Source organism: Lupinus angustifolius, chromosome LG20 (genome assembly GCF_001865875.1).
Source record: "Lupinus angustifolius cultivar Tanjil chromosome LG20, LupAngTanjil_v1.0, whole genome shotgun sequence".
Lineage (NCBI taxonomy): Eukaryota > Viridiplantae > Streptophyta > Magnoliopsida > Fabales > Fabaceae > Lupinus > Lupinus angustifolius.
Genome location: NC_032028.1, coordinates 17,304,417 through 17,358,866, shown reverse-complemented (window position 1 = coordinate 17,358,866; position 54,450 = coordinate 17,304,417). Strand labels below are relative to the sequence as shown.

At 33.3% G+C, this 54,450-nt stretch overlaps 2 protein-coding genes across 3 annotated transcripts; one reads left to right on the top strand and one right to left on the bottom strand.

Moving 5' to 3' along the window:
- Window positions 8,139-22,570, top strand: LOC109336086 (methyl-CpG-binding domain-containing protein 9-like). The gene is made up of 11 exons (XM_019572457.1): window positions 8,139-8,736; window positions 10,323-10,509; window positions 10,601-11,029; window positions 11,191-12,324; window positions 12,452-13,129; window positions 13,987-14,292; window positions 15,015-15,353; window positions 16,450-16,548; window positions 16,642-17,076; window positions 18,709-20,772; window positions 21,599-22,570. Exons 1-11 carry the CDS (start codon window positions 8,312-8,314, stop codon window positions 21,896-21,898), a joined length of 6,396 nt encoding a protein of 2,131 aa, XP_019428002.1. The 5' UTR covers window positions 8,139-8,311; the 3' UTR covers window positions 21,899-22,570.
- Window positions 23,899-26,962, bottom strand: LOC109336592 (homeobox-leucine zipper protein HAT5-like). 2 transcript variants are annotated; one of them, XM_019573284.1, is made up of 5 exons: window positions 26,449-26,962; window positions 25,836-25,966; window positions 25,167-25,406; window positions 24,137-24,505; window positions 23,899-24,097 (listed from the first exon to the last, which is right to left on the bottom strand). In XM_019573284.1, exons 1-4 carry the CDS (start codon window positions 26,531-26,533, stop codon window positions 24,140-24,142), a joined length of 822 nt encoding a protein of 273 aa, XP_019428829.1. In that variant the 5' UTR covers window positions 26,534-26,962; the 3' UTR covers window positions 23,899-24,097; window positions 24,137-24,139. The 2 variants fall into 2 exon arrangements, with proteins under 2 accessions (XP_019428829.1, XP_019428828.1); XM_019573283.1 differs by having other exon boundaries at window positions 23,899-24,505; window positions 26,449-26,958.

Sequence of the window (54,450 nt, the reverse complement as noted above, 5' to 3'; positions counted from 1 at the left end):
AACATAATAAAAGCTCATTACTTTCTATGAAGTATGAGAAGAAGATGAAGAAGAGAAAATAAAATACTATCTTAGTTTGTATAGGAAATTTAGTGTAAAAATGAGAGAATGGGGTGGGGTATTTATAGGAGAGTCTCGCCCTCATCAAATCATAAATTTAATGCAAAGTAAGTAGGTTTAGACTAGCATAAGTGATGTGCCTAATGGTGGTGGAGTGAGAGGATTTGTTGAGTGATTTAGGGGATTTTGTGTAAGAGGATATGTACTTTTGCTTGTTTAATAAGCAAGCTTCTTACATGAAAGTGATGTAACCTTTTCGATGACACATTCTCGACTAAACTATTCTCAAGTATTGTCGGCTAATACCCGGTCGGATAATAAAAATCTCTCGATTTCGGTTTACGGTTAGAACTTTGAAACACGGAATTCGGAGTGAAAAATAATTAGAAATGTGTTCTGGACAAACTTGGTGTTTATCTTGACTCGAAATAATATTTCGAAGCCAATGGCGCAATCAGAATACGATTCCGAGCTACGGAACTCAAAAACATGTTATTGGCCGAATTCGAGCGAATTTGGGTCCAACAGCAGCTCAAAAACTTTCCGTCACAGAAAATTATGAAACTTTACCACAAAATAGGAAATCACAAAAAAAGACTAACACTCAACTAAGGTTTAGTCTAATTCAATACCGATTAATTTCTAAAATTAATTGTTGTTAATATAAATAATTACTAAAACATACACAGAAAATTCACGGTGTTACACTGCATACTTTTTGAATCCAAAATTCTACTATGATAAGGATAAATTTTGTATCAAGCCAAAGGTTCAACAAGATTGGCTTGATGTTTTACAAGCAAAAGTTACCACAAGCAAGACTGAGTTTTTCAAACAAAGTTGCATCTATCATGATAAAGTTGAGAGTTTTAGCAATACCATGGCAATTGAAATAGTTAAATACTTGTGACTAGGTATGATTTTAATTTATCGATTCATTGAAATATTGTGTAAGATTGTAACACGTTAAGGACCTACTAAACTACTAATTTGTTGTGATGCTTTTTAGATCAACGATGGTCCCAATTTGGATTTAGTGCTCCTATGATATCTCAATTAGCTATTAAGATTTTGAGTAAAACATCATCTTCTTTTGGTTGTGAAAGAAATTGGAGTGTATTTGAAAGAATATACACAAGGAAGAGGAATAAATTAGAGTACAAAAGATTGAATGATCTAGTCTATGTGCACTATAACTTGGGATTAATAGATAGGTTTGTTTTTAACTTAATTTTTAATATTTGTTACTTAACGTCTACTTTGTATTGATATATCATATTTCTTATAATTATAGGGCGATTAATAAAAGAAGAACACTTGATCCTGTTGACTATAAGAGTATGGAGAATATTGAGTTTTGGATTACTGAAGAAGAAGAAGAAACTTCATTGATTGATTATGATGAAATAGAAAAAATGTTCTATTATGATTTGTCAAATCCGATACTTGATTTAACAAAGCATGACGAATGTTTGTTTTGAACATATTATAATGTGCAACAATTTTCAAATTATTATACAAATTAATCTAATGTATATTCTACTTTGTAGGTATGGTTGAAGGACGCAATATTACTATTAACGAAGAGCTTAATTTGGACTCTTTTCCTCGAGAACATGAAGATGATTACAATGTCAATTTAGGATCTAAAGAAGATAATGATACTTTAATGAATTATAATGTTTAATCTCTAAATGAGATAGTTGTATTTTGATTTGTAATTTTAATTATGTAAGACTTAAACTTGGTTGATGCACTTTTATTTTGATTTATGTGTATGCACTATGCAAAACATGATATTAATAAGTATGTTATTCACTTATTTTAATTAATTTTATAATATATGTATATATATATAATTATATATGATATTATAATGTCTTCCGGTCCGACCGGACGGTCTCACCGGTTAAACCGGTTAGAACCTATACTGGAGTTCTTTCGGTTTGATGTCTGGTTCAGGCTTCATAACTTTGGTTCCAACTAAATGTATTTATTTTATTATTTCTGACAAATGATGATGCAAGTATGCTTGATACACCTTTGGGTACAAGAAGATTATCTAAAGTCATCAATATTTAGGATATTTGTTATGTATTTTGTTTTTAAGGTGTCATATGATACTGCTTTTAGTTTTTTGAGATTTTATTGTGTATTTTGATTTATAATAAATGATGAATTATAATTTTTTCCACTCTATTATGTTACCTTAGTTATTTCCAATGAAATTTTATTATTGCTAAGAACATTTGTATTTAGTATTGTATATTTAATAATAATTATAAATTAATGAGATTAAAGTTGTAAAATTAAATTGAGGTTAAAATCCTCTGGAAACATATAATATTAAATTTCCAACAAGTTTTTATATGTTATTTTGAGTAGTGGATGTTGAAAATCTCCACAATTAAACACTACAAAAATTTCCTCATATTATGAAAGTTTATAACCTCCATGATAAATGCTGCAAAAACCTTCTCATATAGTTAAAAACCTCCTCAAATAGTGAAAGTTAGAAACCTCCACAAATAAACCACTACAAAGTTATAAGTACTAGAAATTTTCTAGCAGTCATAACTAATGCGGTTTTTGAAACCCCTAATTATATTGTGGAGGTTAAAAACTTTCGTTAATCGCATAAAAACATCCACTAAATACAAAATTTGTTGTAGTAATTGTGAATCTAATTGCAACAATTTCCTTGTTATCTATGATTAATTTAACAATATATTCATACAGGGCCAATTTCATAAACTGGTAAAATTTAAGGAGTAATTAGAAAGAAAAAATAGTTCATGATACCTATTTGTAAAATGTGTAAAGTTTAAGAGGACAAATGAATGCATGCATGATGTTGTGTGATGATTTTACTCATTTTTTAATACATGGACAACATAGTTGCTATTTGTGAGAAAGACTTAAAGCTATAAAATGATATGTATATTTTCAAAGTTACTAATTGATACGAGAGAATGCACGAGAATATGGAAATAATGATAATAGCTTTAATTAAGGAGAACAAAATGTATACTCATACCAAAATATAACTTATCTCCTTAAATTCATTCATTGTTAGATATATATGTCTTAGTTTTTCTTTTTATAATATATTTTAAATGAAAATTTCTAGAGGTGAGAGAAATAAGATACATGTCAAACAATAAGTGAATTTAAGGAGATAAGTTATCTTCTAGTATAAGAAAATATTTTATTCGGTTAATTAAATGACTTTTGCTATATAAAGGGAAACCAATGACCATAACCAATTATTTGAAATGCCTTTCCAAGGTTATTACCTATAAATGAAAAATCTCATTAAAATACTTCCCTTTTGTAGTGATACCATATATCTTATGAGAAAAAGATATATATACTAACAGTATAAGATATTTTTATATTATCACTGCATCATACACCATTCATTTTTAATCAATGTTGACTTTCAAATAAAAGTAACACAAATGAATTATGGACGATGCATTAACGGTATATAAATCTTTACATTGTCAGTACATAAATATTACACTCATATCTTATAGAATCGACCTCGTTCAAACCAAATCTTATAAAATTCCATTGAAGAAATCATTGAGCAATTTTTTTAATTTAAGTTCAACTTCTTTAAGTTTCAAAATTTTCTTGGAGATTTTCAAACCATGGGGATCTAAGAGTTATAATTCATAAGTTTAAACTTTAAGTTGGATATAATCATGGTTGGAGAAAATGATGCTCATGTTTCGGTTTTGCATGATAAAATGACTTAAAAGGCCATAAAGCCCCTCCTTGATAAGAAGTTTATCTTCTATTAACTATATAAGAAAAAAAAGTCTCCTACACTATTCCTCTTGGACACGTGTCAAACTCTCATTTACTTTTTTCCCGCCCAAAACTTTAATTCACTTTCCAAAAGAACACATGTCCTTCTACTTTTGTTCTTCCTTCTTTTTTATGTTCTTTTTTCTATTATATATCTAGACACTTGTGCCGTCACTATTCCAACGTTTCCTTTTTTATTTTTTCTGTACACAAGTACAGTTAAATGTTATTAACCAATTAAATAGGGTTTCCTTTTTTATATAAAAATATAAAAAGTAAAGACATTTTGTTTCCTTTTTGTATAAAAATGTATACACGTATATTGTATGAGTTTTATACAATGTCATTGTATCGTCTTATTGTTCATGTTTAATCATCAACAAATCTTCAAAAACATACATGACATGTGAAAAGTTTTTGTTCATCCATCTATTTACTCTGCATCATCACCACACGTTATCTACTTTTGTTTTTTATTTGGTTTTTGTTTTAGTTAAAAAATATATATTATAATAAGTTAAAACTGTCCATATTAAATATCATTATTATTTAATGATATTGTTTTAATAATAGCATTTTTAAATCCCAAAATTAAACTCTCTTTCATAATTTTTTTAAATCCAGATTTATCAACATACCTTAAATGGTAGAGACCTTTTTCTCTTCCTCATGTTTCTCTCCCGTTTCGTACCATAACCCTTTCATTTCTTCAATTTCTTAGGGCATGTGTCATGATCACATTCATTTCTTCCCGCCCAAACTTATTCTCTAATGAAGCCGACGTTTACTTTTCTACCCTCAAACTCCTTCATCTTCCTTTCATACACATATCACTACCCACATCAAATTTCCCACTACTTTTCCAACCACATACAAGCCACATTCAATTTCTTTTTTAAAAACACATGTCATTTACTTAAAGAGGGTTTTAGTTATATTGCTGAAAACTTTAATGTTGTTCTCAATGATGGACACTATCAATGATATAACCACCTTTACAAGCTAATATTTCAAAAAGGAAAAATATTGATAAACAAAGAGCTTTGTGATATTCCAAACTGTATTTATCATTTTCTGCATTTATAAAAATCTTGACTGGAATTGCGCTTACATACTTTTTCATAAGTAATTTTTATATACATTCATTTATATTTTGTTTGTAGTCAATTTTTTACAAATCAATTTATAAACCAATATAAGTTGTAATATAATTTATGTACATCTTATTTGTCTTATTAGATGTCATGAGTTTGTTGATATTGAGATGATACAGACACACACTATCCTTAAGAAGGTGGTTTTCACCATTAGGGACTTGAGGTTAGCTTTTGCTACCAACCTCTAGTTTCCACAACCAAATCTTTTCATTGAAAATTTCTGTTTGCTCCTGATTTTTCCCAAAAACTTGCAGGTGTAACAACTTAAAGTGCACTCTTAGGTGCCAATTTGCAACATAATTTATGACGTACGTAGAAAATTACAAAGTTGGTCATATTGTTGTGGTTTTAACCCTAGCAAATTTAAGGGAGGCGAAAAGTATGTGTCTAAATATTTTTTCTTCAATTTTTTAATGAATAAGTTTTTTAAAACAAATTACTAACCTGACCCGCAAATTGTGGCAAAATGTTATCCTGTGTTCATACAAAATACATTGTATGGTTCTAAATTTTATATCAATGATTCCATGCCAGAGATTGAACTATTTTTACGAAGGTTAATCATTTTTTTCTGTTTCATTATTCATCTTGGACTAATGTTGAATGCTTTTCATTTCTCGACTTAATAATAACAAGTTGTTTTCCATTTACAACTTGGACAACACCAAATATTATGAATCTTATAGTGAATATATTAGTTCGTCTTCTTCATGTTCTCAAGTAAAATACCTATTCACATTTTCTCAAGTAAAATACCTATTCACATGTTCTTCACCTATTTACACAAATTTTACTATACATTGTTAGCGTAACATCATTTTGACTTGGTAGGAGGTTTGATACTTTTATGTTGCTACATTTTTTGTTGGGCATTGAACCAATTAAGAAATGGAAGTCAATAAGTGATATTCCTAAAAAGAAGATGATGAATTTGAATGTGTATGTCACCTTTGTCATACTACGTGTAATCTTTAATCTTTATCTTTGATTTTTTTATTTGAGCTATAATCTATTTTTTTTATTTTTTGTTTTTGCAGTAATCCTTATCGGCTACGAGGGACTATGACCGGAACTATATGACATATCTTACTTCAGCTAAAAGGTCGGCTTTGAAAATGCACTTGCATGATGCACCAAACTTTGTTGTTCCTTAGATGTCTTTGACTAAGAAGCACTTTGAATAATGAATAACTGTTGATGCTAATTTCTATTTTGCTGTTTGTTTTTTGGATGGTTATGCAATCCTCATGATCATGTTGTGAACATGTTTTTATTTTGTTAACTTTCGGTTTTTTTGAACCATGAACAATGTACTTTAGCAATCTGCACCAATATTTTTTGGTTTCCCACAAGTATCCTCGCACTAGAAGCAATCTTGTGTGAGTTGGGAACAACCACATATATGTGGAGTTAACTCTCCCAGCGGGTATATTTTCCATCCACAAGACTCGAACCCGAGACATTGCTTAAGGGGAATCAAGCATGTACCTACATCAATGTTTAATTGGTTGTAATTCATTACTTGAAGTTTTTTCTTTTATGAATGAAACTTTAGATTTAAAAATGATTTGTTTCAACCATACAAGAAACTGATGAATGTTCGTGAAACATGTGTATTTTTAACTATACGAATGCACAAAAACATGTATGAGTAACTTAACAAAGAAACTTGGGCCAATATTTGACATATTATAATGACTTTGGACTTAATAATTTCTAAATTATATTTTATTTTTAATTAATTATTATACATGCTTTTTATGTTCTCATAAAATGTTCATCACCAAATTTTATGATAACAAATTATTGAGTGAATCACTATTACACTTGAATTGATTTTCATCAGTTGCTTATACCTTTTTGCTTGTTGTATTTTGTTGGTACTAGCATTTGAATTAGGTTGTAATTTCATGGCAACTACCAACAAGATTATTATGGATATCAATAGTTTCTTTTTTTTTTATATATATATATATATATATATATATATATTTCTCTACTCTAGGTTCCTTTAAATCATCTTAAATATATCAATTATATCATCAATATTATTTTGACAATCTTTTAGCCTTCTTTTAGAAGATGGGAAAAAGAGGAGAAAGAGAATGGGAGAAGAAAAATTGAAGAGAAAGTTTGGTTGAGGAGAAAGTTTAAGAAGAGAGAGTAAAAAATTAAATGGGGTCCATCAAATTTTCTTCTTCTCACCTATGAAGAGAAAGTGGGGGAGGAAGAGTGAGAGAATTTGGACAAGGATCACCCGTTCTAAAGAAAATTCTTATCTCATGTCCTAAGCTAATAACATTACAACAAGTAATATAATTTTTTTCTTTCTATTTTTATGATTTTTCTTTTTTACTTAGGTGTCACTTTTTAATTAGATTGGTACACAAATGAGATACCAAAGTGAGACAGGTAATCTTTCGGGGAGTTTAATCACACTTTTATCTTCTTTTTATATACAACCAAATAACACAAAATTCTACTCCATTTCTCACAGTTTTTCTCTTTTATTCCTCACATATTTCTCTTCTTACTTTCTTCCCTCAACCAAATGGAGTTTTAACAAGTAACCTAGACAAAAATAGTATAGTACCAATAAAAAATAAGAATTTTATTAGAAAGTTTTAACTACAATAATGTCCAATCATATAAAAAAGAGGGTACACATGAAGTTGTAGCAACTTAAATTCCGCAGAGGTTAACACTCAACTTTACACATCTCACAAGAAAATTATGCAACAGACACGGTGCAACAGGGTTAACACTCAACTTTATAACAGACGCGGTGCACGAGATTATAACATAATGGAGCATCAGAAGGTTAGATGGGCACAATATAACATCCAAACCACATTATAAACGACCTATTCCTTATGTTAAAGCTCACTATTTGCATCTATCAACAACTATGCAAAGTGTAAAACAAGTCCAACACTACAAAGAAGTCCACAAGAAACAAATAAAGTACAACCTAACACTTCACATTCACAACACACAATCCTTTCTTTCACCCCTCTCCTTTTTTTCTTCTTTTTCTTTTCATCTTTAAATAAAATACTATTTAAAGTTTTTAAACAAATTTCCCCCATCATCTTCTTCTTCCCGTTTCAATTTCTGAGAAACTAATCTCTAAACTACATAAAATTTAATCTATAATTAGAATACATAATAATCAAATAAACTTTATAGTTTGAACTCAGAAAATTATTTCCTTCAATCTTTCATCTCTCTCATATTCTCATAATACCAATGTTACAATCACAAAACCCTAATTCACCATGATCATGGAACTCACCCATTCCGATTCTCACCCCGCTTTTGAAATCGACCTCAACGAGATCCCGTCCTCTTCTACTTCCCTACACGAAACCATTCAAATCGTTCGCGCTTATCACCAAAACCCTGTTCTACCGCCAGAACCCGCGGCGGTTATACCGCGAGGGTTAACCGTCTGCGCCGCGTGCGGCAAGAACGGGTGCAGTGGGGTCCACGCCATTGTATGTGATGGGTGTGAGCGTGGATTTCATGTTTCTTGCGTTGGAGTTCGCGGTGGATGCCGCATCGTGGAGTGGTTGTGTGATGAGTGTGTTGCCGGCGGAGTGAAGAGTAAGCTTTGGCCGTTGGGGGTTAAGTCTAAGAAGTTACTTGATATCAATGCTTCACCGCCCAGTGATGTTGATTGTGAAGAGTTGCAGGATTTGAGGTATAAGAAATTATATATATATATATAGTCTTTGTTTTTGTTCAGTTATGTATTGTTGCATTGAAGTGTTTATAGGAAAGTTTGAATCTTTTGCAAATTTAAGTAAATTTCAAAATTTGTGAAATAGTTTGTTGTTCTAAGTTTGTGGGATCAATGTAGATGCTTTAATATTGTGCTATTGGAGCTTGCTTTGTAGTTTATACTGTTCATGCTCATCAAATCAGCTATAGCCTATCACATTTAAATGCAGTTAGAATGAGACACAATGATGGCGTGATATCCGGATAGCGGGTACACCTAATAATTTTTTCGTGTTTTTTCATACTTAGCCTCATTTCTATTTCCAAAATTTATTTGTTATTGACAAAAGAATAAAAAAAAATGCAAGCACCCGGGGGTATGTTGCCTAGCAGGGAGTCAAACCTCCTATATTGTAATCACATTGAGACTGAGGTGCTTGCCAGTTGAGCTATAAGCTTAATCCAATTTTTATTGTTTGTTCAACTTATGGACCTGCTTTGGGAAATATTTTCATAAAACACATCCAAACAAAATTTAAAACTTGATATTTTTTAATTGCAAATGGAAACGAGAAAAACAGAAATAAAACGCTCTTTATAATATATATTTCCCTTTGTACCCTTTGGCAATGCGTATGCTTGTAGAACAGTTTGTGAACCTTATTTCTACTATCTCTCATTGGTTGTCCACGGATTCCATCTATCTTCAAGAAGTGTATCCATGGCTTCTTGTACTAATTTCTCCTGATGCATGATTAATTTCCCTGGTATAGATCTACTAGTTGTTAATTGATCTCTGATGCAATCAGAATAGGGTTTCATAAGGTACTATCGTTCCTTTTGTTATTTGAAATAGACTTAACATTTATAGAATCGGAGTAAGGTTACTGACGGACTTTCGATTGAAGTTTATTCAGAGAAGATTGATTTTTCGCTTTGTTATGGGCAGTCTAATACCTTTACTTTTATAGTTATCACAATTCACAAATGTTGCTAGTTCTGAATGGTATGTTTTTGTGTGAGTTATTTATACCATACCGGTTAACTATTCATGGGGTCCTCCATTGTTATATTGGGGCACTGTTATTGATTTATACCATATATTGATATAATTGGTGCTGCCATGGTCTCTTATACTATCTAAACCTATACTACCACATTTTCACTTTATATTGTTGTCTTCAATGGAAACTAATTTGAAATATGACATTTGAGTGGAGCAGTATGTGAACACCATAGTGCTTCCAGCCTTCCGCCATATATCTGTCTGGCCTGTTCAGTACCACCACTGTGTCTCCTTATTAACCATGATAGTCATTAATATGTATGCCTATTGCTATTACCACAGAATCCGTGTGCACTGTTAGATTTAATGTTTTGTTTACATACTTAAATCCTTTGGGTAGCTTGATTGCTATCTGTTGAGTTATTGAAGTATTTTTCTTTATACTGCTGTATGTTTCTTATTGATTCCATTTGTATCTTTTAATTTGTTGATGTATTAATTAAAGTTTCTTGAACCCTAGTCCTTACCATAGTTACTCTCTGCATTTATTTTGGTTACAGAAAGCACACTGTGGGTGATAATTCTTTTGGTGCCAATCCATTTGGTGCCCCGGTTGCATATTCAAATTTACACAACGGGAGTGCTCTTGGATTTCAAAAGGCATCAGGAGTCGTGACACATGCTGTTAGAGTGGGTTTTGAGGATATAATAAATCATACACAATCATTTAGTAGAAGCTTTGAGGAGGTATATGCTGATTTTTTGGTTTGGAATTTATAGTAGTAATAGTACAGCTTTTAGATTACAAATCCAGAGTCTAAATGAGATATTTATGCAGGGTCTTAGAGATTTTATATCTGAAAGGCGTGGCGTGCTAGAGGATGGTTGGGGAGTGGAATTTAGACAATCAGTGATCACCTCTGAAGTATATGCAGTTTACCGTGCACCAGATGGGAAGGTATTTGATTCTTTATATGAAGTAGCTTGTTATTTGGGGCTAACATCTGGCTACAATTCTATGGAACCCGAAATAAGAAATGAGAGGTCAGGTGGACCTCAACCATCCAGAAAAAGAAAATCAACAAAAACGGCAGTAGCTAATGCTTATGTAGAAAAGTGGGGAACCTTGATCAGTAGTTATTGTAAGGATCCTCCTTCTGATGGGTTAAATGTTGATTGTGCTGCTATTGGTGGTTATATCCAACAAGCTACTGAAGCTGAAATTAGAAGAAAAGATGATGGTCACTCTTGCCCTGAGCAATTTTCTGTAAGTGTATCTAATTCATATATTTTCTTTGTTTGAAGAGCTGGTTTCTTACTTGTAAATTTCCTTCATTCTAATACACACTATACTTTAGGGAATCGTTATTGCTCTGGTGAGGTAGAATTAGCTATTCCTGCCTGATTTTTCTGTGTTTTATATTTCAGGATGGACTTCCTCTACAGTTCAAGGACTTCTTTGTTCTTTCTTTGGGAAAAGTTGATGGTAGACCTTCATATCATGATGTTAACCTTATCTACCCTGTAGGTTATAAATCTTCTTGGCATGATAAGATCACTGGTTCTATTTTTACATGTGAGGTTTTGGAGGGTGGTGAGTCGGGGCCTATATTTAGGGTCGGAAGGTGTTCTTGTTCGAAATATCCTGTTCTAGTTGGGTCAACCATCCTCTCAATGTCAAGTCTTTGTCAAAAATTTGTGAGTCAAACCAACGAAGGTGAGAGAAAGACTAATGATGAAATGGATTATGATGGTGATGGAAGTATCCAGATGATCCTTTCAGATCTTTGCGTGCCAACAGAAATTGATGTCACGAGTTGTATAGAAAGTTGCTTGAATGAAGCATGTGATACTTGTACATCAGACATACACCAGCCTGTTGCTAGTCCAGTTCAAGATAAAACTAGAAATTTGTTAGCTGATGACTCAGGGCCATTGGATGGAATTGGTGAAGTTTTGGTGGAAGAGCGGTCATCATCCTCAGCATGGGGAGTTATGTCTCAAAAATTAGTCGACACCTGCAAGGATATCTGCAAGCAGAAAGGCACTCTCAAGTTCTACTGTAAACATGTTGAAAACGAAACATGCTTACATGAATGGGATACAGTGAATGGAAATAGTCACTCACACTTTTCTTCATTGGATAAATTCTGTGCTTCAGTTTGTTCGGTCAGCATACCAGATGTAATTCATGCAGCTAATGATCTGGATAGTCTCTCTGAGGTCTTAGTAAAATGGTTGGGACATGATAGATTTGGATTAGATGTCGAATTTGTACAAGAAGTATTAGAACAGCTTCCTGGTGTCCAAGATTCTTGCCATTATGAACTTCTAAATAGTAGAATTAATCACTCTTCATTTCCGACAGTCGAAAATGGTTTTGTAGTAGTTGAACGGAGAGGTGGATCACATTATCAAGAAGAAGAAGTTCATGGTTTATATAGGAGCTCCAAGAAAGTGAGGTTGACTGAGAAATGTGTTAAGGAAGATCGTTGTCCACCACCTCCTGGGAAGCCACTTTGCTCTAGGGTTCCTAATGAACATGTTGGGGACATTTTCCAGGTATAAATGTTACTTGCCAAAAGTGCAACTGAAGTATCTTTTGTTGTTACCCTTTTTTCATCTGGTAGCTTAATTATTTATTTGGTATGATATATGGTCTTATGTTTGTATGCTTTTGACCTTCCAGGCTTGGGAACTTATAGAGCGCTTTCATGAAATTCTGGACCTCAAAGAACCATTGTCATTAGATGAGCTAGAGAAGGAACTTATCAACCCATGGTTTGATGGATTGGATTTTCTTCAGAAATCTGAGAGGGAAACGAATGACAGTCAAGTTTTAAATTTGGCAGGTGATGATGGTTGTTGCAGATCCCCTGAAGTTGGTCCATCAGGTTCCATAGAAAGTTCCCATGCATTTATTCAAGTTGAAACAGAAGCAATGAAAGAGGCTGCTCAAGTTAAGCTCGCATCTTTTACTTATGCCAGATGTTTTGGTGTTGCTTTGACCAAGGTACATAATTCCATGCTAAGAGTGCTTATAGGTGAGCTGCAATCAAAAGTGGCTGCTCTGGTAGATCCAAGTTTTGAACCTGAAGAGACACGAAGTAGACGGGGAAGAAGGAAAGATTTTGATAGTGCAGCTCCTGCGAAACGAACCAAGCTCAATATGCTTCCTAATAATGAATTGACTTGGCCAGAATTAGCTCGTAGATTCATCTTGGCTGTCTTAGCAATGGATGGTAACCTGGACTCTGCAGAAACTACTGCACGCGAAAGTGGAAAAGTATTTCGTTGCTTGCGAGGTGACGGTGGTTTGCTGTGTGGCTCCCTTTCTGGCGTGGCTGGGATGGAAGCAGATGCACAGGTAAGCATAGCATATGGCCTAAGCAATTATTGATGAGTTTTGTCTTCATCTTGACTATTATGATGAGATACTCATTCTCTTCACGGCACTACATGAAACCTTTGGTGTAAATTAATTTGGGATTCTGACCCAAATTTCTAACATAGTTTTAAGGTTCTTTAACAAGAAATTAGATTATATGATGTAATAATGCCTCAGGTAGCTGATAGCTGGCATTTCCGGCCCCAGGGAGGGTCCTTTTCTTCTGCCCTTAATAAATTAGGTTCTAATGCCTGCTTTGATTTATGCAGATACACTTATATTTCTGTTTAGGTTATGGCATCAGGGCATGCTGGTGTGGCTTAAGAATATAAAAGAAGTTTATCTCAATTTATTTAATGGGCTATGGATAGGAACTTGAATTTATTTAAGCTAATTATAAATACTCATTTTATGAAAATGTGTTGTTGCTTTGAAAGAAGGAAATCTCACTATTATTATAGTGCGAGCTAGGTCTTAGAAATACCCATGTTGGAGGAAATGACAAAATTTTGATTAGAATCTGATTTTTTTAATGCTTTGCAAATTGTGGATACTTATGTCAAACACTCTCTTTTAGCATTTTGTAATCATAAATAGTATTGGATCATGCTAACTAAGCCTAAGCACCTCAGTTCCTCATAAAGCATTTTGTAATCATAAATATAGTCTTGTGACATGCTATGCTTTTAGATGTTATATTTTCCTAGTGGTCAATCTTTTCAAGACCAGGATTAGGTAGCTTTTACCAAATACATGTTTACTCGCTCTCTCTTTTTAATTGTTTTTTAAGCGCTTAAATATAAGTAACACCAAAGGTTTTTTTATTTGGCTTTCAGTTGTTTGCAGAGGCTGAAAAGAAAATTTTTGGGTCTTTGAGCAAAGACAATAATGTACTAACCATTGAAGACGAGGAGCCTGATGTGAAGGATGCTTCTGAAAACCTTCTGGGCGGTGAAGGCAGTATTCCAGAATGGGCAAAAGAACTAGAACCTGCTAGAAAACTACCAACAAACGTTGGAACCCGTATCAGAAGGTGTGTTTACAATGCTCTGGAGAAGAATCCACCAGAGTGGGCAAAAAAAATTCTGGAGCATTCAATCAGTAAGGAAGTGTACAAGGGCAATGCATCTGGGCCAACAAAGGTACTATTCGTTGGCACTTGTCCTTTACTATAACTAATTTGCTTGTTTAGATACACGAGATACAAATGGAAATGACCAAGAGCATTGTACAACCACTCATTTTGTTGCACTTGTTCAACCAGTAGAATGGCAGTTTCTTGATCACTGGATCAGATATGACACAATCATACAGTCCATAAACTGTTAGCTACTGGTTGCACTGGTGCAATGGTTGCACCATAGATTTTTCCCTATTTATTAATATCACTGTTTCTAACTTTCTCCATATTATTGTTTCTAGCATTATGGTGTCGTTCGGTCCATGTACCCGACCCCACCTAGTGGGATTAAGGCTTGGTTGTTGTTGTTGTAGTATTGTTTCTAACTTTCTGTTGTATTAAATGTTTATGCAAAGGAGCAGGTAGTTTATAGTTTAACTGCATTGGAAATGAGAAAACTATGTATTGTGCACCTTACTTCCTTCAATTACCATCTATTACATACAACCTGCAAGACTACATGTTCTTGAAACCTTTTCTTCGATTTTTTATTTTTACAGGAACTCTGTTTTTTTCTTCTTCCCACTGCGTATATGACAAAACCAAGAGATTCATGTTATATTTTCTGTATTACAATATGATAGTTTATCTTGTCAAGAAAACTGTTATTAATCTCATTTGGTTTTTTATGTGGTATGTTTTATGAAGTTTAATTCTGAATTCAATATCCTCTGTTTGAAACAGAAAGCAGTTCTTTCAGTGTTGACTACTGTATCTGGTGGAGGATTGCCAGAGAAGCCACCCAAGAAAGGAAAGAAAACAAAGACTGAAATATCTATTTCTGATATTGTCATGAAACAATGTCGCATTGTATTACGTCGTGCAGCTGCCACAGATGATTCAAAGGTTTTTTGCAATTTGCTGGGAAGAAAGTTAATTAACTGTTCAGATAATGATGATGAGGGGTTTCTTGGATCTCCAGCTATGGTGGCCCGTCCTCTTGACTTCCGGACTATTGACCTAAGGTTGGCTGCTGGAGCTTATGGTGGATCTCATGAAGCTTTTGTTGAGGATGTTCGCGAGGTGTGTTCTATCAAAATTAGATTGCTTGACCAAACAGTCTTCTAATTGCTTACGTTTCCTTTAAACTTCAGAATATTCTTTGCCTCATATACTATTTTCTTATCCGGATCCCTAGTATAAAATTGTGCGATCAAGTGAATCTCCCAAATTGGGATAAGACTTTAAAGCCTTTACATTACATTTATGTTTCTGGAGGAATCATTATTTTCATGCAATAATGCAAATCTAAAGATTCTGCAAGCAGATATTGAGAAAGATAGTACTGCTTGAAATTTTGGGTATCTGATTTTTTCTCATAATTGCAAAGCATGATAATTTTCCTGTTAATCTAATCTAAATATTTGTAAAAGGAAATTCAGTGTCAGTTTCTGCGTTTAAATTGATTTTGATGCTTAAGTGAATTCAGCTTTATCATTCTCTTCTTGTTCCAAGGGTGAGCCTTGGCGTGATGGTAAGGTTGTTGTGTTGTGACCTAGAGGCCATCTGTTCAAATCTTGGAAATAGTCTCTCTGCATTCCGGGGTAAGGCTATTTACATTTACCCTCCTTAGGGTGAGACCCTCAAGCAATTGTCCACCCAATCTGTTCTTTAGTTATGTTACTCGTTATTGATTATTCTAGTAGTTGATGCAGGGTATTATTTTTACGATGATCTAGTTTTTCACTAATTCTTTTCTCTCTTCAAGGGGGTAGTCCCTGTTAGGCCCAATTTTTTTCTTCTATCTCAGTATCTTTTTTCTTTGCAAGGGTTATTTTAAATGCTTTGTCTTAGAGATTAATGCTTTGTCAATAACATGATTTATGATAGAGCATTATGGTGTCATTTGATCCATGTAGCTGATCCCACCTAGTGGGATAAATGCTTGGTTGTTGTTGTTGAGGGTTATATTTTAAATATTTTTTCTTTTTATAAAAAAATCTTGGTTGTGCACTGCTTGAGTTCGCTGCTCAAGGGATATCTTGGCTGGCTACCACATGTGTTTCTTCAAACTCTGGTCAATATTCTTTCTGGTAGATGCCAAGGTACTGTTATAATGAGGGCACTTGCTGGCATTCTCTCATATGGAGGGCACTAATTTATATGTTTGATGTTGCAGCTGTGGAACAATGTTCGCGTTGCTTTTGGAGATGAACCTGATTTAGTTGAACTGGCTGAAAATTTATCCCAGAACTTTGAATCGCTGTATAATGAGGAGGTGGGTAGCTTGTGAGTGTATGTGTACAGTTGTGCACTTGTGCTAATGTGTTTCACTAATTAATTAAACATTTGAATTTTTCCTTGGGTATAGGTTGTTACTTACGCCCAAAAATTTATGGACTATGCTAAACTGGGATGCTTAAATGCAGAGATGAGAAAAGAAGTTGACAATTTTATTGCATCAACAAGAGAGATTCCTAAGGCCCCTTGGGATGAGGGAGTGTGTAAAGTATGTGGCATTGATAGGGATGATGACAGTGTTCTACTATGTGATACTTGTGATGCTGAGTATCATACATATTGCTTACATCCTCCACTTGCAAGGATCCCCGAAGGAAACTGGTACTGCCCTTCTTGTGTTGATGATAAACTTGCAACTCAAGATGTCACAGAACATACACATACTATTTGCAAACGTCGAAGGAAAAGATTCCGTGGAGAAGTTAATTCTCTTTACTTGGAACCCCTAACTCATTTAAAAACTACAATGGAAGAAAAAGAATATTGGGAGTACACCGTGGGCGAGGTATGTTGTTAGCATCTACTTATGTTACACTTTCTTTCTTCCCTTCTGGTGAATAGAATGGTAATATGGGTCTCTATTCTTTATGTGCTGGATATTTGAGGGTGTGTGGTGCAATGATAAGGCTGCTGCCAAGTGACTTGGAGGTCACATGTTCAATTCTTAGAAATAACCTCTTCAGGTGTGGTGGTATGGCTGGGCAAGGTTGTCTACATTTCCCTCCCCTGCAGGATAGTCAAAATCACAATTTAGATCATGGGATATTGGGATTACACAATTTTTTGGCTTTTACAGCCATAAGAGATCCATATTGCTCAAAGAACTTACACGTAGGTAGAATCACTAGGAATGACAGGCAACCCAGATGATTCAGTTTGATCATGGAATTCTTTCTGGTTTGTAATTCAGCCATTTCATTGGTTCGAGCTGAAATGGGTTAGGCCCAAATTAACTATACCCAATTTTGGCCCAAAACCCTCAACCTTAACAGTTTATGTATTATATGTTTCACTTTCTTCACATCTCTGTTCTATCACTACAGAGGTGATGGGTGGGTTCTTAGTATCATTTATTCTCTCTGTATTTTTTCCCTCTTGGTGGACTCTGATGATGGGTGGCTGGGTGCATGCTTGTTAGTTTTTGAAAAATGGGTGTTTGCTTATTGTTAGCTTGTGACGGTGAGTTTCAATGTTGTGGGTTTGTCTGTAGCAGATGAGAGTTAAGAGATGAAGAGGTTACTGTGTTGAAATCCTTAAAGAAATTGCTTTTTAGTTTTTGTCTTGTGTTAAACTTAAAAAAAACTTTTCTGACAATTACAAATCTATAAGAAGAGGGATCTTTTTCACCTTGCTGGATGAGAAATATTTTTATATTGTCTTCTACAAAGGTGCTTGTGTTAGTTTTCGTGGTTGTCTTTTTTTGGTGTGCACCGTGGGTTAACCAGCCGATAGCTGAGGACCATCCTTTTCCAGGTGTAGAGAATATTGAGATCTTCTTCATTTATATTCTGTATAATAATGTCTATTTTTTAATTTTTCATTAAATATGCATATAATGATGTATAAATTTGTTTTATTATTTTAGTTGGATCTTACGATCCGTGTCACCAGTCCACATTTTACATGTTTCTCTCCCCCTCCCGGTTCTATGTAGGTTCTCGATTTGGACAACCTTGCTCCCTAAACCCAATTAGGTTGGAGTCTCTTGTATTGGGTCGCCCTTTTATCTTTCATCAAAAATAATTTTTGGTTGTAATTTAATGCTGGTTTATCCTATCCATTTCTTACCATTCAAATGAATCTTTATGGGGTTCTCTTTTATATTGATGATGTATTGCCTTTGCCTGACTCTTCACTATTGTTGATTTTCATTTATTACTTGATTCCCTTGGGCATAGCATATTTTTTATTGTATGTTAAAAAGTTTTCCCATAATAGTATTGCTTTTAATAATGCAGATTCTGATATTTTTTGGTTTGGTATATTTTCAACAGTTTTATGATTGTTTAAATTGACTACTATTACTACCGACTCTAAATACACTGGCTTACAACTTGAGTTATGATGACATATTGCTGAAACTGGAAATTTTGTGTGTTTTTAATTGCTTAATTTTATTAATTTTTACTGGTTGCAGAGAACTTTCCTTCTCAAGTTTTTATGTGATGAGTTGCTTAACTCTTCCCTAGTACGCCAGCATCTTGAGCATTGTGCAGAGTTGTCTGTTGAGTTACAGCAGAAATTGCGTGCATTTTCTGTTGAGTGGAAAGGTCTTAAAGCTAAAGAAGACATCTTATCCACAAAAGCTGCAAAAATTGATATAGGCTCTCTTAATTCTTCTGGAGAAGTTGTTCACAAGGAAGGGTTCACAGCCACACTTGTATCTGTGGCAAACTCTGATACTGATAGCCAAGATATGAATTCCGTAGATGTTGAGGAGCAACATAGGAATATCTCTGTGGCAGTGGAGTCTCAATGTACTCATAAATCCACTAATTCTTCTCCATCATCAAATCACATGGCTAGAGAAATGAACAGTGCTGGTGGAGCAGATAATCTTATCCAGTGTAACCTCCAGAAATGTGAGGGAAGGGACATATCTACTCTTGCGACATCCAAGCAAGGACAAGGTGTGCCTGTTGATGCTCCACCTCGGATTGCTGTGTATGAAGCTGAACCTTACCATGTTGAGCTCAATGCAACCAAGCGTCAAATTTCAACACTACAGGATTCCATAACTAGTGCACAATCACAGCTACTAAAGCTCCCTGTTCGCCTGGACTTTTTGGGTACTGATAACATTGGTCGACTGTACTGGTCTTCAGCTATGCCCAGAGGACGTTCATCTATAGTTGTTGATGCAAGTGATGTGTTGCACGGGAGAGGGATGGTGGTTAACAGAGACTCTTTAGGGAAGTTTTCTTTAGTGCAGCATTCTGCACTATCTGGCAAGGACTCCTCTCCTCTAATATCTCCACCAAGTAATGCTTTGGGCTTTAGTTCACTGTGGATTGCTTATGAAACTGATGCAGAAGTCGAGGAGCTCTTATGTTGGTTGAAGGATAACGAGACCAAGGAAAAAGAACTGAAAGATTCCATCACGCAGTGGTCAAAATCAAGATTTCATGAGTTGATTAGTGCTCAGACTGATGGTCGGGTTGAGTACCAAGGACCTTTTTCTATCCCAGGAAACAGAGAGAAAATAGTCTCTAATTCTCTTGTTATGAAGGCAACGTTGTTTCTGGAAAAGAAATATGGCCCTTTCTTTGAATGGGATACCATTGAGGTGTTGATGAAGCGGAGCAAAAAGGCCAGAAACACCAATGATGAAAAAATGTACAGGTGTGAATGCTTAGAACCCATTTGGCCTTCTAGGAAACACTGCATGTCTTGCCACAAAACTTTTCTGAATAATGCTGAACTAGAGGGGCACAATGATGGCAAATGTAATGCTGGTCTTCGGGCCTTGGAGAAGAATAAAGATAATAGTGGATCTTCTAAAGGAAGAGGGAACTTGAAATGTGGTACCTCAAGTAAAAAATTCAGAGGTGAGGCTGACACAGCTGGAACCTCAACTGGTGGAGGTTCAACTTCAAAGCTTAGCTCAAGATTGATTCCATTTTCAAATGAAGGATCCCCGTGCCCATTTAATTTTGAAGATATATGTTCAAAGTTTGTAACAAATGATTTCAACAAGGAACTTGTCAGGGAGATAGGTCTTATTGGTTCAGATGGTAACCCGTCCTTTATTCCTTCCGTATCTCCTTTTGTTAGTGATTCTACAGTTATGCTATTCTCAGCTCAAAAGGATGATGAAAATGTTGATGGTGCATCCAAAGCTTCAGAAAGCCAAGTTTCTCAAGGAGGCACTGGTGGAGCTGCCATATCTGTGGGCAGGTTAGCTACAAATGAAAGCATGAAAGTAGGGAAATCCGACACATCTTTGGTAGAACAAAGAGATGGAAAGTCCTCTTTCCCTACTCATGCTTCAAATATGAGGGTTGTTGGCTGTTGTTTGGTCCCTTCATCTTCGTTGAGACCATTAGTTGGAAAGGTTTCACATATTTTGAGGCTACTTAAGATAAGTTTACTTGATATTGATGCTGCACTCCCAAAAGTTGCTCTAAAATCATCAAAGGCAGAGCTGAACAGAAGACAAACCTGGTGTGCATTCGTCAAATCTGCTAACACTATATATGAGGTTTGTTTTATTTCCGTGGCTCAAGCATGCATAATTCTTCATTAACAGGTAGCATTGTCATTACTCACTTCTCATTCCTTAGAGTTTTAGCACTGCAGCTCAGCTTGCTGAGATACTTTTTTGAGCTTTGTAGGGAAATCTTAAAATATCTGATAGTATCTTTTTTATATTTCTTATTTTAGAGTATCTTAGAATATTTCTTCGGATTTATTTCACATTTGTATAAAAATACGTTGTCTGTTATAATTGCCTCATAACATTATATTACTATCAGTCTCATTATTCGAAGCCTCTGTTATATTTCTTGGAATCTTTTCCTCCTTGAGTATGTAAATACCCTCCAATTCAACAAGCCTCGTTGGACAAGTTTGTTATTAAATTATGAGTAAATATCCATTACAGTCTTTCATGTTTTTTAAGCTTACTAGTTTGGTCCCTCAAAAATTGAAAAAATGCAAAATGGGCCCAAAAATTTAAAATGTGGGTCAAATTAGTCATTTTTAGGGTCAAATTAGTCCCTACCAAGTATTATAAAACATGCTAAAATGACTAATTTAACCCACATTTTAAATTTTTGGGGACCATTTTGGATTTTTCAAATTTTGAGGGACCAAATTGGTAAGGTCGAAAAACATGAGGGACTGAAATGAGTATTTACTCTTAAATTATTAATGCCACTACACTTTCTCCAATATCATTTAAGAGTAGATGTTTTAACATCTTTGTGCGACTGGAATTCTTGAATAAAAAATTGTTATTTCTAGTTCAGTTGTATAAGCGATTAACATGAACTTATGTGTTCATTAACTTTCCTTCATTTTTTCAGATGGTTCAGGCAACAATCACATTTGAGGATATGATCAAGTCAGAGTACTTAAGGAATGACTGGTGGTACTGGTCATCATTCTCAGCTGCTGTTAAATCTTCTACTTTGTCTTCCCTTGCGCTTCGCTTGTACTCTCTTGATTCGGCCATTGTATATGAGAAACTGCCCAGTTCAAGTATTACTGACAGCCCTGAACCTTCTTCCATAGCGGAACCGAAACAGCAACTGATCATTGTTGAAGCAGATAAATCCAAATCATGCCGGAAGTCAAACAGGAAACGAAAGGAATCAGATGGCTGATCTTTATAGTGTCTTTCTTGTCTGAGAAAGTCTAAAAGTTGGAATCACTTTTATGTGATATGATATAATGATCCATTGATATTTGAGTTTGGATGGAGAAGTCATGACAACTTCAGTGATGATCGTACATGAGTATGTGTCTATTAGGCACAGGACCAATCAAAATCTCCGAATAACTTCAAAATAATTGTAGGAAGGGGTTTATCCTCTTTTTAAGTTATGAGTAATGAGTATTTGATTGATTGGTTGTGCCGATAGGCTTGTTGTGCCCGTAGCTTCAGGTTATTGAAGAGAGTGGCCACAGCTGCCGGTGTCAAGCTTGTTGTACATATAGGTAAAAAGCTGACCTTGCTAACTTGGATGCTGGTTTTTGGCTTAAGCAGAATTTGTAGCATATCTGCTTATACAGTGAGGGGCACCAGCATTATGAGGATGCTTCCAATTTTCAAATGATTTCTGCTGCAGCTTAAGTGTTTATTATTACATTTTTCATTTTTCCAGCAGAGTCTGATCTATATATGTATACAAATGAATTTTTAATGTAAAGAAGGAAAAGGAGAAAAGAAGTAAAAAAGGAAATGTATGGGAAAGGAGTTAGAAAATGTTTTAAGTTGAGCAGTTGTAGGCAATATTTCATTTTTTTATACATTTCTCTTTCTCTTCTTTGGCTCCCAAAAATGCCCTGCATACGCATGCCCTTGATTTTGTTCTTTGGCTTCTGCAGATGTGAGATTGCAACGGGTATTATTAGAATCAATGCATTTTTCAATTACTTTGTTGTGCTAATCTAGTGAGTTCTGTCCTATGTTTTTCTTAGGGTTTGTTTGCATTTGCAAGGTGATTTTTTGGAAGGGATATGGAAAATGATGGCAGATAACTTTCAGAAGTGTGTTTCATGATTTGGAATCTCCCTCTCCAAAAAATCAACAATCCTTTAAATAAGGTTAATGTCAATCCCATATTTCTTTATTATGTTTGTGGGGTGTTAATAATGTAGAGAAGTCAAATTATGTGTAGATTATGATATGTAACATAAAAGGGGCAAGTGAAGCACATTTGTTCATTATTTTTGAAGGGTCTTGTGTAATGATTGTGATTACATGAAGGAAAAGGGTTTGAGATAATCGTGTTCATGGGCCTGTGGGAAGGTGAGTTCTACCAATTACAAATGGATATTATATAGAGTGATACACTTTTTGGGATTCTCTCGGGGAGGTGCAGTGGATAGCTCAAATCGAAAGGGAGATGAAGTGAGTGAGAGGGTACTTTAGGAAAAGGGGTTAATTTTATTGTGAGGGCCAAAATGGACCTCCAAAATTTAAACTTAAGCTAGATTTTCACTGGGTTAGAGTTATAGATGCAGGCCATTGACAACGTTTATGTTATTTCATTACTTTAATAAAAAAATTATAAATATATATATTTTAATGAGTTTAATATCTTTACAATATAAGTTTTTCTTCTGTCGATAGATATCCAACTAATACATTAATGTTGATGATGTGTTGTTGGTAAAACAATCTCTTAAATTGTTGATGTATATATAAAATATTTTAATATTGTTTTAGTAAATAGTATGGTACTTATTTTTTTTGTTCCCAATCATGATTTAGTATCTAAAGTATGAAAGAAAATCATAAGAGCAAAACTTGCATCCCTTCACATCATTTAAATAACAACTTTAAAAGTTAATTAAGTTTTCAATAAAACAGCAAAACTGAACGTGTTTGATTAATTATACTTTTTGTGCACTATACTTTTGTCAATAATTCACATGATAGCACATGAACATAAGACTTTTAAGTGTTTAACATGTAAGATATATTTGTATAAAAAATGGGAGATATAATATTTTTTGAAAATTTTGGGTCAACGAATCAGTGATATAAGTTTAATTTTTTTAACGAGGTTATTCTCTCATGAATAAAAAGTCATCTAAAATCATATGAAGAGAATAAAATTTCATAATCAGAGGACCAAAAGTATAATTAAACAAATTATTTGCATCATTCATTGCATGTATACACACTTAATTATGTCATTGAACACTTCAACAATAAATAATTGTAAAGTTTGGAAGTACAACACAGGAAGTCATTGACCAAATTACTGGACTTTATTTATTAAACTTATCTTAAGGCCACTAAGCCACCCAAACAGGACTTTACCTTTTGTTTCTTTCTGATATGACACCTCTAATTATACAATAATATTCATGCTTTTTCTTAATGAAGAGAGTAATTAAAAAAGCACTTGTGGTCCATTATGCAACATATTACTCCACCAACCCAATGCCTCATTGTTTTGTTGTTCATTTTCATGTGCCACAAAAACATCTGAGAAGTAACTTGTACCATCATCACTTCCATCATCTTCCTCAGATTGAACCCTTTCAATTGGTTCCATTACATAATTCTCAGCTGGAAAATATGAATCAACACTGTCAACAACAATCTGAGGACTACCCTCATCCACTATTCCACTGCTGACACTGCCAGTGATTTGAGCTATATCTAATGCCACTGTCTCAGCTTTTTTGTCTGATATTGGTTCTTCCCTTTCAATCTCTTTAGCTTCAACTTGAAGCTTCTCATGTAAGGATAACACCTAGAGGATGAAAAGTCAACATGTTACTTAGATAATAATCATAGTTAAAGTCCACTTGTTCATTAGTTTTATGTGCTACCTTGCACTAAAAATTCATTAGTCTTTAGAAAGAATGTGATTATTATAGTGTTGAATCTCATGTGTAGGACCCTCTATTTCATAGCTACTAATCATGTTCAACATGGAGTGTCAGATTTGTTTCCCTATGATGGAGTTCTGATTGGAAATACACTAACTTTATTCTATACAGGAACTCAATCACACAACTAGGACAAATCTAAATTCTATTTATCAATATTTGATCACCCTTTATGCAAAGCTGTTATTTTTTTCTATTATTCACCAATTGTCTAATTCAATTTCCCAGATTTTGGGTTTTTGACCTGCCATCCCTGTAGTCGCGTAGCCAATGATCATCGGCTATGCGGATCTTATAACCGAGTGCGAGACAACTTTCTCGGGGTAGGGATCGTAGTTACATAAACTCCACCAAAGTGGCAACTTCAGAATTTGAACCCTTGTCCATTTTGGAGTACAATTCTGTGGCCAACCATTAGAATGCTCAAATTCTCAAATTGCATATATAACCAGAGGAATATAAATAAATAAAAAAACTTGATGATTCAAGTTTTTTAACAGCGCATATCATGTGTATATGTACCTCAGATTTAAGCTTCTCATTGTCCTTCACAATGGAATCATAAGATGAAAGTAGGGAATCATAGGAAGCCTTGAGAACATCATAATCCCTTTCGAGTTGCTTGGTCTTCCATCGAGCTCTGCGGTTCTGGAACCACACAGCCACCTGCCTCGGCTGCAACCCCAGCTTCTTTGCCAACTGAGTCTTCCTCTCTGGCTCCAGTTTGTTCTCTTCCTCAAAGTTTTTCTCCAACAGATGAACCTAATCATCAACCACACAAGACTGTCACTACAGGAAATACTCTTAGCCTATGAAGCACACACTTTTTTCACATCCTCATATTTGGATGCAGCAATAAAAACCACAGAGTGAAGAAAGTAAAAGCCTTAACAATACCTCTCTTATCAGTAAATGAATCAATAATCAAACAGTTTTGGTTTTACTAAAAGGAAGAAAGTGGTTTCAAAAATCAATCAGTTAATAGCAAAAGCAGTTTTCTCTTCAAAGCCTAACCCCTTGCACAAATAGCAATGTATTAAAGGCCAAACTCAGACAAATATGAGAGTGAGATTAGAATATGCTTGTTATCACAAAGGAATATAAGATCAGATTCTTATAAAAAAATCTAAGAGCATCATATGCAAAATTGAACAACCAATACCAGATCATTCAAAAGCAAAACAAACCAACCTGCTCGGAAGTGAGGCGGCGCTTTTTCTCTGGCAACAGCTCCTCATAATACTCATCATCAAACAATTCGTCTGGTGAGCTGAAGAAAGGTCTTCTCTTTGAGCTTTCCTCCATGCTCATCATCGATCTTCCTGCTTTCATTCAAATCACAAAGTTCCCAATAACATTAACTAACACTCCCTTTTTGTATCATTAACATTTCGGATACACTCATACACACATCAAGGCCTAGTAAGCATGGATACATATACAATAAAGACAGAAATTCATGAAATAATGGAAACACATAGAAAAAAAATACATAAATGTCTAAAATAACATGTATTCAATACATGGTATAACAACCATTTTGAAGCATGGTGATACATAGATCAAAGTGTTATAAGAAGTAAAAACAAATCAAAATTTAATACTTGATTAGTCATGCCCCAAGTCTAATTCACAATAAAGTTACTTCCCTTAACACAAATAGATACAAAATTCAATCTTCAATTATTATCAATATTACTTTGACCTCATTTTTTTCTATAACTTCTCTGCTGCTATTTTCTCAGTAACCAAACATAAAAAATTCAACAACAACAATAGTTAATCCAAATCCAATAAAAATCACCTTGAAAAGAAAGATCACCATTGCCAAGGAAGATCATGTTGTTCCCGCGACACGCGGTGTTGAAGAAAAGATGCCCAGAATCCATGACCGGAAAATCCACCGGGAACCGTCGTGAATGACGTTGTTTTTGTTTTTCCGGCGAGGGAGAGAGAGATTAGAGAGTTAAGGGCGTGTTTGGGTATAGCTTAATGAACAGTAATTAAGAGTGAATAATTATTGTTTTTCAGAATTAAGAAAGGGTTTGAAGGAATTATTATTATTATTATTAAAAGATCATTAACTTATGACGGAAGAAGCTAGTAGTCCAGAGCAACCTCGCCGGAGTTTCCAACGGACATATGCAAAATCCCATCATACAGCAGCGCCGCCCAGTACAACCCAGATATGGCGGTGGTCCTTTATTAACGTCAGTTTCGGAGCTTCACCGAAGATGAGAAATTCCGGCAAGTGTTAAGGCACTCTGTGTCTTTTAGTGAGTGTCTGTTGTGCAGCTAAACTTGTTCGATCAATGTTGGCTTGCTTTTATAGTATACATACTTATCAGTGAATGACTTAATTGCCCCTTAGTGTTATATCATATTCATATGTAGCATCTATACTTTAGGCGCCTTGTCTATCCCCACAAAATGCTATTTAAGTGCAAGCATGAATATATACTTTTTGAATATACTTTGGTTTAGTAGTATAAGGTCTTACTGAATCCTAAATTTGAATGTTCAATTCTTGAGAGTAATACTTATTGTGAGGGTATCCACGAACTCTAAAAGAAATTAATTCCATAATTAAAAAGGTGAAGAAATATGATTGATAATATTAAAAAATACTATGTTTAATGTAGATACTTTGATTCTGTGAGCCACACACTATAAAATAAAAAATAATAATAAAAATTATGTAAAATTAAATAAATTAAAAAAATATATTTATATCACTGCCATATTTATAAAATTATGCATTATAATACATAAGTTCAAACAATTTAACATTATATATTCTTTAAAATTAATGAAAAACTAAAACCTAATATTTAATAATTAAGTTGATAATTCTGGTAGGCAGCTAGCATTGCTTTTATATGCTTTGCCAGCTCAAAAAAGTATCCCCATAGCTTTGACCTAAATGATAATTATATATACCTATTTCTTTAAACAAAATAAAATATCTCTTTATACTAGAAGAAATTTATCTCCTTAATTTTACTAAATATTTGAGATGTATATTATTTTATTTTTATAATATATTTTAAAATGAAAACTTCTTGAATGAAGAGAAATAAAACACATATTAAACACTTAATAAATTTAAGGAGATAACTTATCTCCTGGTATAAAGAAATACTTTATTTTCTTCATTAAAAACCTTATATCACATTTGCTTTATCCCATTAAAATGTATTTGATTAGAGTGTTGTGTGTAAAAAAGTAAAAAAATAATATTGAGGGAATTTTATCAAAGTGGCCTACGCAATCCAAGTTTCTAATTAGTCCATACATATTTCTCCCATATTTTAACAATATAGCATCAAGTTCAACTTCATGTATATCATCTATTCTAATTAGCCTATTAACACAACATTGATCTAGTGGTGTAAGGTTTACTATATTCCTAAGGTTTATGGTTCAATTCTTGAGAGTAATACTTGTTGGGAGAGACAACTACGAACTCCAAAAGAGATTAATTCCTTGTCAAAAAATGTGAGAGAATACTTTTGTTAGTACCAAAAAATATGTACTAATTAGCCTATGATATGTTAAATCAATTTTTTCCACTTTGAATGTAAACTTTGTAGATCCATTAAGAAATCACTGCTGTTGACAAATTTAAGAGATATGAGAGAGGAAGATAAATCAGAAGCACATGTTTAAGATACCTCCAATAAGTGTTATCATTCTGGACTATAGCTATTAGTGGAAGCAAAGTAAGTCAGAATACAAATTGGATAATATTTTTATTCCATTATATAAAATGTACTTGATTGGTTTTTTTGTCTTCTGATATTAATATATGAGATGAAATTACATCGAAATAGGTGGCCACATGCTTCTGTTTGTTGTTAAATTTCTGAAATTTCAGTTTGCTCTCTACAGCTCCAACATGTTATATACACTGTTATTAAACTATAGAAAAACAAAATTAGATCCAAGTAGAGAGTGAAAAGATGAGTGGTTTGCATTGAATCCACATGGTAGGGCATCAAGATTCTAAAAATAATGGTTATTTTTGGAAGATATCAGAGACTGGTTTATAAATTATTGAGTTAACAGGTAGAGTTAGCTATTCTTGTCCACTTAATATGATGCAGTCAGATAAACTTGTTGGGAATCATAGTAGCAGACACTTAACAAAGCATTAAATACAACTTTACTTCTTTGCCTTTAAAAACTCATCATCAATCCATTGAACCCATTAACCTCTGACTTCTTCATAATATAGTAATGAACATTGCTCGATAACCAATCTGGTATACGAGACTTTCACTTAATAAGGTATAAAAACGATATATATGTATCTTTATCTCATAAGTGAAGATTTTCATGAATTAAACCCATGATCTCATTATTACACACTAAACAACAACCTTAGTTTTGTGTCAAATTCAATCTCTAATAAACATTAATTACTTGATAATAAAGGAAAAATAGTATATAAAAATTTTAAACGTTTATTCATATATGAAAATGACAATGTCAACATAATTAATATATAAGGTTACATTTAATTCCTTAAACATCTCTATTTGTATAAATAAAAACTTTATTAACAGAAATAAAATTCATCTCTAAACCATAACTCAATGCATCTTGTGTGTTTTTTTAATAATAACGATGTAGCTTGAATTACATGTAACTTTTTAATAATGTGTATGTCCATTTGGATAAGCTGCTGTAACACAACCCGATTATGTACTAGACAAACAAATCAGATGGGGTGTTTTTGAGGAAGTATAAAAAGTTGTTAGACCTTGTCCAAAAAAAAGTTAGACAAGACCTAGACAGAAAGTATATATAGAGTAATGGTGTTGAAAAATACAATTTATATTATATTTATTTGGGATTAGGGTAGTTAAAGTGTATATATTTTGTATGTTTTATGGAATAATAATAGAGAAAATATATTGGGAAGTGCAAAAAAAGTTACATGGAACCTAATTATGGGTTGTGACATCATTTAAGTAGTTTAGTTTTTATAATAGATATCTTAAAATCACCGTATGATACTAAATTTATAATTTCTAATTAATATAAGCATCACGTATTTATACAATTATATTTGTTATTTATTTGAGGGGTTACTAAACACATAATCTAATTATGATAACTCGTAGAACATCTAAAACTAATAATAAATATTAGCTTAATGTGATGATACTCAAACAGTTAGCCTATAGGAGGTAATAAGAATCTTATATGTTAACGTATCAGGAATGATTATGGTCTCCAAGATACAAAATCACAAATAGTTTTTCATTCTCCTCATCACATAGAAAATGAATGTTCCTTGAGGAATTCAAGATTTGGTTGAAGAAAATCATCATACTAAACTCTTCAAAGGCATACCAAAAAAGTAGATTTCAGAACATGGATTCAAATATGTGTTTGCAATCCTTGTTCTATTTTAGGTGTGAGAATCATGAGATTCAAAATCATTATCCGATTAGTTATTTAACCAATCATAAGAAAAATCTAGTATACTTGTTATATAAAAAAATTTGTGAGATTAAAGTTGATTATAAGTTTTGGGTTTGCTAAAAATGAAGCTAATATTATGATCTAAGATGTTTAAGCCTATTTGTTGAAGAATGAAGAAATCACCATGTGCCATAATGAGATTTCTGACCAAGACAAGCAAGGCCAAACTGACCAAGCCAGAAACAAGCACCAACATCAGGCCAGAAACGTAGACTTGGCCAAACCCGATATCACACACACTGCCAAGTTCTCACTAGCATTTCATCAAACAACTTAGGCATTACATAAAACAGTTGCTTGTTGTTCAAGCAACTCATTTAACTCATTTTTCACGTGCTATTTGTTATGTAGTCTTTTATCACCAACTTAGTTAGAAGTTAGTTAATAATTATAACTATTTTAGTGATTAGCTTTCTTTCTTCTGAGTTGTATATAAGGCTGCATCCTCTTGCTTTTGTAATTATCTACAAATATATTGTATTAAATAAAAGAAGTTTCATAGAGGTTCTTTTTACTCTGAGTTCTATCTTTCTCTTCTTTTATCTAATGGAAATCCATGTTCTAACACTAACACTGTTAATTTAATGTATCATTTAATTTATAATGGGAATGCACAACTAATACTTGATGAATATAAGCAATAATTTAGTTCTTAACCCATAAGTTTAGAGTGGAATATCCCTACGATTAATACTTATGGGAGGGAGTAACCGGAAAAAATCTCCTCCATATTTTAGCCATTTATTTTAGGAAAATTTAATGATTTGAACTTTTTACTAGAATAGATGACTAAGATGTGGAGTAAGTTTTTCCACTTACACTTCTTAAGGAATAAGTGGATCTCCTCCCAATACTTTATACATGTTTAGCTAAATCCCCTTTATCACACTTACCAGGTTGACAAGTAGCATCTAAAAATATACAAGATAATGTTTTTAATATCCTATGATTAAGACCCTATACATTTCTTACAAATTTAAAATCATGTTTTATAATCTAAAAATAGCATAGTTTTATGAATGAATGATACATAAGTTAAGGTTTTTAATATTTAGTATGAAAGTAATCTTCTTTCTTGACACATAAGTAGAGAAATGAAAAAATGTTCTTTCGCATGTGGATTATTCTTTATTCCTTTTTCTTGCACTGAGTATAAACTACTTATACCATTCGGTATAATAATATAAGTTATGTAAATAGTTAAATACTATTCTTAACTTGTGCACTACGGTGCTTGTGACATTAGGAGAAGGACGTTAAGTCGTTGGGTATAGCAAGAGTGACACAGCATGCACGCGTAGTCAACACTCTTCTATCTTCTTTCTATAATCCTATTCGGATCATATTCTTAAAATAACTATCAATGTTTATGGCCGCAAATGTCAAACATTTTGTTTTTTCATGAACAAATCAAAGTCATCTATTACAGCATGGAAACGTTAAGTGTTCATTTCTTTAGCATGTTTAATTACTTGACTAAACTCAAATTAATCCTCATTAAATAATATATAAGGTAGTGCTTTTTTAGTACTACCAAAGGATAAAGAACTAATCCATTTCAAGGTGTGTGAGAATTCCTTCCAACAAGTGCCGCTCCCAGAAATCGAACCTCTTGACCTTTTAGTTATCCTAACAACCTGATATATGCCTTCCCATATTAGAGACACTATTTGACTTATTCACACTTAGTTTCCTAGTTTTGTGTACATAGTTGAGATATTGCCATGTATTTAGGAAAATTTCACTTGTTCTTATTTGCCTTTTGTTGTATAAATTCAATTGTAAATCATATACAAAATACACAGAACGTTTTTCTCCATATGGTATCTAGAGCCTTCTAATTTTTTTCCACTTTCTTCGTCTCTTCATAACAACAGAGCATTGAAGAAGTTCCAATGGCTAACTCAAGTCAAACTCTCCTGCTCTTGCTAACCACACAATTCCAATCTCAATCTTCAAATATCGTCTATCAATATCAAACTCAAATTGGAAAGTTACTCCTTATGGCGATCTACCATTGTCTCTACTCTTGAGAGATTTGACCTAGAGGGTTTCATTCTACATACTTCCCCACCACCAGAGACTTGCCTCGACCATACTGTTGACGGTGTTTCAACCACCGAACCCAACCGTGATTTCGCGGTATAGAAGAAGTGAGATTGTTTTATTCTCTTCTGGATTAAATCCACTCTCTCTGAGCGAGCACTCTCCTTGGTGTTCGTGCAACTTCCTCTCACATGGCTTGGACCACCATTGAAAAATCGTTCTAGGCTCAGAACCAGGGCTCGTCGCATGGCTATGAAGATCCAATTGAAAACTCTAACAAAGGGTCTCTCCCTATGCTGGAATACACTGAGCGTAAATGCTCCATTGCCGACTCTTTGGCAGAGAATCTCCATACTATTGTCGTCAAAGATCTTGTTGCTTATATCTTATATCGTCTTGATTCCTCATATGGAGCCTTCTCTACCGTCATCATGATGTCTGATGATGTCTCCGCTGATGATCTTATTGGTCTCCTTCTTCAAGAGGAGGCTCGTCTCGAACAGGAACACACTCGCCAAGCTATTGTCGTGCCTTAGTCCACCACCCTAACACCAATTCTCTCTACCTCCTTTGCTTTCACTACGACATGGTCTTCAAACTGGTGTCTTCCAACACCAACAATAACAACAATGGTGATGGTTCCTCTTCAAAATGTACCACTGATAATCAACGTCACCATCCTGTGCCAATTGTGCAGTAAACCAATTCACGAGGCTATTGATTGTTGGTAGCGAACAAATCAAATTGATTTCCCTTCTCGTCGTGCAAACCCGAGGACTCAATCTGGCCATGCTCATATTGCTCACTCGGGTAGTTCCTCCACTGTTATGAACTCGTCGTGGTACTTTGACACGAGCGCGACAAATCATATCACTCCAAATATTCACAAACTTACCATTGCAGACGACTACACTAGAAATGACAAGTTGCAAGTAGGCAATGTTAACAATCTATCTATTTCTCATGCGGGTTCATGTTTATTGCCTAATCTTTGCTTACCTAATGTGTTTATTGTTCCTAAACTCATCAAAAGTCTTCTTAGTGTTTCTGAATTAACTCGTGACAATAATGTTTTCATGGAGTTTTTGCCGACTCATTATTGTGTTAAGGATTTTCAAGGACAAAAACAACTTTAAGGGAACATTAATTATGGCTTGTACCGACTGCCTTCCACCATAAATAAAACGTCCACCACCATGGCACTTATTAGTGTGCGCGCAACTCTTTATGGCTATCATCAATGCCTTGCTCCTCCTCATGCACCTCTGTTTAGATGTCTTTTATCATTATTTCAACTTCTTGTTTTTTCAAATAAATTTCCACCTGTTTGTGATTCTTGATAACTTGGAAAAAGTCATTGTTTTCCTCCTCCTACATCTCATGTTGCCTCTGCAACACCCTTTGAATTGATGTACTCTAATGTTTGGGGATCATCTACTCTATTTTCAATAAATGGAAATTGCTATTTGTTTTATTTATTGATGATTGCACTAAATTTGTGTGCATTTATTTCTTATTTCTTGTCCCAAAAATCACAAGTTTTATCTACCTCTGTGCAATTCAGAAAAATGATCACAACATAATTTAATAATAATATTAAGAGTCTTTAATCTCATTGGGGTGGTGATTTTAGAAATGTTTCCACCTTTCTTCAACAACATGGTATTAATCATCTACTTTCTTCTCCTTACACTCAAGAACAAAATGGTACGATTGAACGACGAAACTGTATCATCGTTGAAAAAAGCCTTACCCTCTTAGCATAATCATCCCCTCCACAAGTTTTTTGGGAACATGCCTTCAAAACAACTACCTACCTTCACAATCACACAATTATGAAGAAGATCTTCCTCCTAACCTTGGCGCGGTTTTGATAAAGACACCAAAATCACAAAGAGAATAAAATGAAGAAGACTATAAATACATAGAAGTTTCCAGCTTCAAGGAAATTACATATTAAGTCTTCAATATGTACTTCTATTCTTACGCTCAATTTATATTTAGTAGCAATTTCAAAACTATTTTTAAAAGAATTGGATAAGTCTTGAAACAATGTCAAAATGCTAAGTAACAAGTTAGTTGACATGAGTAACATGATACTAGATTTGGGTAACAGGTTACCTGAACTGTATGACAGTTGGTAATAGGTTACTAGAACTATGTAACAGGTTACCTGACTAAGAAAATTGTTACATAGCATAACTGACACTAAGTAATCAATTAATTGATTGAATTAACCGATTACCATTTTGGACAACAAGTTTTGGTAAACGATTAGACTATCATGGTGATCGATTACACATAACTGTTGGAAACCAGTTTTTTAAATCTGGATAAATAGTTTTCATTCAAAGTGAATGAGTTTCATTCCAATCGTGTCCCATCTTCATGGAAGGGTATCATGGATGATTAGAAGCCTATTTAAAGGCATTGAAAGATCCAATTGAATATAACAATTAATACACAAAATTTTCACAACTTGGTTAAACAATTTTGTGCACTCTCTTGAAATTTTGATTTTAAACTTTCAGATTTTTCTGAAGTTGCTTCAAGTGCTAAGTTCTACAGTTTTTCAAAAATATTAGAGCATTATTTACTAAGTATATTGAGAGAAAAATGATTGCAAGTATCAAAAATTGTCAAATACTTGTAAAGGCAATGTTGCTAATAATTTCATTCTTCATCTTATTGTAATACTTGTCATCACAAGGATGTGGTGAGAAGGGGAAAAGAATTAACTTGGAAATATTGTTGTCCAAGGGTAGATATTTGTGAGTATGTAAGGTACAAGGGTCTCGGGGAGAGAAATTGTAATTGCAACTCAAAGTATCTAATTGAAAAATATAATGTGCTGCAAGAGTATTGAATGTAACCTTCGGTGGACAAGAAGGTGAACCGGTATAAAATTTTCTGTGTATTCTTCTTCTACTGTTTCTTGTACTTTCATTTTGAGTTTAACTCCGTTAATTTCTACAACAATATTCCGCTGCAACTATACTCTTATACTTAGCAAAAAAAATTGACCATTTCTCCCATTAACTAATTCACCTCATCTTAGTTCCCATTTCTCCCATTAACTATGTAACAGGTTACCTGACTAAGAAAATTGTTACATAGCATAACTGACACTAAGTAATCAATTAATTGATTGAATTAACCGATTACCATTTTGGACAACAAGTTTTGGTAAACGATTAGACTATCATGGTGATCGATTACACATAACTGTTGGAAACCAGTTTTTTAAATCTGGATAAATAGTTTTCATTCAAAGTGAATGAGTTTCATTCCAATCGTGTCCCATCTTCATGGAAGGGTATCATGGATGATTAGAAGCCTATTTAAAGGCATTGAAAGATCCAATTGAATATAACAATTAATACACAAAATTTTCACAACTTGGTTAAACAATTTTGTGCACTCTCTTGAAATTTTGATTTTAAACTTTCAGATTTTTCTGAAGTTGCTTCAAGTGCTAAGTTCTACAGTTTTTCAAAAATATTAGAGCATTATTTACTAAGTATATTGAGAGAAAAATGATTGCAAGTATCAAAAGTTGTCAAATACTTGTAAAGGCAATGTTGCTAATAATTTCATTCTTCATCTTGTTGTAATACTTGTCATCACAAGGATGTGGTGAGAAGGGGAAAAGAGTTAACTTGGAAATATTGTTGTCCAAGGGTAGATATTTGTGAGTATGTAAGGTACAAGGGTCTCGGGGAGAGAAATTGTAATTGCAACTCAAAGTATCTAATGGAAAAATATATTGTGCTGCAAGAGTATTGGATGTAACCTTCGGTGGACAAGAAGGTGAACCGGTATAAAATTTTCTGTGTATTCTTCTTCTACTGTTTCTTGTACTTTCATTTTGAGTTTAACTCCGTTAATTTCTACAACAATATTCCGCTGCAACTATACTCTTATACTTAGCAAAAAAAATTGACCATTTCTCCCATTAACTAATTCACCTCATCTTAGTTTCCATCTAATACTTACAATTAAGACTAGACCTTATTTTGGGTAATTTACTCTCAAACCGATCATACTTCATAGATGGCCTCCAGATCATTTTTTGGAGAATGTTCCAACATCAATCGTCCTCCAAGCTTTGTTGGAGAATGCTACGACTTTTAGAAAATCAGGATGATAATCTTTATAGAGTCTCAAGACTTGGATATATGGAATGCGATTGAGGAAGGACCCTATGAACCTTTCACTGTTGTCAACAATGTAAGGGAAGTTAAGCCAAAATCCTCTTGGAATGATGAAGATAACAAAAAAGTGTTATATGATCTCAAAGTCAAAAGTATTCTTACTTCAACCTTGGGTATTGACGAATTTTTTAGAGTATTAAATTGCAAATCTGCTAAGGGGATGTGAGATACTTTAGAAACCACTCATGGGGGATTTGCAGAGGTGAAAAGGTCTAAACTTAATACTCTATCACACTAGTATGAAATGTTTCACATGAAGCCTAGAGAAAATACTTGATCTCCAAATAGATTTATTCACCTCACTAATCATTTGATTGCACTTGGTAGGGTACTATCAAACAACGACTTGAACCTGAAAGTTCAAAGATCACTTACAGGACAATGGCAACCCAAAGTGACTGCTATCTCCGAAAACAAAAGTTTGTCAAAGATGTCTTTGGTTGCTCTCTGTGGAAAATTACAAGAACATGAATTGGAACTAAGTCAACTTGAACAACATGAAACACAAGAGAAGAAAAGAAAGAATATTTCCCTTAAAGCAAAAGTAGAAGTATATGAATCTTCAATAGATGAATCAGAAAAGGATGACATGGAAGATATGATGTTAGTGAAGAAATTCAGCAAATATCTAAAAAGAAACAATAATGGGAAGATTGGACAATCAAGAAGATTCAACAAGATCAATGAAGTTTCCACTTCAAATCAAAACTTCAATTGTTTCGACTGTGGAAAATCCGATCACATGAAGATGGATTGTCCTACACTAAAGAAATATCTGTTCAAGGCAAAACCTGAAAAGAAGACTAGTAGACATTTTTATATTACATAGGAGGACAATGACATAAGTTCAACTTCAGAACCAGAAAATGAAGAACACACTCATATTTCCCTAATGGCGTCTCATCATTCTCATGATGAGGGGGTAAGTGAAACTGAACCTTTAGATAAGTCATCATTTTCTGAACTACAAAATGTTTTTAATGAATTGCATAGTGAATATGTCAAACTCACCAAACTTTACTTGAAACAAAAGAATGAGATTGACACATTACAAACAAACGTTCTTCTTCTTCTTCTTGTCCAAATTGTGTTACTCTTGAAAATAAAACTTCTACTATGTCTTTTGGACTCAAAAGTTTAAACAAGAGTAGTATAAAATTGGATAAAATGTTAAAGATGTAAAGACACTCCACCGACCGTAGAGGTCTCAGTTTTTCCAAACCTTCTTTAAATAAGAAAAAGGAAGTGTATACAAAAATGAATTTTCGTATACAAAGCATTTATCCTCATTATATTTCTAAATCTAGAACTAGGATACAAAAATATCAATCCATCTACATTTACTGTCCAAATCATGGGCATACACCTAATACTTGCATAATTGGATAATATGGTATACCCATAATACGTTTTCAATGGGTAGAGAAATGTGATAACCCTATAGGACCCAAACTGAATTGGGTACCTAATATTACTTAACCTGTTTTGCAGGAATATTTGGGAGTTACCACTGATTTATGGTATTTGGATAGCAGCTACTCAAAACATATGACGAGCGACAAAGGAAAGTTCTCTGTCCTTACTCCAATGGACAAAGGCTATGTCACATATTATGACAACAATAAAGGAAGAATTCTTGGAGTTGGTAGAATTAGGAAGCCACCTTCTACTACAATAGAATGTATTCTATATGTTGAGAGACTCAAGCACAACTTACTCAGTATAAGTCATCTTTATGACAAAGAGTTCCATGTGGTATTCTACTCCGACAAATGCATCATTGATAGTAAGGTATCTGAAAACTCTAAACTTATTGCTAAGAGAATTAATAATATCTATATGATTTCTTTAAATGTCCATTCTCTTCCTATTAAACGTTTAGCTATAAATACTCATGATGCATGGTTATGGCATAGGAGAATTGTACATATACATATGGATATTTTGAATAAACCGATCAAGAAAGATTTAGTTGTCGGTTTACCCAATATGAATTTTTTTAAAGACAAATTATATAGCGCGTGTCAAAAGGGTAAACAAACTAAAACTTCTTTCAAACCAAAGCATATGGTTTCTTCTTATAGACCATTGCAGTTACTACACATAGACTTATTTGGCTCCTCTCAAACCAAAATGTTTCGTGGTAACTACTATGGTCTTGTGATAGTAGATGAATTTTCAAGATACACTTGGACTCTATTCTTGGTACACAAGAATGAGGCGTTTAATACCTTTAACAAATATACTATGAGAGTCGAAAATGAAAAATCTTTAAAAATCACTGCTATAAGAAGTGATCACGGGGGAGAATTTCAAAATGCTTCTTTTGAGGAATTTTGTGATGATCTTGGTGTCTCTCACAATTTCTCTGCTCCTATAACACCACAAAAATGGAGTTGTAGAGAGAAAAAATAGTTCTTTGGAGGAACTAGCACGTACAATGTTGAATGAAACTAATATTCCAAAGTATTTTTGGGCTGATGTAGTTAACACAACTTGCTATATTTCCAACCGAGTTCTAATAAGACTAATTCTAAAGAAAACCCACTATGAACTCTTCAAATGTAGAAAACCAAATATTTCTCACTTGCATGTGTTTGGCTGCAAATGTTATATTCTAAATAATGGTAAGGAAAACTTAGAAAAGTTTGATGCAGAAGCTGATAAAGGAATTTTCTTTGACTATGCTCTTACAAGCAAATTCTTTAGAATTTTTAATAAGAGAACCATGACTATGGAAGAATCCATTCATATAAAATTTGATGAGTCTAATCCAACTATGGAAGAAAAACCCATTGTTGATGATGATGACATTTCTAATTCCTCCTTGGAAAATCCCATATTGATGCTATAGCCAACATAGAGCATTTGAAAATAGATGATGATTTACCATCACAAGAAGAGCATATACATTCTAATTTACCGTCACAAGAAGAGCATATACATTCTAATTTACCGTCACAAGAAGAGCATATACATTCTAATTTACCGTCACAAGAAGAGCATATACATTCTAATTTACCTAAAGAATGGACAACCCATTGATATCGCCCTATAGATAAAATTATTGGTGACATAAGTAAGGGAGTTACCACTCGCCTAAAATTGAATGATGTTTGTCTAAGCATGGCCTTTGTTTCTCAAGTGGAACCATCTAAGATTAATGATGTAATCGATGATGAACAATGGATTCTTGCTATGCAAGAAGAACTCCACCAGTTTGAGAGAAACAAAGTTTTGGAACTTGTTTCTAGAACTAAGGATATGCATGTTATAGGAACACGTTGTGTCTTTTGAAATAAATCACATGATAATGATATTATTATAAGAAATAAAGCAAGACTTGTAACCCAAGGATACAACCAGGAAGAAGGTATTGACTTTAATGAAACCTTCACTACGGTTATATTCAATGATATCAAATGGACATAAAGAGTGTATTTCTTAATGGTTATATTCAAGAAGAGGTGTATGTCAAACAACTCCGTGTTTCAAAGACTACAAGCATCCCTCTCACGTCTATAAACTTAAGAAAGCTCTATATGACTTAAAGCAAGGTCTTCGTACCTGGTATGACCGTCTAACAAGCTTTTTAGGCTTTACTAAAGGAAAGGTCCAAACCATATTGTTCATTAAGAAAATAGATCATCATACTCTACTTGTTCAAATCTATGTTGATGATATCATTTTCGGTTCTACTAATGATCTTTTGTATAGTGAATTTGGTAAAATGATGCAATAGGAGTTTAAGATGTCCATGATGGAAAACGTTGAACTACTTTATTGGACTACAAATCAAACAACTCAAGTATGAAATTTTTGTTAGTCAATCAAAATATTGCAAGGATCAGCTGAAACGCTTTGAAAGAGATGACTGCAAACCTATTGTCACTCCTATGGGTTCTGGAACATACATAAATGTTGATGAGACTGGAAAGTATATTGATATCTCTAAGTATCAAGGTATGATCGTTTCCCTTTTTTATATAACTACAAGTAGACTTCATATCATGTTTAGTTTATACCTTTGTTCATGTTATCAATCAAAGCTCAAAGAGTCACATCTTACTACCATGAAAAGATACTAAAATATCTTAAAGGCACACTTGGTGTAGGACTATGGTATCTGAAAGGAAGTCTTTGTAACTTGGTGGGATATTCGGTTTCAGAGTTTGCTGGATGTAAAACTAAGAGAAAAAGTACAAGTTGTACTTGTCACATTCTCATAAAGGTTCTAGTCTCATGGTCTTGTAAAAAGCAAGCATGTGTCGCCCTAAGTAATACTGAGGCATAATACATAGTATCAGGAAGTTGTCGTGCACAAGTATTGTGGCTCAAACACCAATTATGTGATTATGGATTAGACTTAGGATATATTCCTTTAAGATGTAATAACACCAGTGCTATAAACCTCACAAAGAATGTGATTATGCATTCCCGAACTAAACATATTGATATAAGACATCACTTCCTTAGGGACTATGTTCAAAAGAAAGATGTACTTTTGGAATTTGTTCATACACATAACCCATTAGCAGACATCTTCACTAAACCTTTAGCTAAAGAATCTTTTTATAAAATTAGATGAGAATTATGCATTATTGATGAAACATATTTGTCCTAAACATGTTTATATATTTTTTGTTATGTACTTCATTATATGTATCTCATGCCTACTTGAACTTTTATATGCTTTCAATAAGTTAATTTCTACTATTTTGGGTTGTGTAATCCATTATTATAATGGGGTAATCGATTACAAGGCATCATATAGCTAAATATTCAAGAACCGATTAGTGCAATCGGTTCATCTACAATTAATCGATTATTGGCCTCAACGATGAGTTTGAGTAATCGATTGCTCTCTTGTGGTAATCGATTATACACTGTGTTATTTAAGGCAAAATCTCATATTTTTAAACTTCATCTTCTCCATTTCACTCTCTCAATCGTGGTAATCCCTCAACTTCGAAAAACCATCATTCTGAACCGTTTTGAGTGATTTTTGAGTCGATTCATATCATATTTTCAATTCTAAATACTTTCCAATCATTATTTTTATGTTTAGTGGCCTAAATCAAAAACCCCCAAATCACCAAAACCTACATTTAAAAAAAAAACTCACTTTCCCTATCCTGATGAGATCAATATATTGGATTTGGTGCGACTTCTTGCTAACGAGGAACAATGCAAAGTCTTCAAGGAGCATTTTATTCAAAGACCTATTTTTACTCCTAAGTATGGTATGTTAAGCTCTTTTGAGAATGATGATTTCATTTTTCCTATACTGTTTAAGGAAAAAAGACTCTCTGAGTTTTTCGAAATGCATTACGCTAATTATCCTGAACTTGTAAAGGTACTTTATGCAATTTAACCTTCAAGAAGAATAAATCTTCTCATTTGCCAAAGGCAAAGACATTGCCATATAATTTAGAACATTAAGTTTCATTTGTGGTAATATGTCATACATAGAGACAATAGTAATATTAGGCATTCAATGTGACTTAGAAGGGTATAACAAAATGGATTTCTACTACTCTATGTGTAGATATTCAAAAAGGGAAATTGAACTGCGTAAGCAAAGGGTTGTCGGTGATTCTGTTAGAAACTGAAACATTTTATCTCTTGGTATTTTAAACTTAGAGGATCTTTGGCTCATTACTTTCTAAGCTACATCGTAGTTCCAAAAATTTCAAATCATTCGCAACTCAATGATATGGAAATACAACTGATTTATGCTATGAAACATAATATGCCAATTAATTGTACATTGATGGTAATGAAACAAATGTGGGCCGTTAGTGGTAATTTTGGACCTTTGCCTTATGCTATAATCATAACTTCTATACTTGAGTATTCCGTCGTATCCTTTGCTGGTGAGTCTAAGATCTTACTTGATGCTCGAGATAACAAATTTGATATGGATGTGATCCACAAGATGAGATTCTTTTGAGATACAACTGACATGATTTATAAGCATCGTAACGATCAACATGCTGTTAACCTAGAAAATCCTTCTGCTGACCCTCCTACTCAAACCTCATTGCGTGCTGACTCTTCCCCGTTTGGCTCCACTCCTACCAATGAGATGATCATAGATGAGTTGTCTTCGTTTCACGACTACATCACTACAAGGATGGATGCTCTTGATACTAGGAATCATCAAGTCCAAGAAGAACTTCGACGTCTATCAAATGGATTGGACTACATGGACTTGGATGTTGAGCAGACTAATCCAGATTCTTAGGAGTAGTGGTCTAGGATTTTTCTTAGTCACTTGTTTTTTGCTGTTTTTGTTTTATGGACCTGTTGGATTATGGTTGATTATTTTATCAAGACTTTTTGGTCATATATGAACTATTTACTTCAAATGTTTGAATGCTATGATATGTCATGTTTATTCCATTATCTTATAGCATTGGATATTATTCAAATTCGTACGGCCTGTTAAAAAGAATTTCTGACCTTGACTTTCTAATCAAGTTAAATATATCTTGTTACCCTTTGATATCTATATCTATATATATTATGTTGGACACCTGACTTTTCTTTGTTTTGATGAAATCAAAAGAGAGAGAAAAGTTGGAGTTGTATTTTTCTGTCATAATCTTTCAGGCACATAAAATAAAACAAAGGGGGAGCATATAAGAGAGAGGAGCATACTCAAAGACAAACAAGTCATATCATATGAAGTATGCCAAATCTTAGAAAAATTCAAAATCCAAAATATCAAAAGATGTTGGTTTATTATCATAAAAAAGACGGAGATTATGAAGAAGATCTTGCTCCTGACCTTGGCACAATTTGGATGAAGACACCAATATCACAAAAAGAAGAAAAAGGAAGAAGACTATGAATGGATAAGTCTTGAAGCACTGTCTAAATGCTAAGTAACAAGTTACTTGACTTGAGTAATAGGTTACTAGATCTGGGTAACAGGTCGCCTGAATTGTATGACAGTTGGTAACAGGTTACTGGAACTATGTAAGAGGTTACCCGACTAAGAAAACAATTACAAATCATAACTAACACTAAGTAACCAATTAATTGAATACCATTTTGGACAACAAGTTTTGGTAATCGATTACACTGTCGTGGTAATCGATTACACATAGTTGTTGAAAACCAGATTTTCAAATCTTAATAAACAATTTTCGTCCAAAGTGATTGAGTTTCATTCGAATCATGTCTCATCTTCATAGAAGGGTACCATGGCTGATTGGAAGCCTATTTAAAGACATTGAAACATCCAATTCAATATAACAATTGATACACAAAATTTTCACAACTTAGTTAAACAATTATGTGCACTCTCTTGCAACTTTGATTCTAAACTTTCTGATTTTTCTGAAGTTGCTTCAAGTGCTAAGTTCTAAAGTTTTTCAAACATATTAGAGCATTGTTTAATAAGTATATTGAGAGAAAAAGGATTGCAAGTAATAACAATTGTCAAATACTTGTAAAGGCAATCCTATCAAAGATTTCATTCTTCATCTTATTGTCATACTTGTCATTATAAGGATGTGGCGAGAAGGGGAAAAGAGTTAACTTGGAAATGTTGTTTTCCAAGGGTAGATATATGTGAGTGTGTAAGGTACAATGGCCTCGGGGAGAGACATTGTAATTGCAACTCAAAATATATAGTGGATAAATCTCTTGTGCAACAAGAGTATTGGATGTAACCTTCGGTGGACGAGAATGTGAATTAGTATAAAATTCTCCTTGTACTTTTCTTTTACCTTTTCTTGTGCTTTCATTTTGAGTTTAACTTGATTAACTTCTGCAACAATATTCCGCTGCAACTACACTCTTATACTAAGCATAAAAATTGACCATTTCTTTTATCAACTAATTCACCCCCTCTTAGTTGTCATTTAATACTTACATATTACATAAGTTTTTTTGGGAACATGCCTTCAAAATAACTACCTACCTTCACAATCGCACAATCACCCCTTTACTTCATTTTAAATCTCCCTATCAAAAACTCTATCATAAAGCTTCGGATTATGGTTTTCTCAAAGTGTTGGTTGTCTTTGTTACCCATTTCTATGGCCTTACAATAAACATAAAATTGATTTTTGATCTTTTCCATGTGTCTTTCTTGGCTATAGTGTTGCACATAAATTCTACCTTGGTTTTCACAAACCATCTTCCCACATTTATATTTCCCATCATGTTGTTTTCAATGAAGATGTCTTCCAATATGCTTCCATATGCTCTCACACGACTCCTCCCTCCTTGTCCTCGCCACCACATAATCCACCGCATCTACTTGAATATGCTATTACCTTGCCTCTTGCATCCACACTAGTACTGCCTTCCCCTCCAACTGATTTACACTAAACCTCCTCATCCAATTCTCATCATCTGACACCTAGCCCTATATATCAACACTCCACCATCAGCTCGCATACCAAACACACCCAACCTTCTACATCCCATTTTCAGGGTGTTGATAACACCACCCATTCTATGGTCACTCGAGCACGCACTAACTCTTTAAAGCCAAAAACCTTCACCTCCACCACCTACTCTCCTCCCGACATTGAGCCTCACACCTATACGCAAGCCGTCAAACAAACATGCTAGAAGTAAGCAATGAAAGCTGAATATGATGCTCTCATGCAAAATAACACATGGTCTATTATTTCTTGGCCTACTAATGTGAATCTTATTGGATGTAAGTGGATTTTCAGGATTAAAAGGTGTTCGAATGGTTCGATTGAGCGTCACAAGGCTCGTTTGGTTGCCCAAGGATTCATTTTAGAGGCTGGTATTGATTTCTTTGACACATTCAACCTGATTATTAAGTCGACTACCATTCAGTTGGTCCTCACGATTGCTCTCTCAAATGGTTGGTGTCTTCGGCAACTTGACATAAACAATGCCTTCCTGAATGATGATTTAATGGAAGTAGTGTACATGAAACAACCACGTATTTTTAGGATCCATCTTGTCTGTCTCATGTTTGTCGCATTCACAACGCGAGACTCAAACAGGCTCAGCAGGCATGGTTCAATATGCTCAAGCAATATCTTGTCAATCAAGGATTTTGAGCTTGTCAATCAGACACTTCATTGTTTCTCACATATCTTCTATCTCCATCATAAACATTCTTGTATACATGGATGACTTCATCATTACATGTAACAATTCAACATAGATTCAAAGATTCATCATCGAGTTAAATCAGGTTTTTGCATTGAAAGATCTTGGTCTTCTACAAAAAGTGTTGGGCTTTCAAATTAGACGTAATTCTGCAGGTATAACTCTATCCCAAAAAGTTACGCTCAGGATGTTCTTCACCGCAACAACATGACAGAGGCCTCTCCCATTTCCACACCAGGAGATCCTACTTCTCAACTCACTAATCAAGGTGATCCCTTTCATGATCCAAAGCTCTTTCAGAAGATTGTGGGTTCTCTTCAATATGTTACCATCACTTGTCCCGACATTGTATATGCCGTCAATCGGGTTTGTCAATTTATGCACTCACTGACCACTATATATTGGCAGACGACGAAAATGATTCTGAGGTTTTTAAAGGGGACTTCACATCATTTCCTTCAATTCACACCTATTATGACCAACTCTCTTCTGACTTACTCTAATGCCAGATGGATTTCAAACACCGAGGATAACAGGTTATGCAATCTTCTATGGCTCCAATCTTATTAGTTGGACTTCTCAGAAACAACAAGTTGTGGCTCGCTCTAGAATAGAAGTTGAGTATCGTTCTCTTGCCTACATTGCACCCAAGTTGATATAGTTCAAATAGTTGATTACAAACCTTCATGCTCCCCTCCATCAGCCTCATCTGTTGTTATGTGGTAATGTTGGCGCAATTTTCATGAGTAAGAATCTTGTCATAAGTACCCGGTTAAAGCACATTGCCTTGAATTTCTATTTCGTCTATGAACATGTTAAATCTGGTGCTGTTAGAATTTGTCATGTGTCTTTTGTGGACCATGTGGCTGACATCTTTACTAAACCATTGGCTAAGTATCGCGTTGCTCTTATTCACACCAAGCTCCAAGTTCATCTCGTCCTTGTGTTTGTCGAGGGCTAACAACATGATATCTACCTTCCCATATTAGAGGTACTCTTTGACTTGTTCACACTTTGTTTCCATAGTTTTGTGTACATATTTGAAATAGTGCCATGTATTTAGTAAATTTCTCACTTTCTGTTATTTGCCTTTTGTTGTATATATTCAATTCTAAATCATATACAAAATACACAATACTTTTTTCTCCATACATCATGGAGATCTAATGAGGTCTTACACTACTAGATCAACAACTTGTTGGTATTTAAGGTAGTACTTAAAATAAATAATAAAATCTCATTTTTATGTACTAAGAGCTGACAATTTGGACTATCTAAGGTTTAGGTGAATCCGATTTAAGTTTGAGCCATGATTCAGCCGGTTTGTAATAGACCACTTTTTAACTACTTAGGGAAGGTTTCTCTCTTATCATGGGCAAAACGATCAGGAGCCCTATGGTTTGATGCCCTATTTAATAAAATAAATAAGACATGTTATTTATCGAAAATTATTTAGATTTCGAGTGTGATTTTAAGAGCTTAAATCAGGTTGGTCATGCTACCATATTTATTGGCTCTAGTAATAGAAGTCAAAAGTCGAAAACTAATCCATTTTAAGATAGAAATAAGTGGATACAATATAATCGTGCAAAACATTTTGCATATACATGACATGAATCAAAACCCATAACATCATACTCATAGCATATGAAACCAAACTATATATAAATCATAATTGTACTTTGCTTTCCCTTTAATTTGGAAAAATATTAGTTTAAGATGTAGTCTATGTGATTATCCTATTTTGTTGAACTATCTTACCCTTTGTTATTTTTGACCTAGTTTATAGATCACTAGTCTGGTTTGAGTATTGATATTTGTACCCCCATTCCCACATTTCCATTTCCCTGCTTTGGGATGATTTTTGTTCTTTAGCCCTATTGATGATTAAAAAAACAATTATGTAATCTTATTTAAATAAGGAGTTTCTAGCTATTAATGAATTGATAATTAAAATAATTCTTATTAACCATTTGAAGTTAAGTTTATTTAGGAATCAAGTAAAAAAAATGAATAATATATGGATCAGGTTAATTCACAAATAATTTGATAATTTAAAAAATATTTTTTGATAAATCCATTATACCAAAAATCAAAATGATTGGAGAATGAGAGATAGAATCACTCTTATCCCCAAATTTATAATTTGCAGTGAATTCACGAATTCGCACACCATACATAAGAGAGTATTTTGAATGTATTTTGTTTACCATAATCTTGAAAAGTATCTCATAACCCGGCATTGCAAATGCATATGGAAATCAATGCATGCACTATGGAAAATGGAAATTCATTTATTAATCAGGAAAATGCATATACGTTATATATCACCATACAGAGAAGAATAGCCAAATTAATAAGGTTTGATGATGTTATGTATTGATGGTGAGTGGTGCCATTAAATTAAATAGAAGGTTCATGTAAGGAATTTGCAGCATGTGCAAGATGCAAATATGAAGGATATATTGGCATAAAAATTAATCAAGAGACTTGATTTTTTTTTTAAATTTTAAAATGTCTATCTTCAAATTGGAAATATGATTTTGCATTAGCAAGCAATACTTTTCTTGTGCTAACACAAAGAAAATAATATATTATGGCATTGTATTCTTTAATTGAAAAATATTTGATAAATTTTATACCCACTTTTCATGTGTTGGCCAGTTGTCCTTCCATTGGTTCTTTTATGAGGGAATATATATTCACCCAATTGAAAATATGGAAAACAAAACAAAATCAACTAAATAGAGTCTATTCATCATAATGTAAGGTAGAGTTACCAACATACACTTTTACTCATTAGTTTAACTCTATCTTAATAATCTTGCAAAAATAAGAAAGAAAGAAATTGAGAAAACAAAGAGAAAGAAGGTACATTAGTTTTTGTTATTGATCTTGAATTAATTCTGCATAATGATAAAGTGCAGAATATATATATCTAATAAAATTAGTAGTTACTTAATCAACAAATCAAGTAAAGGTAAAAAAATAAAATATAAACCACAAACCCAACTACCATAACAATCATAACAAAAACTGTAGGAATATATGAGCATATATTTAACACTATGTAAGTTTTTACATTTTGGTAATTCATTTGTATATAATTTTTTGAACATTTCCATTAGTTCTAATTTTAATGTATTGACCTGTACCTTACCTATGCATTTGCATGGGACGATAATTTTTTAGCGTATAATTAAGAATACACATATTACATGTATATTATATTTATATGGTTAAGAACATACATGTTACTTACGTATTATTATGGTTAAAAATATATATGTTACTCGTACATTCATATTGTTAAGAACACGCTTGTTATCTGTGCATTCGCTTGGTTAAAAATTCACATGTTACCCATACATTCGTACTGTTAAAGAACACATATATTACCCGTGTATTCGCATTGTTAAGAACACACGTGTTACTCATGCATTCGTATGATTAAAAACACACATACTACTCGTACATTCGTATGGTTAAGAACAAACATATTACTTATATATTCGCATGATTGAAACCTATTTAAACACATAACGAAAATACATGAGAATTTCAAATTTAAATTTTCTAAGGAAAATAAGCAAACTGAAACGTGATATTATATGATTTTATTAAAATAAATACTTAAAAAGTCATAGGAAACGAATAGTAATATTATATGAGTCTTTTTTATTAAAAATAAATATTTAAAAGTTATAAAAATGAAAGAGTTTTCCAAATTCGAATTTGATTTTTTTATTATAATAAGGAAAAATTAAAATTAAAAAATATGAATTGTGATGACTAAAATTGAGTGAGAAAATGTATAACAAAATAAGAATAGATTTACAAAATAGACAAAAAAATCAATAAAAAATACACTTTAAAGGTAATTGGTTTAAGAGAAGAAAAGTGACAAAATTAAGTAGTGGAAAGGAGAAAGAGGGTTATCTTCTTAGCAATGAAATAATATACAAAGATAGGGAAGAGAAAAACACAAACATGTTTTTGGAGAGAAAGATATGGAGTTCAAAAATAATTCAACAACAATTCAATGTGCTGTCACTCTTATTTGAATTTAGACAGAAGAGATGTGGAAGCAAGTAAGCAGGAAAAACATAAATTGAAAAAATATAATTTGTATTCAATTAATTAATGGACAATAAATGAAATTATAGATAGTAATGAAATAGAAAAATATGTATTGTTTTGCTCACCAATGTAGTTAATATAAGAATGGAAAATTGTTTTAAATTTAATTTAATGTGTTGGACAAGAATGAATATTAATGCCTAAGGGGAAATGTGAGTCATTTGTGTATGGGGTTGTGTGAGGGGTGTGTGATATAGTATGTGAGAGTGCAAGATAAGAAAAATTAATGGTGCAAGATATGTGTGTAACACCTCAATTTACTAACCGAAAATAATTATGTTACCTTTGTAATTAAAAAAGATCACTTCAAAAATTCAAGTTAACATAAAACTTGATAAAGTAGTCAAATATGCTTAAACACAAAGATTCTTTTTTGATCATAAACATGTCTATGTACAAAGACTCTCTTGGGCTCCGCCCGAAATATAAAATGAAAATGTCAAAATAGAAGAATCTTAACAGTGCAGAAGAGGTCTCGGACTTCGCCCAGAATACACAAAATAGAAATACTAAAGTTAAAAGAATCTTAATTTACAAAACTTTCATCGGGCTTCACCCAAAAATTAAAAGTAGGAAAGCTAACAATACACGAATCTTAACATAGAATAGTTTTTCCTTGGGCTCCGCCCGAATCACAAATATAAAACTTTTATATTTATCAATATAAAATATAATAGAATATCATAACTACGAAAGAACAATGAATATAATTAAGTAAAAACGAGCTTATCCTAATCAGAGCCACAATCCAACATAGCATGTATCCCTAACTGAACTACAGTCAAGACTTCCATCCTATTCCCAAAATGGGTATCCATACTGCATATATCCTCAACCTGCATAAACAACGTATACCATACAAAAGAAAATGGAGGATGGAGTAAGATACCAACTACGACGACGGTAACATGGATTTATATAGATTATAACATTAAAGCAAAACAAACATATATAACAATTATAATCAATCAATGTCAACCATATGCAAATGATGTATGTTGTATCCACCTTTGGACATGGGGAGCAATATCCATATGCATTAAATCGTGCAATGCAATTCATGTAGGCCCTCACAACAATATCCAAAGGAAAGCAATCGGGAATACATGTTCTCTCTAGTGTATCCAACAATACCAAAACACTCTACACCGATCCAGACAACTCAAAGGGGGTGCTAGAGTTAGATTGGTTTAAGAATAGTTATCATGACCTAGGCTACTTCAACCAATTAACTATCAATGTATCGTGATGCAAAAAACATTAGAACCACCCTTATTCACTTCCCAAGATATTTCTATCCTAAATCTTTCTCATGAAAAACCACATTTTCCAATGTAATGATGTATGCACACTAACTTCAGTTAGCCAGATAAGTCTTCTAAATCAATTATACCCACACTTTACACATCTTAAGGCATACTCTATCTATCCATCTTAGTCTTAAGGACTCACCACTAACAACATTATTACCTCGAGGTAAAAATCCTAAACTTAACCATCACTATTTTAGGACGGCCTAGGAGGCAAGCGTCACTTACAAACACAATGATGTTAAGAAGGTAAATAAAATCACCTTGAGCCCCGCCCAATAATTCTACACTTTCGAGGTGCTCAAAAAGTCTACATCTTCCTTACTGCAATGATCTTGTCTACCTATCATTGAATTCAAACAATACATTACAAGGATTTTAACTTCAAATTATACACATACCGCACTTGATCACCTACTAAGACCAATTCATGGTAATTCACAATATCTAAAACGTAGCTCATAACTTACGTACACTATCTTTATTCTCAACTCAACAACCTAAAAATAAACAACAAAAACAAGACTACACTCTTTTTTTTTATATCCTCATATCCTACTTTAGCACTACTTAACCTAACATATTAACATCCTCAAGAATTTACAACTTATATCATTTATAGAATATATATGAATAATTTCATGTGTTACTCATCTAAAAGAACCTTCACATCAAAGCCTATAGAATATGTGCTACAAGCACATGATATCAAAAAAATAAAATATATGAATCTCAACTATAAGAATATTTATTCCCTAAAGCCATTATATTTTTCCTTACTCAACCATTCCGTCATCACATAACTTGCTCACATCCATAATTATTACGTGAAAGCAATCCTCTCATTCCCACTATTGTTATCAATATTTTACAATAACAAGCATACAACAATTCACATCAATATCATTATCACTATAACATCATATCAATTTTTTATATCACACTACACATTATATATCATCATGTTAATCAAAATACACATTGGCCCTGAAGCACAAAACATGTTGGTATGTAGACATTTAACAATTGCAGTATAAGCATTATCACACTCAATTATTATCCAATAATACGCTTTCATGATGATGTGCACCATATACAAACACTTTGTATGATGGTAACTACAATTAAACCAACTATCAAAACATAACATATTAACTATTAAGTATACAAGACTCGACTACATCATCATGAACCCGACTCTCCAACTTTGAGGGAGTTGGAGAACTTTAATGCAATAATCTAAGACCATTTGGTCTTCTCCCTCACCTTAACCACTTTAACTCATAACTTTAATGTTGTTGAACTATTCTTTGTGTCGCTACAAGTGTCCACTTGACCCAAACATCAACACTTCATCAAAGAATGATCAACAACAATCAATTTAAAAAGACTCAAAATAGTTTAACATATCACATAAAGAGACACAAAATGAGGTTACACTTTCATGAAAACCAACTTCATATATAAAAGAAACCTCTGTAATATTTTAAAACTATTAAAGGAGTAAAATCTAAATAAGTAATAGTAATTATTGAAAGAAAAAAAAGAAAAGAAAACTAAATAAATGAATAAACCAAAATGTAGATGATGAGTAATATATTACACACTATTCATAACCTTAATTTAACATCATTAATGTTTCTTGGTGCCTAATTGACTTTGTTTGACATGATTTAGTGTTTTAGACTTTATTAGACTAATATTCCTATAATAAGTTAATTTGAGATTATTTAGCCTAATTAAATCTATTATCATTTTCAGATCATATTTCACATCAAGGACATTTTTGGGCATTACAGAAGGCAAAGATATGTGTTGAAGTGAAAATTGTATTTTAGGAGTTTTAATTGTAATTTTGTTTTGGGCCCATTGTTTAGGGCCCATTTCGGTTTTACCCATTTACTCAGAGAGGGGAAACTGAATTCCATCTATCACTTTTCATTTCCATCACTTTACATTTTCGTTTTCCATCTTTTTGCTGTGCTAGGGTTTCTTCATTGCATTTCGGTTTTCACTTCTTCTTCATTTCACTTCGGATTTGCTTTCATTTCCATGGAAGGCTAAAATTTTAGACTAAATTCCTTTGGTAATGTATCACAACTCTTGAGGTTTTGTTATTAATGCATTTTCAGTTTCTTTACTATTGATTTTCTTTCCTATTTCTGAATATGGTTGCTTAATTCTATTGTTTGGAAACTGGTTTGTGAGTTTATCTTCGTTTAGTTGATTTACTCTCTAGTGCATGGAAAATTAGTTTGTGTGTATTTTTTAATGTTCCATGACTATTCTGATTTCGCTTAGTTAAATGTTTAAATTGTGAAACTGTGCAAATTAGGAAGATGATTTTTGGAATCTGAAATTAATCTTTTGAAACCGAGGATTGAGTTGTGAACAAACGAAACAAAGGGATTTAGCTATTTTATTACATTGCTTAAGTACTGTTTATGAATTTGTTTTATGTTCATACTATCCAACAACAAAAAACACCCTTGTGTGTGTGAGTATAAAGTGTTTGAAGCTTTGCTTGAAAGATAATCTTTGAGAAACGACATATGAGTCACTTCCTAGTACTATAGTTTTTAATTGTTATATTATTTGTATCGGGTACGGTCTCAATCAAATTTGGCGCTGCTGCCGCGAATTATTGGCTCTTGTCTGAGGTTCTTAGTAAAGTTTAGTATTTTTCTTAGAATAACCATTCTGTTTGGGTTTCAAAAACTGCATGTTCTATTCATTGTTTGTTGTTTGCTATCTTGTTTAGCCATTTGCCTGTTGGTTGATTCAGGTGTATGTTGGTTAATATAGTTGTGGTTGGAATTTTTGCATGAAACTTTGTTTCCACACTTCTTTCATCACATATTGAATGCTGGATGCACCATAGTCAATCACCTTGCTGCTCGTTGTGAGATACAAACAAACAATGGCTAGTTTTGTTGTTGATTTTCTATTTTTGGCATAACTTTGGAACCGTTAATCAGAATTGTGAAGATGTAAGCATGCATGAATGCAAGATTGAAGAGGCAATCATGCATCACATAATGTTTTGATGAAGACAAAGGACACACAAAGGTGGATGAAGACAAAAGAGTGAAGAAGGCAAATGATTGACAACATGTATAAATGTTGAAGGACAAGCTTGAGAAGATGAGCAAATCAACAAACAACAAAGTATCAACTAAAGTCAAGACTCACGAGTATACAAGGAAAATCATACAAAATAAGATCTAGGGGTTATGTATTGTTTATATCTTTATTAGATCCTAAGTTGCTTGCTTAGTAAGAGTCTAGGCTAGGATGAACCCCAATGAAAGTCTCACAAGCTAATATCAATCATATCTAAAATGAGTCTCACATACATACATACATACATGATCATATGTTTTAAATGCATTTTAAAAGTATTTTTAAATCATGTTGCATCATCATTAGGTTATAAATCATGTAGGAGGTTCATTCATCGTTTAAAATGTGTTTTAGAAAACCGTTAATCAA

Coding starts and splice junctions, on each gene's coding strand:
- LOC109336592 (XM_019573284.1), bottom strand. CDS start 26,533: ATGGATTCTGGGCATCTTTTCTTCAACACCGCGTGTCGCGGGAACAAC. Junction 25,407..25,835: donor GCCGCCTCACTTCCGAGCAG/GTTGGTTTGTTT, acceptor GTTGATGATTAG/GTTCATCTGTTGGAGAAAAA. Junction 24,506..25,166: donor ATGAGAAGCTTAAATCTGAG/GTACATATACAC, acceptor TTCATCCTCTAG/GTGTTATCCTTACATGAGAA.
- LOC109336086 (XM_019572457.1), top strand. CDS start 8,312: ATGATCATGGAACTCACCCATTCCGATTCTCACCCCGCTTTTGAAATC. Junction 12,325..12,451: donor ATGTTGGGGACATTTTCCAG/GTATAAATGTTA, acceptor TTGACCTTCCAG/GCTTGGGAACTTATAGAGCG. Junction 20,773..21,598: donor CTGCTAACACTATATATGAG/GTTTGTTTTATT, acceptor TCATTTTTTCAG/ATGGTTCAGGCAACAATCAC.